Raw genomic sequence first — 71,352 nt, forward strand, 5'->3', positions numbered from 1 at the left:
AATATATACAAAAGTGCATATACGTCCCTAAAATTTTAAAATAAAAAATATTACATGTTATTTTTCATTAAATAAAAATTATATGAAAATATAAGTTTTTTTATATATATAAAAAAATTCATAAGAAAATAATTCTTCTTATATTCCATATTTTATTGTATTTTCTATTAAGCTACGTTCTATATTTTTCATAAAAATTTAAATGTATATATGAGATTTACAAAATAATTATGTTTAAAATTTACGAAACTGAATTAAAATTGTAATACAAAATATATTTAAAAGAAAATATTTAATAGAATAGATTTACAAAATACAGAACAATATTTTGAATATTTTGAATTTGGTTAAGTAATATACGGTTAAGATATTAGTTCCTAGTTACCCATCTATATTGGTTACTCAAGGAGAAGCCCCCTATATATATATATATATATATATATATATATATATATATATATATATATATATATATATATATATATATACACACACACTTTTAAATCTTCTAATCTTGACAATACTTGCTCAAACTTTTAAGTGAATTTTTTAAAAGTCTTAAAACCTGTTTGAGAGGTAATTATAAACCTGATATGTCCTACAAATGTATGTACGCATTTAAGTTTTTGATAATCTTAAAGATCATGTTTCATCGTATATATGTTTTGTAATATGATTAATAATTGTTGATTTTTTAGATATTTGTTTTTTAGGTAAAACTAATAACATTTAGTGTCTTAATCCAATCGCAATCAATTGCAAATATATACTAGAATATTATTCAGAAAAAACTAATAATAAAATAATATTAACAAACGTGGCCCTATTTTTTTTCTTTTTTGAGAATTGGGTTTGTAGTTATATATAAAAACACCCAACAATTCATTAATTTGCATGGAATTAAGATGAATAAACTAACTTCACTGAGGAACAATAAGAATACAAAGACCGAATAACATTAATTTTAGTCCTAGTTCTCTTACTTGGGCCATACGTAACCAAGTTGTGCGTAAAGAATTTCATCCACCGTCGAAACAAGTTTATACAAGTTTTTTTTCAACTGAGTCATGAATTTTATGGTGTATGATCAAGTTCTGTAGGTGCTGTGCTTGATTGTAAGATCCTTAGGAGTTTGAGAAAGTGCAAGAAAAAGCCAATCCACGAGGTCGCTTTCCTCAGGTATAATCATGAAGTTACCGGCCGATACCACCCAACTCATCATAGGTAGTTCTTCTTCAATAGCGGCATTTGCAAAACCATGATGCTTGCAATACCACAGTTTGAATTATTGTGAAACGGTAAAAATTGATGTATAACGGTAAAAAATTACATAGTTTGAACATTTATATTTTTATGTGTTATTATTTTGGTATTGAATATTCTAATTAAGATGTACATGATTTATTTATTAGTTTTAGTGCCGATTCTAATTGAGAGTTCTTAGAGGAGATATGGTGATATTTTGAGAAAAAGGAAAAAATCTGATCGTTTTAAAATAAAATAAAATATTTAATTACTTAAACAGAGACAAAAACTAAAAAATAAAATCGATTTCCAAAATTTTATTTTTTACAATCAAACACCAAGTATGAGTTTGGAATGAACGAAATTCATCGCTTATAGATGACTGTTAACCAAACGGCTTTTAAACCATATGTTTATTGTAACCATATGTTTATTGTTGTTTTGAAGTTGGTAGGACCAAATTGTTTAAAAAGAGAATACATGCTTTATTTCTCTGTTATTCTATCCTCCTAACATCAACTATCTATAATATGTAGCCAAAATGAGTATAATTTTGTAGTCCAAATTTGTAGTTACTTCCTTAATTTTGAAATACAGGTCGTTTGACTTTTTGCACGTATTTTAAAGTCTTTTGACCGCATATTTAAAATCATTGTTTTTGAAATTTTCTTTTTCTGAATAATAATATCTTTATTCAAAAAAGAAAAATTTCAAAAATAATGAATTTTAGCATGTGGTCAAACGACTTAAAAACGCGTGCAAAAAAATCAAACGACTTATATTTCAAAACAGAAGGAGTATATATTTTGATTTGGTACTCTCTCTCAAACTACAATTCTACAACATGTAGACGTCTAATATCCTACATTGTTAAATAGTTTTAAATACCAAAAACACTCATTACGATATTTTATCATATAATATTTTATAAAAAATTACAATGATGTTAAAGACAAAATTATAAATATCCAATTTTACACGATAAATATCTTTTTTTATATATAAGAAGATATACGAAATATGAAAAATATGATTCAAAATTAATTGACTAATAAATTATCACATATTAATAACATAAAAATATTTATAAACAGATAATAAATTGTAAAAGCTAAATTTTCCGTATAATCAGTTGGTTAATACAATTTAATTAAAATTCAACTAATTAATACTAAAATATTTATAAAATGATGTTAAAATTTAAACAATAAATTACGAATCAGCTGCTTTTGTTTAGTTGATACATATATAAATTTAGCAGGAATTTTCATTTTTAACAGTAATGCTTCCTCAACAAACATTGACATGTAATACTTACTGGTTATACATATACATATAGGACTTGAATTTTCACTTGCATTTCACACACCAAGATTTTATACAGCAAAAAAACTTCTGGTTTGCCTAAACTGAGATCTGTTAACGTCTCATAGACTTCTTGTATTTTACACCCCAGGATTTTTTTACAGTTACAAAAACTTCAGGTTTGCCTAGACTAAGATCTGTTAATGTCTCAGAGATTCCTTTCAGTTGGTTTCAACCGAGGAAAGCCAAGAAACTGAAAAACCTCGTATTCTGTTTTGAATTTCAAACTTGCAGTAGCTCTGACGCCCTGCACAATATTAAGGCAATGCCCTCCTCAGTCAAAACATATAATTCAAGCAAAGCTGGATAACAAGAGAAAAAACATCATAAAGCATTATATTACCCGACTGCCTCCGGAACTTTTTGTTGCAGGAAAGAGTCCTTTATCATCAAGCCGGAACCCCTTTGACTCGGCTATTAACCTAAGCCTGCACCCATACTTTCATATGAGAAAGTGAACTCCCAAGACATCATTTAAGTTTTCCCTCTCTCATTGTATGGTTAAAGTATCTAATAATTGACATCCCTTGGTGCATGTAGCCCCACACACACACACGAATAATATTCATTGTTGCTAATCCATGCCTTGAAGACAAACCAAATATTACATGCATTAATTTCATAATATCACACAGATATCCAGACTCTTTGTATATAAGAGGGAACATACAATACAACATGTTCGAATAGACAGTTAGGTGTTAAATAAGCAGTCAATGTACCTCCTGTTTAGTACATCATTCCCTGTCCACTGTATTAACCCAAATGCATATATGTCTTTGGGGTATACCTAAAAGTAAAAGAAAAATAACAGAGATCACTTTCTAGTAGCATTGAATTTATTAAAATATTCAAAGAACATTAAAACAAATGCTGAAAATTAGCTCCTAACTAATGGTATACAAACTGAAGTCGCAATTGCATATAAACTAACAAGAGGAAAAGATGATAAAAATGAATTCAGATGCAGTATACTTCAGGCCTTCAAACAATCTCTTTTCCTACCTAACCTCTAAACACTCATGTCTCCCAGAGTCCCAGGTGGATGATGATGAACAAAGGCATGTGACCATCAGTTTTCACCCCCCCACAAAAAAAAATGACTTACAAATGTAGATCATTTATGAAGAATTTTGAATATAGTACAAACCTCAAATAAAGAAGTATTATTCAAGAAATGGATGTGCTGTTTTCAGTATTCTTCCTTGATGAATGATGACAATGTTCTAAAAGAATTAGGGAGTATCTATAAGTATGAACTAAAACTATATAAGATTTAAAGTTAATTGCAAAACGCATCCCGTTAGTTTGGTCCAACTGCACTTTATTATCTAAACTTTAGATAATTGCAGAGTGCACCCCTTAACATATTTTAGCGCCACATGTTGAACCCTTTTGGCCCATTTTGACCTATCACTATGTTAAATTAAAAGGGTAAAACAGACTTAAGAACCCGTAACATTACATTTTAGTTAATTCTTAAGTCTATTTCACCCTCTTAAATTCCACATTGATCGGTTAAAATAGACAAAAATTGGCCAGAAGGGTTCAAGGTGCATCGCCAAAACATGTTAAAAGATGCACTCTGCAATTATCTAACCTTTAAGTAATAAAATGCAATTTACCCGAACTAAAAGGATGCATTTTGCAATTAACTCAAGAATTAAATACCTTTAAATCAATGCGATGGCGTAACTCTCCCCCAGGATACGTGCAAAGACCAAAGTAGGTGTCAACTCCTGAGTCAGTACCCTGTAAATTGAGAAAGAAAAACTTGTAAGAGGGTAACTGATAATTAGTTTAACTTCAATAGCACATTACAGTCTACAGAGCAAGCTATGAAACATATTATGGTATAAATTATAGAGGTCAGATACCAGGAAAGTCAATAATGATTAAATGTTTATATAAAAGACCCATGAGAATCACAGACAATATTGAATATATGTATTTTGCTATTCTGATGGATGATATGTTGTCCTATTATACTCAAAAGATAATTTAGCAAGTTATTGACTGTTGGTGAATGGTGTTTTCTTGATCACGAAAGCATTTTAGGATAAAATTCTTGTAAGTTGTCCTAGTTGCCCATAAATTGTTTATCTGCACAACTCTTCAAGCTAAGCATTATGTCCAATAACTAAAAATACATGAAGAGAACTGAAAAAGTACCTCCTCGCTGTGAATACCAACAAGTAAATCCTCTTTCAGAAAATTCAGATCTTTCAGATGCTTTATGTATTTTGATAGAAAACCTATATGACTGGAAGAAAAATGAAGCTCACTGGTCAATTTACTGCAAAAGAAGCTTCAGAGAGCATGAACTTCTGAACTTATGTGCAGAATCCAAGCAGATATGGGATTGACTTTCTGTTTTTCTGCAGAAAGGGAAGAGAACCATAGTAAGTGTAGATATTAGAATACCTTTTCCCATCAGGATGAGTAATTATTATGTCCATATCTCCGCAAGAAGCCTTTCCGCGTCTATATGATCCTGCACATAAAATCACCACCTGCACGGGATTCAATTATAAGAGGTGAAGGATGTTCCTCAGTATGCACATCAGTGTCTATAAGCAAGCTAGACACTTCCCTTTTACAAAAACTGTATGAAGATTATATATATTTTCAGGCTTTAAGTGGACCTTTGATGGAAAATAAAAATAAAATAAAAAAGTCAAATTACATAGTTGTGTGCCCCAGTGCAGGATCTCGTCGTGGGGCAATCAATCAACCTAAATATTTGTAATTTCCATTGCTGATGTTCTTCACATTGAATAACCTATCTTTGCAGCAACTATTAAGGTTGTCGTATGCAAGGCCTAAGACACACACACACACACAATTCTACTCATAAGCAAGGCCTCTTATAGGATATATACTGAAGAGGAATACATGCATTCCCTACAAAATCGAATCCCCTCGTAAAATATTATATCAGGCCAAATAGAACTCCTTAAAAAACATTCAGGGATATGAAATACAATTATTTTCATTTGGAAGCAATCACGCCATTATTCCTGTTTCTTCATATGATTGTGTCCAAAACATATAACAAATCAAATCTATTATTATATTTGGCTTTGGTACTAAAGGACTACAACAGCCAAGCTAGATTTTTCGAAGTCGTAAAACATTAGTGAAGTAGTAATAGTTCATACCCCGGGTAAAACATTCTCTCCAGCTTTCTGTAAGAGAAGCTCCATCTCTTGAACCTATAAAAACAAGCATTTATCATGCCAAGTTAGTTAACAAGCATTAAGAATGCCATGACACTATTTAGTCAAGTTAAAATGCATCAGACCTCGTGACGTGGGATTCTTGTTCTGATATCATCGAAATATTTTAACCCTACCCTCTGTGCATTTGTTAATGTAGACTCATTTTTCAGATCATCTAAAGTTCGACAACCCTTTTCATACAGTTTTAAAGCAGTGGCTGGACCAATACCCCATACTTCCCCAAACAAACTAATCGTACGCACCTGAAAGATAGAACACCAATTTCATCTAAATTAGTTGCAAACTGTAACAGTCCTGCAACATCTAAAGGCCATTCAACATAGTTGCAAACTTTATCCAGCAGTCGTCACAAATTTATAATCGAGGAAAATAATAGGAAGAGAGATTTTAAAATAAGAATGAGGGGAAAGCAAGTGCATGAAAATATGCACTTTCCAACAACCTAGTCTTAGTATCATCAACCAATGTTATATAAAAATCAATTATTGGCATATACGAGTGATGTCACATGACACATAGTCATACATAGACAAAAAAATCTAAACATTTCCGATGGTACTACATCATAGTAATATTGTAATTAGAGAAATTTTCATTCACCTTTTCATCAGTTTCGAAATGCTCCAACTTGGATAGCTTACCAGTAGTCACTATTTCCTGGATCTGGATACAAAGATGGCATAAATGTCACACTGTATTCGATAACATATTCCAATATTACATTGACATAGATTTTCTGATACAGTGTGTTTTCCTACTTACAATAAATATCTAACGTGTGAATACATTATCTGTTATTTGATCAACTTTTTCCTGGCATTAATGTGAGCACACATAAATTGAAAGTTCCAATACAGGCTCCTCGAGTCCTTGGAGATTAGAGACCGCGACATATATAAAGCAAATAGTTATCTTGCAACAGCATTAACCTCTTGTACGCTACCCAGTTCTGTTCACTTTCTCCAGCATTCTGTTTTTCTTCCCTGCTCTAAGTTCCTTCTCCTAATTTGATTGTGCATGAACATGTCATGCAGAACTAGTTCGTCTATTTTCTTCGGTCTTCCCCTTTTCCCCCTTTCCCAAATTGTCGACTCTCTCATTATTTCCAATTGACTATGCTCTCTTCTTTACACAGCCACAGATACTCTCTTGACATAAAACATCAAAAATTCTTCGATTTTGTGCTCCTGAACCATTCCAATTTTCAAGTGTATGTATTTGTGTTTTGGTATAAAATATAGAGTAGTAAAGTTATATGGAGTACACAAAATATTGGAGTATTGGAGTACAAAGTTGGATAAAATGTAATCTATTCATCTAAATTTCAATTTTTTTTGTTCAATAATATTCGTAAACATTTAATAACCTGCACATTATGTTCTACAACATAAACATTGTAATCGAAAGGTAGAATAATGACTTTTATAAATTACAGGACTCTATGTTCTGCAATATAACTAATAAGCAGAACAATAATGTTAATACTTGTTAAAGTTGAAAGATATTAACGATTGATAGACAATTATGTGCAAGACAACTTATAAATGATAGATTGGATATAAATTTGCATAATCAAATATATTATTTATGATTAAACTAAAAAATTAAGACTTGTACTCCATTACTCCAATATTTTGTGTACTCCATAGAACTTAACTCTATATATTTGGGTTACTCACTACAACTAATATGTAGTTGTCGGTATGCATGTATCGCTTTCTACTAGGAATATTGGGAAGGGGAGAAATTAGTGACTGTCAGCAGGCAGGCTCTTGCATGCTTGGACTGTGCCAAGTTATACACTTTGACAATCACATGGCAAGATGAGCAAATATAACCATCAATTTTTATTTTAATGCAGTGTCCAAATCTGAATCTATAAGGTATAATAACATCTAAGGCAAAAAAAATGATTTCACAAGTGATCAATGTTATATTGTAATTAGAAGTAACTCCTCCCAGACTTTAAAGATTGGAGAACCAATGAAGTTAAGTTAGGTCAAAAGAAAATTTGTTGAAAAACCTGTCACTCACATGGTCCTGCATTGATTTTCCTATGGCAGGCAAGTGCTTCACCTGCTCCATGCTTTCTATTTTGAACGGCAACTTTTCAATAACTGGAATAGCTTTATAGTAGCTGAAGGACCTCCGATCATCACCCATGGCTGTTGAAAACAGTTGCATGTCACCAGAAACTTAAGACGGAGTTCCAAATAAAAGTTTCTAAGTGGGAAGATACCTCTATATATGTTGATAAGTTTTCCAAATATCCCAGTAATATTCTTGTTCAGATCAGGAGGATTATATACCAGTGATGATTCTGATGAACCTGCCTGGATATATATTTAATATACAAATCAAGACTAATTATAAAGTATAAATGCATACATTACTGATCCCCAAAAGCATATATAGCCGATACCCAAAAGTGCGTGTGTGCGTGCATGTTTGCGTATGTGTGTATATTTATTGAAATATATATTACAATAGATGGGTAAAAACCCAAATCCATGAGAACCACACTCCTTTACCTTTTTAAATCAGAACATTGCAAAATAGATAATTTTGAACATGAAGCAGGAAAAAGAAGAAGAAAAACAAGGTAAGTAGTTATGGGGTAGACAAGATAGTCCAGAATCTGCAAAAACTAACCAAAAAAAGTTGATCAATCTTACATTCTTATCGTCAACATCAGACGAGTCTGGACTGTGAGTTTCTTCTGCACTGATATAGTGAGATAAGTCATCAGATTTGCTGCTGCTGTTGGATGCCTCAGATACCGTATTTTGTATTATCTTCTCCTTTTCTTCTGCAGAAGTGTTTTTCAAGTCCTCTGAAGAGGTACTTACCTTTTCGGTGCGGAGCTTCTCATTGTGGATAGAATCAGCTGCACTAGCTGATTTAGGGAAAGATTCACCAGCTACCGGGCCAGACTTTTCCCTCACAGTACATCTGGACAATTTTTCTTCTTTATCTATTGGTAAAATGTAAGAATCCTCAGATGCTTTTTCACCTAACACCAAGCTGTCCTCTAACCACTGATAACGGAGAATGAGCTGCAAGAGAGCATTGAATTATTTTTTGAGACAATGAGACCTAGCAAAACACCCATATAATAATGCGTACAACACTGAATAGAGCACTTCAAATGAATGGTAAAGCAAGTACCCTTGTGTACACAAAAATAAAACATATAAGAGTAAACAAGTCAAAAGACATTCACGAGAGCAACATCTTATGTATCATGATGTATTCTTTCAGTATTAATCAGATTATTAAATAACGTTTAAATTACATAACATCACTGTATAGAAGAAGACTTCATCACTCAAAATTTGCATGCCTCGCCTGCTCAATAATGATATGCAAATCTTCCAAAAAGAAATTCTTTTATTTTATAGTCCAGGGAAGTAGGCAACAATGATTTATGTGTGTACGTAAAACAATAAAAGTTATTTAGGCTCATAATTCATGAATACAACTAGAAGGAATACAGTATGAAGCATGCTTCGTTTTTCCTTTACTATATTTCGTTTCACAACCTATCGTGGCCCTAATTTTTGCTTCGAAGTTGTTCTTAGGCTAGTACTTCGAATAATAATGTACGCGTTATCAAAACTATCTTAGCTTTTGCATATATTCTGTTTAAGTTCCTTACTACGTGATTTTTCTAATAAGAACGAAGAGAAACAGAAAACATTCAATTGAACAAAAAACCGACTCCTTTGAAGCGGGAGACTTGTAGACGGCCAAGTTTTTGAAGGAGCGAATCGAGGTCATTAGCGAAAACATGAGTGATTTTTGTTGAGAATTTATCATCCACATTTGCTCCCATTTGATACAATTTTTTCTTCCATACCTACAACCACCTCATAAAAACATGAGTAAACAAGTCAATATCAAAGCATTGTCTCGTACGACAAGAAATTACATCTCGAAAACTAAAAAATGAGTTATAAGTATAAGAAGGGGAAATAGAAAGAGAACCTGTAGTCTGAGTTTAGAGACGCCATTTTCTATTAAGAAGACAAACATCCCGGCGAATATTCCGGCAGGATCGCGCGGCGGAGATTGATTTCTCTTGCGTTGCCGATGCATCTTTGGCGCCATTTTTCCTTAACTGCTCTAGTTCTGTATCAATTTGTTTTGTAGAGTCGGTCAGTTCCCTTTTTCAGTCTCGTAACTATTAGGGCTATGTTTGGGTGAAATCAATTTCTTTTTTTTTTTAATAATGATTTATGATATGAATAGTACTATAAATAAGCCTACTTTTCAACTAGGATTTAAAAAATACTATTTATCAACAGTTCTTTAATGATTTTCGAAGTTTGACTTTTAAAGAAATAACAGTAAAAATTAATTTTTATTTATTAAATTAAAGAATACGATAAAAGAAATTTGTTTCAGAAAAATAAACGAGTCATGTTATATATTTGAATGACTTTTAACCTTACAACTTACCCCATTAATTCTCACACCCTTTGGCTTTTCATTTTACACCCTTTGTCTTTTCATGCTACTTGTAACCTACAAACTCTAGCCCTATATAAACCATTGTAAGATATGTGATTTTGATATGAAATGAAAATCTTCTCTATTCTCTTAGTCATTTTGTTCTTGTAATGCTCTCTATATAATATATTCTATATTAGTTTGTAACACGTTATCAGCACGATAGTGTAAATAGGTATTGGAAATCCAAGAAGTGGAAGGATTCTACGAAAATCTTGTTATTTCGCTTTGCCCATCAAGTAAGTACACTTCTTGTAGTTTACTTTGTTTTGCTTGCAAATAGTATGATCTTTATGTGCTTATTATGTGTTTGAGTCTTATAAATTTCGTATTTGGTTCATTGTTCATCGGAATACATTGATCTTATATTCGTTGCAAAGGTCTTTTGATCCTCTACAATTTTTCTTCTTCGCATATTTCTATAATATGCTCGTAAGTATGTCAAAATCTGCATTTTGTGTAATCTGATTGTATGATTCAAGTTGATATGCTGTCACTTCTAAAATTCATAGTAAATTGAATATTTTTCCAAATATCATGAGCAATACCATTCTGGAAACCTCTTTTCGATATCTACTTTTTGTCTTTACACTCCATTTCGATCTTCTGTGATTTCGATGTCTTAAATATCAAAATACTATCATAATCAGAAGCTGATTTTGCATCTGCAGTCCACAAATATTCGTTTTCTGAATTCGTTACTTGTTCGTTTTTAACGAGCTTTACCATTCTGAAAAGATCTCGGAATATTCTACGTTTTTCGTGTTTTATACTTTTCCAGATGAAATCGTCTTCATAGAGTAAATTGACATTCTTTGAAACTGATCTGATTTGATTTTATCATAGAATTATGACTTATCATAGAGTAAATTGCTATTCTTTGATTTATGATATTGGATTAATATGTTTTGAGGTTATTCTTGATATTATTCTTAATTTGGGAGATTTAAGATATTTGAGCATGTGATTTTTGAGTATGTGTTTTTGGTATTTATCACAAATAGGATGTTTGGTTAATTAGTATAGACCTATTTGTGATATACATAATAAATTTATTAAAATCTTACCTTGATGTTTACTCTCTAGATAATTTGTTTTAGTATTTGAAATATCAAATCTTATAAAACTTGAGTTCAATGTACTTTATGTCACCCGAAAAAAAAAGAAAAAATATTACTTGACATAAATTTTGGATGTGGAAATCCATCTAAGTGCCATGAGCCTTGGTGACACAACAAATGAGGAAAATAAGGCCTCTGAGTAAGATAAAGCAAAGGCTATGATTTTTTTGAAAAGATCCACACTCTTTGGATGGATCTGAAAGAAAAATATGACAACACAAAAAAAAAAACGGAAGTGATACTTCCCGAGGCTCGCTATGATTGGCATCACTTGCACTTGCAAGACTATAAAAGTGAGAGCAAGTATAACTTTGCAATGTTTAAAATTAGATCTCCACTAAAGTTGTGTGGCGAGAATATCACTGATAAAGATATGTTGGAGAAAACAAACTCCACATTCCCCGTCAATAACATTCTCTTTCATCAACAATATCGTGAACGTGGATTCACAAAATATTCTGAGCTTATTTTAAGTATTGCTCCTTGATGAACAAAACCATGAACCCGATTGGTTCAACACCATTCCCTGAAGTGAATGTTGTGTCTATTCATGACTGTAAAAAAATAATAATAATAATAAGATCTTTTGACGTGGTCATGGACATGCCCGTGATTGTGGTTTTGGGCATGGTCGAGGTCATGATTACCACAGTTTCTCCATTTTTTAATAAAATTAAAAAAAAAATGCTCACCTCTAGAATTGGAGGAAAAATGAGGAGAAACCAAAGAAAAATGTGATGCCCTAAAGGATCACATCAGAATTAGTGATTTCTTTGAAAATGTGAATGTGGAGATGACCGAATTTGATGGTGGCGATAATTAAATCATATATTTAAAAGCCTTGCTTTGCTTATTGAATATAAAAATATTTCCATTCGAACTCTGAAATGATTGCTTGAATATATATTATGAAATCTCCTTCTGTTTAAATTATTTCAAATATTTTATTTTCTAAAATATTTATATATTTTTCTTTTGAAGAAATATGGCCGGTAGCCTTTCATTATGTGACATGAAAGATGAAGAATCTTTTTGTTTGGCGGATAGTGCAACAACACATACAATTTTGAAAAATAAAGCATATTTTTCGCATCTAACATTAGCCAAAGCTAATGTTAATACAATATCGGGTGCATCAGATATAATTGAAGGCTCCGGAAGAGCAAGTATAATGCTACCTAATGGTGCATGTTTATTGATTGAAAATGCAATGTTTTCCCCCCGATCAAAAAGAAATCTTTTGAGCTTTAAAGATATACGCCACAATGGCTATCATATTGAGACAACAAATGAACGTGATAATGAATATTTATGTATCACAACTATAGTCTCAGGGAGAAAACATGTGATAGAAAAACTCCCATCATATAATTCTGGATTATATTATACTTTCATAAATTCAGTTGAGTCACATATGACTATTAATAAAAGTTCTGTTGACCCGAGAAATTTTATTATATGGCATGATCGTTTAGGCCATCCGGGTTCAACAATGATGCGAAGAATTATTGAAAATTCAAATGGACATCCGCTCAAAAATAAAATTGTTCCATTGTCCAAAGATTTTTCATGTGTTGCTTGTATTCAAGGAAAATTGATAACAAAACCATCTCCTGTGAAAGTTGCCATTGAATGCCCAAAATTTTTGGAGCGAATTCAAGGAGATATATGTGGACCAATTACCCCATCTAGTGGGCCATTTCAGTACTTTATGGTACTCATTGATGCATCAACAGGATGGTCACACGTTAGTTTATTGTCCACTCGTAATGTTGCTTTTGCACGACTCCTTGCTCAGATAATTCGATTACGAGCACAATTTCCTGATTATAATATAAAGAAAATACGATTGGACAATGCAGGAGAATTTACATCCCAATCTTTTAAAGATTATTGTATGTCTATTGGGATTGAAGTGGAGCATTCTGTTGCCCACACACACACTCAAAATGGTCTTGCCGAGTCTTTCATTAAAAGGCTACAACTAATTGCGAGACCATTACTTATGAGAACAAATTTACCAACTACTGCCTGGGGACATGCAATATTACATGCGGCTTCTTTAGTTCGGTTAAGACCGACTTCTTATCATAAATATTCCCCACTGCAACTGGTAAATGGTCAAGAACCAAATATCTCTCACTTGAAAATTTTTGGGTGTGCTGTTTATGTTCCAATATCCCCTCCCCAACGAACAAAAATGGGACCCCAAAGAAGATTAGGGGTATATATTGGATTTGATTCTCCCTCAATTATTAAATATTTGGAGCCCAAGACTGGTGATTTATTCACGGCAAGATTTGCCGATTGTCAATTTGATGAGACAGTTTTTCCTGCATTAGGGGGAGATAAGACAAAATTTGAAAAAGAAAAGCAAAAAATTTTGTGGAATGCAGCATCCCTGTCTCATTATGATCCTCGTACAAATCAATGTGAACTTGAAGTTCAAAAGATTATCCACCTACAATAGTCGCAAATAGATTGCCTGATGCATTTACTGATGTCAAAAATGTGACAAAGTCACATATACCAGCTGTTAATGTTCCTTGTAAGATTAAACTTCCTGAAGAAGATAATAAAATCATGCTAGCAAATGAGTCTAAAGCACGCCAGAAGCGTGGTAGACCTATTGGATCCAAGGATAAAACTCCAAGAAAAACAAGGAGACTTGATAATAAAGCTGGAACATCAAATGACATCGTAGAATTGATGATCACTGAAGAGACGTCTTCCAAAGATGATCAAACACCTGAAATTGTTGACAATGAAGAGATCTCGATAAATTATGTCATTTCAGGAAAGAGGTGGAATAGAAAAGAAATTGTCATGGATGATATATTTGCATATGCAGCTGCACTTGACATTTCTGAGGAAATCGAGGATCATGAACCTAGATCGATCTATGAATGTAAAAGAAGAAATGATTGGCCAAAATGGAAAGAAGCTATTGAAGCTGAACTGAAATCACTTGAAAAACGCCAAGTTTTTGGACCTATTGTCCAAACACCTGCAGGTATAAAACCCGTCGGATATAGATGGGTATTTGTGCGTAAAAGAAATGAGAAAAATGAAATTGTGAGATACAAGGCACGCCTTGTTGCTCAAGGTTTCTCACAAAGACCGGGAATCGATTACGAAGAAACTTATTCCCCGGTAATGGATGCAACAACATTCAGATTTTTAATAAGTTTATCAATTCTAGAAGGGCTCCGAATGAATTTAATGGATGTTGTAACTGCCTACTTGTATGGATCACTCGATAGTGACATTTACATGAAAATCCCTGATGGGTTAAAAATTCCTGAAGCATATAGTTCAAGACCCCGAGAGATTTACTCAATTAAATTACAGAGATCATTATACGGATTGAAACAGTCGGGTCGTATGTGGTACAATCGTCTCAGTGAATATCTTTTGAAAGATGGATATACCAATAATGTAATATGTCCATGTGTTTTTATTAAAAGGATAAAATTGGGGTTTACTATCATTGCAGTATATGTTGATGATTTAAATATCATTGGAACCCCAGATGAACTTAATGAGACGATTGAATATTTGAAAAAAGAGTTTGAAATGAAGGACTTGGGTAAAACAAAACTCTGCCTTGGTTTTCAAGTTGAACATTTATCTACTGGAATCTTTGTCCACCAGTCTTCGTACATTGAAAAGATTCTTAAACGGTTTATTATGGATAAGGCATATCCTGTGAGTACACCCATGGTTGTACGATCATTAGAAAAGAATAAGGATCCATTTCGCCCAAGAGAAAAGGGGGAAGAACTTCTTGGTCCTGAAGTACCATATCTTAGTGCCATTGGTGCACTAATGTATCTTGCCAATTGTACACGTCCTGATATTGCATTTTCTGTCAACCTTTTGGCAAGACATAGTTCTGCTCCAACTCGAAGACATTGGACTGGTGTGAAACATATATTTAGATATCTTCGAGGAACAATGGATATGGGTTTATTTTATTCTAAAGACTCAAAAGTGGAATTAGTTGGCTATGCAGATGCAGGATATCGGTCTGATCCACACAAAGGAAGATCACAAACAGGTTATGTATTCACATATGGTGATACCGCAATATCTTGGCGGTCTACAAAGCTGACTCTTGCCGCAACTTCTTCGAATCATGCTGAGTTATTGGCGCTACATGAAGCTAGTCGAGAATGTGTTTGGCTAAGGTCTTTGGTCCATCATATTCGAGAATCATGCGGTCTGTTAGTCAATAAAGGAAGCCCTACTATTTTATTTGAAGATAATGAAGCATGCATCACCCAGACTCGAGAAGGTTACATTAAAGGTGATAGGACAAAGCACATCGATCCAAAGTTCTTCTTTACCCATGAACTTCAACAAAGGGGTGAAATTGATGTTTGTCAGATTCGATCATGTGAAAATCCAGCAGACTTGTTCACAAAAGCACTTCCTACATCTTCCTTCGAGAAGCTGGTACACAAGATTGGGATGCGTAAATTTCGAGATCTATGCTGATTTTCATAGTCATGTTAATATGAGGGGGAGATATAATGCACTCTTTATTACACGTGTAACACATGTACTCTTTTTCCTTCACTAGGGTTTTTCCCACAGGGTTTTTCCTATTAAGGTTTTAATGAGGCATGTTGTTTATACGAGTCATCCAAGGGGGAGTGTTATATATTTGAATGACTTTTAACCTTACAACTTACCCCATTAATTCTCACACCCTTTGGCTTTTCATTTTACACCCTTTGGCTTTTCATGCTACTTGTAACCTACAAACTCTAGCCCTATATAAACCATTGTAAGATATGTGATTTTGATATGAAATGAAAATCTTCTCTATTCTCTTAGTCATTTTGTTCTTGTAATGCTCTCTATATAATATATTCTATATTAGTTTGTAACAAGTCAAAAGATTTCCTTATTCTTTCTGTTATTTATTTACTCTTTTAGCTCAATTCTTTTTCTTTTTTTTTTGACAATTTAGCTCAATTCTATTACAGTATATATTTACTCGTCATATAATAAGAGTTTTAAATTTGGGCCATTAATATTTAGCAGCAAGCTCATAAACCCCAGAGGAAAGAAGCAGCAACAAATTGAAGATTTTGAGTTTTGACACAATGTTGTACTCAACATCATCTGCTCCAATACTAATGAAATCATCTATTTCATTACTAAATTTGGTCAAGTTAACATCTTTTTCTTCTTCTGCACCCAAATTTATACTACCCATTAAGCAAATTTCAACAATATCTTCTTTTTCCACTTCATCTTCTTCTTCACTTGTCTTGACCTTATCTGGCTCCACGCGCCGCCGTGTCAGGGTCTTTTCAACCGCCACCGCCGCCGCAGAAGACGGCACATTCTTTGCTGAAAAAAACGTGTCATGGGTATCACTAGGCATCTCAGACAGGTTGTCTCAAGCTCTGTGTAGTATTGGCCTTGATAGACCCTCTCTTGTTCAGGTCTCTTTTTTTAACTACTCGCTTACTTTCTTTATGTGTATGTGTTGTTTTCTGGTGTTTATCTCAAAAATTGTTAGAAAGATTGGAACTTTATAGCTGAGTTCTCCAATTTGTTTTTTTTCGATTTTTTATTGTAAGTTTTGGTGTTATATCTTACGGTTTATTAGTGAAAGGTTGGGACTTTTTTAGTAGAATGTGTAGTGAGATTAAATTGAATAACGTATGCTGTATGGATTTGGAATCTACATGTACTCGAATGGTAATTGGCCTTATCTTAGTGTTTATTTTTGTGTGGTCTTTGTGATGGTCAGCCATTCTTTTAGTTGTTGGTACTAAAGTTTGTGACTTTTTATGTATTGCTTAATGGTCATTATGCTTGTATAGTCGTGTGACATGGTCATGTACATCATCTTGTAGATACTTACAATGAAGTTTGATTTTGCAATTCAGGCTGCTTGCATACCGTTTATTAAGTCAAAAAATGATGTAGTGGTTGCTGCAGAGACGGGTAGTGGAAAAACTCATGGGTACCTAGTTCCGCTGATTGACAAGCTGTGTACTGCACTTGAAAATTCTAATGAAGATACTCCTGTGGAGGGACAATTAACACAGCTTCATTCGCATTCCCTTGTTCTTTGCCCTAATGTCATGTTATGTGAGCAAGTTGTGCGCATGGCCAACTGTATCTGCAAGGATAGTGGCGAGCCACTTCTCAGGGCGGCAGCTGTTTGTGGACGACAGGTACTAGATATTTGCTCGTAGTCTTATTATTCTTATTCATTATTATATCTTATTGTTTGGAATCTTTGCATTGATGTTTTCTTACATTTAGCTTGACTATATGAATTATGAAACATCCTTTTCATCTTTGTCATTTGTTTATAAAAAATAAAACTTTTGCAGGGCTGGCCAGCTGAAGAACCAGATATAGTAGTATCAACGCCAGCTGCTCTTCTTAATTATCTCTATGCTATTGACCCAGACAGACGAAGGCGTTCAAATTTTATGCGCGGTGTCAAATATGTGGTAAATTTCAATGTCTTCGGTGGAACTTGGTTTCTTACTAGTATAATTTCAAGTACTTGACTATTTACCTTTAATGGACTTTAGGTTTTCGATGAAGCAGACATGCTTCTGTGCGGCAGCTTCCAGAACCAAGTTATCCGACTTATTAATATGTTCCGATTCGATGAGAAGTTGTTATCTCGGGAGAAAAGTTCTGAAGCTGAGAGATTATTAGATTCAAATTCTGATTTTATCACACAGTTTGAAGAAGAAGAGTCTGAAAATCTTAATCCTGATTCAATCCTGAAAGAGGAGGAGGCTGAGATTGTTCAGGTGGTGCAAAACAAAGGAGAAGAAAATGAGGTAGGAGTCGTAAAAAGAAGGGATTGGAGGAGGGTGAGAAAAACTTATGAACGAAGTAAGCAGTACATCTTTGTTGCTGCCACTCTTCCTGAGAATGGAAAGAGAACTGCTGGAGGAGTTTTAAAGAAAATGTTTCCTGATGCTAGTTGGGTTAGTGGAAGCTATCTGCACTGTCACAGTCCAAGGTGCTTCTTTCTCCTTTTATTATTTTACTATCTGCCTTTCCCTGTTTTTCTCTTCTTTTCTTCCATTCGCTGAATCTTCAAAGTATGTTGCTGTTGCTTTTCGTTATAATCTATTTGCCGTTTGAGATTGACTTTCATGCTTTTGTTAGTATAACTTTACTTGTATTGTCATTATTAGTTTCTGATGACTGGCCTATGGAACACGGGCATCACATCATTGTACGTGTATACCCAAGTCAATAAAATTGACCTGTGGTGAAAATTAGATCAAATTTTATGCTGCTACTTGACGTATCAAATTTGGTAGTTGCTTAAATATAGTTGCCTTCAATTGTCTTTTGCCAAGGTCACTATATAGGTTCGTTGATGAGGTATATTCTAATAAGTATCTTCCTTTTTCCTGGGTATACCTATGTACTTAAGATTGGTACAGAATTGGGTTGAAGTTACCGTTGATACACAAGTGGATATACTCATTGAAGCTGTAAACCAAGGATCCAACACTGGTAATGAAGTAAGTCGGACCATGGTGTTTGCCAATACTGTTGAGGCTGTTGAAGCAGTTGCCAATATTTTGTCGGGAGCTGGTATTCATTGTTTTCGCTACCATAGAGACGGCTCTTTGGAGGAACGTGCACAGAACTTGGTTGATTTCCAACAGAAAGGTGGTGTTTTTGTGTGCACTGATGCGGCTGCACGTGGTCTGGATGTTCAAAATGTTTCTCATGTCATACAGGTAAGGATATAATTAAATTATCATCCAGCTTTACAGTGCTGTGAATTATCTCTTATGTGAATACTTGACTGCTAGAATTTATGTCTGCATTACTGTTATGAGCCTGAGTTTCAACCTTTAAATCCATCCCGAAATGTCAAATCTGCCTATGAAACACCTGAAATTGGTATTTGTATGAGTTGTGCACGAAACTTAATGTCCTGAGGAGTAATAAAACTTGAACAGGAAGGCTAGCTTAATTTTTGTATAGTTCTCCTAGTAGATTGAGTTCATATTATTACATATGTATACTTCTGCGATATATCATCAGAGCACCTTGCTGAGGTGATAGTTAATATGGTCTGAGGAAACACTTCTACTCATAATCAATCCATTTTCTTAATCTCTTGCATAATAGAGTGACCATTTCATGGTTATCTTCTTCCTTTGACAAGAAACTGAACCAGAGAATCTGGCACCACAAGATATATCCGCGATTATTGTTTTGGAAGTTACTAATTGAATTGCTTATAGGTTGAAGTGTTGAACACAGTCCAACAACATCTTGATCTTCTTAATCTATATGTTTGTCATTTGTATTTTATGTTTTTTGGGATATATTACGTTTGTCATATTTACCATTGTTGTTTTATATTGAATTGTTTTTTGCTTCATATTATTTAATAGTTTAGTTTTCTCACTTGGTAGGATTTATAATTAACTGTTTATTATCAGGGCAATCTGATAATATCTCACAATAATCCAATAGTCCAATGAATGCAATTGTGTGTCTTTCTTGTAGGCAGAATTTGCTTCATCAGCAGTGGATTTTATACACAGGGTTGGTCGCACAGCTAGAGCAGGTCAACCTGGTCTAGTTACTAGTTTATACACAGAATCAAATAAAGATCTCGTTGCTGCAGTTCGTCAAGCCGGGAAGCTGGGTCAGCCTGTGGTAAACTTTCTTTCAAAGTTTTTGTTTAAATAATCTGGAGACCAACTCTGTGTGCTGTCATGTTATAGAACAAGGTTGTGTGGCTGCAATTCCCATTATTTTCCTCGAAAATAAGAAAGAATAGAATATAAATTCTTAGTGATTTATGTTGTCTAGTGGCTTATTTGGCCTGCAATATGAAGTCTACTAATATTTATTTACCACCCGACTTATATTGAAGATTGTATTCAATATAGAGTATCTCTTGTATACTATATGCCCTTCATTTTTGAATCATTACTTGTTACCCTCGTATAGGATTTGCTAAATATATTTTTCTGGGTTGTAGGAGAAAGCATTTAGCAGGAAAAGGAGCTTCAGAAATAAGATCAAGAAGAGAGGTGAGGCTGTGAATTTTGTATATATCCTATATCCCAAAGATAAATCAGATGTAGTACTGGAATTCTTCATAAATTTTGTTCATACATTATAATCTCATCTCCAGCAGTTTCGATACGTATTTTATTAGATATTTGTAGGCCAAAAAATTTGGTTTATTATGATTAAACTGAGCGTTGGTCAATTTTTATTCCCAGCACTTTCCAGCAAAGATAGTGCGACATCATCTGGCCGTGAAAGAATTCAAGTATGATACCAGTAGCATTGATGAAGTTGGAATCAACCAGGCATACAAACACGGCTAATATCATTCTCACATGTGCCAAACCTTTTGTTCTGCAATCAAGCTTGAGCAGAATCCAGAAAGCATAGGGTTTCACATAAAGACAGCTCAAATAAGCACTAGAACATGCATGTACACCGAAGGCATTACATTAAATTGAACTGTTATGGACAAGAAGACGATTTTGTATGAAGCTAGGGCATACCTGTTGAGTAAAATCATCAACTTGGAGTTTGCACGGCTGTCATTTAGACATCTAATTATTTGTTGTACATAGCAACTTTTTGTATGATTTCATATTGTATGAAGTAATTTTACTCCTCTTCAAGTATTTTCAGCATAAGTTTACATGTGTTTTCATCATAAGTTTACATGTACTACAGGGACATTTAACAACAGTAAAGCAATTTAATTACTTGGTTAAAAAGCGCTGAAAGTGTTAAAAAATGTTATAGTCATGGCTGTCGGATATTCATTTAATGACTTAAAAACCTGTATGCTACTAAAACATCCCCGGCATGTGATTGCTGGACCAGGATCCTTTATGAATCGGCAGAAAACCTGTATGCTACTAAAACATCCCCGTGATTGCTGGACCAGGACCCTTTTATGAATTGGTTGAATTAACAAGGTATGTATAGGCAAATGTAGCATGCATAGCTGCTCCTACGGAAAGGACGTCTTCATCAACGGTATAATAAGGACTGTGTGCAGTGTGTATGGATCCAAATTTCTCATTCCTTATGCCAAGCAACAGAAAAAATCCGGGTACTTTTTCCTGATAAAATGCAAAATCTTCACTCCCCAAGTATTTACGCGATATCCGTGTGTTCTCTTCTCCGACAACCATACTTGAGACATGGAATGCATGCTCATATAATCTTTCATCGTTTATAGTTGGTGGAATTGTGGGATGTTCTTTGCCGTCGAAGTCGATTTCAACCGAGCATCTGTGCACTGCTACCTGAGCTGCAATAACCTAATGCACAGATTATGCAGATGATAATCATGCAGATTATGCACAGATAATATATAGGAATATTACCTCTTCAATTCTTCTTCTTAGCCCGTAAAAGCTTTGTTTGCTGTATGCTCTGTAGGTTCCAGATATTATAGCCGATTCAGGAATGAGATCAAAAGACGTGCTTCCCCCATCTACAATTGTCACAGATACCACCTGCACTTGAATTCTCACCAGGAGAGTGAAACATATTTTTAAATGTTATAGAGGAGGTAGTAATCGAACCCAAATATACTCGGGAACTGAACTTGAAATAGTTGTTAGTAGTGGAAGTTAAACTCAGCTTTCTGGTTAGCATGGTGCCTATAAATCAAACACTAACTGCCATTTCACTTTAACTCAGATTCTGACTATAAAACGAATTATGACATCAATTAATTCTAAACTTTAGATAGAATTATAAATTAATTAATCAGTTGAATAATAATTGCTATAAATATTCAATCCAACTCGCACTCCAACTCCAAAACTCGATTTCTTATGATAACTAATTCTAAACATATAATTTATTTAAATTAATAAAATATATATCTAAATATCAGTGTTCATAGTGAATAAACACTATTTACAATTACAACTAACTCTCCAACTATAAAATAATTTATTACATCAACTAATTTAAACATGTAAATATTTTTTAAATAATAAAATATCATTTGTTTAATATAATTTAATCAAATTTAAATTTATTATTATACGATTCCCCGCACCAAAAAATTATGAACGTTCAACGATACTAAGTCAGTCACTAATAAAATAATATCAAATGTTAAGTTATAATATTAAATTTTGAACACACAACTCACCCTTCAACTCGAACACAATTACTTGCCCCAAACTAATCCCAAACATATAAATAATTTTTCAATTAAAATATAATTATCTATATACAAAATCTAGATTAATTAAAATTAATTAGTAATGTTCATAATAAATTAAACACTATTCACAATAATTAATTAAAACTCCCTTCAAATCACACTTTAACTCTAAAACGATTTCTTACATAAACTAATTCTAAACATGCAAAAATATATTTTAATAATAAATTATATTTATAAATATCCAATTTTAAACATGCAAATATTTCTTTATATAATAAAATATATTTAAATACACGATATCTTATTTTAACCGTTACAACACTCACTTCAATTCAAATTTCGACAATAAAATGATTTTTTTAATCTACTTTTTAAATATACAAATATAGTACGTTTTAATTTTTCTATATCCATTTTAATTACTTTAATTGCTCTTAACAACAATAAACATTCACTCTTAACACCCACTGCATTTTCTTATCCAAAGTGATTCTAACCAAACAAATATATCCTTGTAAAGAAAATCACGTTATTAAAATGAAACACTTACATAAATTAATATAGGTAAATTGAGTAATAGATAGACCAAACAAAAAATCATATTATATAAAATAATATATAAATATATAGTATATATTGGGAAAAATATTTAAAATATATATTAATTAGCGGTGCTGTGCATTATAAAAAAGTTAGTAACAATGCCCAGGGGACCACTAAATTTGAGTGGATTATACTAAATCTAAAGGCATAAGGAAACCTTAGGGTCATCTGGATCTGTTTCCCTCGACACAATATACTGCAAGCTGATTATGGCAGTTGAAGCAGCTAATATGGGATCCACACATTGGTGTGGATTAGCAGCAGGCCCTCCTCTTCCCCTGATGGTAGCTTCGAAGCTCCCACAGCCAGCTAACAACTCTCCTGGCCGTGCTGCAACTACGCCAGTATTGTACTCGAGGACTGCATGCATCCCAAATATTGCCTCCACATTGTCGAGGACCCCTTCTCGGATCATGTGTTTTGCACCTTCACCTATTTCTTCAGCTGGCTGAAATATGAGAACTACGGTTCCCTACACATGCCAAAACTTATGAAATTAACCTTCAAGAAGTTTTACCAATACCACGCATAGTTCTTAGATCATCACATAGGTACCTGCAATTGTTTTCTGATTTGTTGGAGGACTTTTGCAGCACCCAGGAGCATGGAGACATGAACATCATGTCCACAAGCATGCATTTTGCCATCTACTTTGCTTTTGTGCTCCCACTCCACCATCTCCTGCTTGTTTTTTAAGCACTCAAATTCTACGAGAGATCTTAATCCCAACACACACACACACACACACACACACCTCCAGAAGTGCTTAAGCCAAGAAATATTTTTGAGGGTTCACTAACTAAAATACAATAACCACATATCCATTCTAATATGCATGATTATTTAATTCATTTATACATTAAAAGTTAAAACTAAATTTCATATAAACCATAAAAAACTAAATTTCAATATAGTAATTATGATTGTGGAGGCACTTGACAAAAATGCTCTTAAATTCTTTCTTCAAATTGAACAAGACAAGAATACAACAAAATATATTGGGGGGTCAGGATGTTCTGATCCCTTGTCCCTTGGACCTGGTCTCAGACTGAACATCAACCTCCTTTACATTGAGGGATACATTACATGGTACTATTACATTGTACTGGTAGGCTATGAAAACAAACCAAGCCAAATTTAACTTGGGTCAGAAAACCTCAAGCCTCTCCTATACCAGTCTCCAAAAATTACATAAAAACCATGAATGTAGTCCTACATATTTACTTTGTTATTAATATTGGGTAATGATTGTTGAAATCAGGCTGATAACGCCAAATCCCGTTCCGGTGCTTCCTCCGCCGTGTACTGGTGTCCTGCGGTGTAGCTGCTGGACGGGTGTCTGCAAAACAACACCGGAGGGGGGTTTGAGCCCCGCGGCGCCTCCGGCGTGAGAATGAGTACAGGCGTCGGAAAATATATAGACGAGAAATGAGTTATCTATATATGTGGTGGGTGAAGGTGTATGGCTGCTGTGTATGGTGGCTTAGAGTGTGTGAGAAATATGAGAGTGTGGAGAAGAAGATCCTTAAGCCTCTCATCCTTGGTCTATTTATAGGCCAAGGATTAGGGTTTAAGGATGTGTACCTTGGATCCTGCTGTCCATCTGTAGGGCTTGGATGCTTAACACCTGTCCAGGTGTCAGCTAAGGAATAGTATTTTGGAGTGTTATGAGGTTTGTCTTCATAGTGTCAGTAGCTGGCATTGGGTATTGTCCTTGTCATGTCAGACTGCAACTTGTTCAGGTGTCGGCTTGGACTCTTGTGTCCCGGTCCGGGGGAAGGATGGATAGGTTGCGTCTGGGTCCGGGATCATCTCCGGGGTCCGAGATCATCTCCAAGGTCATATCGTGCTCGGGTCCGGATTTAAGCCAATCCAGGGTCCAGATTAAGCCAATCCGGGTTATACCCTATCATTTGCCCCCCACTCCCTTATACAGATTTTCTGTGTGAGGGAGTTGAGTGTATTGTCCGGTGCGGGCTGATTGCGGAGAAGGTGGAGTTTTTCATTTGCCCCCCTGTCCGGGCTAACCTGGACAAGGTGGAATTTTTGCTTTTGCGCCTCTATCCCGGTTAATCCGGTATTAGGCGAAGAATCCTGCTTTTGCTCCTCTGCCCGGGTTGACCCGGACTAGGTGTGAAATCTTGCTCACCTATCCAGGTGGATCCAGACATGGTGTGAAATTTTGCTTTTGCCCCCCTGTCCGGATCGATCTGGACGAAGTGGTGGGATTCTGCTTTTTGCCCCCCGTCTGGGTTGATCAGGGTAGGATGTGAGATTTTGCTTTTTGTCCCTCGGCCTGGGTTGATCCGGACAAGAGGTGAGTCTGGTTAGATTGCTCGGCATGAGTCCGGACGGGATTGCTCCACATGTGTCCGGACGGGATTGCTTGACATGAGTCCGGGAGATTGCTTTTTTTTTTTTTTTTTTTTTTTTTGCCTTAGAAAAATTTTTCCAAGTAAGATAGCTCATGATTGAACCGGGGTTCTCAAAATTGGACCGGGGTAGCTTTTGCTTTTTTACCTTAGAAAATTTTTCTAAGTAAGAGATAGGTCATAACTGGACCGGGGTAGCTTTTGCTTTTTTGCCTTCAAAAAAAAATTTTCGAAAATTTTTTCTAAGTAAGAGATAGGTCAAACTGGACCGGGGTAGCTTTTTGTTTGTTTGCCTTAGAAAATTTTTTTCAAGTAAGATAGCTCATGATTGAACCGGGGTACCCGGGTTCTCAAAATTGAACCGGGGTAGCTTTTGCTTTTTGCCTTGGAAAATTTTTCCAAGTAAGAGATATGTCATAACTGGACCGGGGTAGCTTTTTGTTTGTTTGCCTTAGAAAATTTTTTCCAAGTAAGATAGCTCATGATTGAACCGGGGTACTCGGGTTCTCAAAATTGAACCGGGGTAGCTTTTGCTTTTTGCCTTGGAAAATTTTTCCAAGTAAGAGATATATCATGAGTGAACCCGGGTAGCTTTTTGTTTGTTTGCCTTGGAAAATAATTTTTCCAAGTAAGAGATATGTCATAACTGGACCGGGGTAGCTTTTTGTTTGTTTGCCTTAGAAAAATTTTTCCAAGTAAGATAGCTCATGATTGAACCGGGGTACTCGGGTTCTCAAAATTGAACCGGGGTAGCTTTTGCTTTTTGCCTTGGAAAATTTTTCCGAGTAAGAGATAGATCATGATTGAACCCGGGTAGCTTTTTGTTTGTTTGCCTAGGAAAATAATTTTTCTAAGTAAGAGATATGTCATAACTGGACCGGGGTAGCTTTTTGTTTGTTTGCCTTAGAAAAATTTTTCCAAGTAAGATAGCTCATGATTGAACCGGGGTACTCGGGTTCTCAAAATTGAACCGGGGTAGCTTTTGCTTTTTGCCTTGGAAAATTTTTCCAAGTAAGAGATAGATCATGATTGAACCCGGGTAGCTTTTTGTTTGTTTGCCTTGGAAAATAATTTTTCCAAGTAAGAGATAGCTCATGATTGCACCCGGGTAGCTTTTGCTTTTTTGCCTTCAAAAATTTTTCGAAAAATTTTTCTAAGTAAGAGATAACTGAAAAGTGAACCCGGGTAGCCTTTTGGTTGTTTGTCTTAGAAAATTTTTTCCAAGTATGATTGCTTGGTCCGGACTCATTATTGAATCAGGGTTAGTATGATTGCGTAGTCCGGACTCATCTAAGTCAGGACTAGTATGGTTGCTTAGAAAAACTTCTTGCTGATTGCTTCTTGAAGACATCTAATATAAGCCGAGAGTGCCTCATTATCATACTCCCGTACCCGGAGTCCCTTCTAACTTTCTTCTACAGCTCATGGATCATGTCCCATAGATTGGTCTGATACTCGTTATTCTCATGGTCTTAGATCAGCTCTTGGGTTGGCTCATTCCTAGATCGTTTGGAGCGGGACTTGCTCATGAGCCTTTCTTCTTATAACTGGATCCTTCTTTGAATTTTTTGCTCTAGCTTTTCTTCTTCTTCTCTCCGGATGTGTTCTTTTTTTTTTGGCCAGGATCTTTCGCCTTGTGGCATCACTTTCTCTCTGCTTCTTTTACCTTACTTTGTCACCAATCCGGTCAAAGACGGAACCCCGGGATTGGCGGGAATTTTCAAAGTCTTCGGAATCAGGAATCAACCTGGGTCCTTTGAGGTTTTCGGCTCGTTGTTCCTGGTATAACCGGATTGCTTCGGCCAAATCTATGTTGGTTAGATATGTAACATGGTCTGCGGTCACCGGGACATCGATGCACTTTAACTAGTTCATTTCAATTGTGACCCGGGCATCGTCTAGGTTGCTCCGGGTCTCTTCTGTATTGATCCCGGTCAAGAGTGGTTTAGAGATGAGATCCTGATGTGGATTGTCCTGGTCCACCGGGTTGAACTGCTCGGATCGGGTTGATTGGGTTTGGGTTTTTCCACCCCTTGTCATGATTATAGTGAACAACTCAAACAAGAACTACCCAGAGAGTATGCTTGCTTTTTGGTGAAAGTGTATGTGTGCAGTATAGACAATAGTGGAATGATAGAAATAGTGTAGGCAGATAGTCAACTTACTACTTCAAGAAATGCTAGAAATAGTTAAATGACAAAGGTGTAAGGGACTACAGGACAAGGTGTCTTGATGTACTACAGACAAAGTTAGGGTGCTTCTAGACAGGGTTTGCTAACATGCACACAACAAAGAGAATCATGGCTGAGAGGGTTTTGAGTGCATTTTGAAGCTTACAGGGTTGAATCGGGACTCCCTTTTCGGGAGTTTGCTGATGAAGATGAGTCCAGTGGCACCGTGACCACAGGACGGAGAATACAACCTCCCCCTCCTTCTAGCGCCAAATGATAACGCCAAATCCCGTTCCGGTGCTTCCTCCGCCGTGTACTGGTGTCCTGCGGTGTAGCTGCTGGACGGGTGTCTGCAAAACAACACCGGAGGGGGGTTTGAGCCCCGCGGCGCCTCCGGCGTGAGAATGAGTACAGGCGTCGGAAAATATATAGACGAGAAATGAGTTATCTATATATGTGGTGGGTGAAGGTGTATGGCTGCTGTGTATGGTGGCTTAGAGTGTGTGAGAAATATGAGAGTGTGGAGAAGAAGATCCTTAAGCCTCTCATCCTTGGTCTATTTATAGGCCAAGGATTAGGGTTTAAGGATGTGTACCTTGGATCCTGCTGTCCATCTGTAGGGCTTGGATGCTTAACACCTGTCCAGGTGTCAGCTAAGGAATAGTATTTTGGAGTGTTATGAGGTTTGTCTTCATAGTGTCAGTAGCTGGCATTGGGTATTGTCCTTGTCATGTCAGACTGCAACTTGTTCAGGTGTCGGCTTGGACTCTTGTGTCCCGGTCCGGGGGAAGGATGGATAGGTTGCGTCTGGGTCCGGGATCATCTCCGGGGTCCGAGATCATCTCCAAGGTCATATCGTGCTCGGGTCCGGATTTAAGCCAATCCAGGGTCCAGATTAAGCCAATCCGGGTTATACCCTATCACAGGCAATCACACTTTCTGTTCATCTATCTTGACGCCTGCTAATTCTTGGTGAATCAAATGAAGGATATGCAATTGGATTAAGAAAATAAAGCTACATCACATTTTATACACATGTGAGCTAGCTACCTTATGTCTGCTAGGCTTATTAAATTATGTATGTTCATTTGTCACTACAAGAAAATTCATTTTTAATAACAGAATTTTGCGTTAATACTTGCAACATATTATAATCAATAGACTGAAGGGAAAAAAAACCTGAATAGGCAACGCATCCATATCAGCTCTAAGCGCAACAAAAGGCTCGGAACCAGTTCCAATAGTGGCTACCACTCCGGTCCCTGTAACAGGCCACACATATTCTATACCAAGCTCATCAAGCTCCTTTCTTATCAATTGACTCGTTTCAAACTCCTGGAAAGCCAGTTCCGGGTTCCTGTGAATTTCCCTCCTTATCATCTTCATCCACTGGACAGTTTGCAAGTCATTTGCTATTTCTCTTATCTCACCAACCACTGAGGAGTTGTAAGAAATTTGAGCAGCTACCACAGCTCGGAAAATGGACATGACAAGTAGCACAAGGATGGCCATAATTTTGTTATGAAATGAGTTTGTGATGGTAGCTGTGTTTTATATGTGCAGGTGCTTTTCATGGGCCAAACTCAACTTTTTGATTCGACTACCTGATTTTAGTTTATGCAGGGCCACGTTTATATGTTCTGTAGTGTAACGTTTAAACAGAAATAAAACAAAAAATATTTAGCTTTTTGGAAAGATTCTTGTACGGTGGTAGTTAGTACAACTTAAACAACGGAGCCACACAGACTTGTTACATGTGTGTCTTTTGAAATATCTCGGCTCCTCATCGTCGGTAGATCATAATTTTAATTAAAATAAAATAAAATAATATATAATGCTGTATATTATACTCCCTCTCTCCCACCAGAATGTTTTTTTTCCTGACAAACCCACGTTCACTGCACGCAATCTGGGACTCTTATAAAGTATAGTTCAAAGTAACATTTTTCTAATTTACTTTTTTTTGAATAAAAATTTAAACGTCAAATTTTTTTTCAAGAATTTTTTAGAAAAAAATATATTATGGAACTATACTTTATAGTAGTAGGAGTCTTATAATGCGTGTCAAAAAATAGAGTAAAGAACCTGGTGGGACGGAGGAAGTAACTAATGATATAAATATTTAATGTTAACATATTGTTGCCATGAATGGAAGATTAAATTCTTAATTAAAATTTAAATATTGTAAAACATAAATTATATTTTATATATCATCTGTTAATTATGATGTGGTAGATTGGAATTTAATAAATAATAAGTATATTTAAGATACTATAATATATTATGTTAATGACATAAATATTTAATAGTAATATGTTGTTGGCATGAATCAAAATTAGCTTGTAATAAAATTTTAAATATTAAACTATAAAATTTTGTTTTATATATTATTGGCTGATTATGATGTATTCGTACTAAGAGAATACAGTAGAAGTCTGCAAAAACTTGTAGTGTACATAAACTTTTGTAACAATTAACAAGTGTATATATATCAATTACGATCGACTGCTATGAAGTTTTAATAATAGTTATACGTGTATATATCAATTTCAACAAATCGCTTGATTGTGTCTTTATAAAGACTAGATTACTCAGCGATATGATTCGTTTTATGTTTGTTCGACTCGATTGTTCTTGTGGAAACCGTATGACTTTTCATTATTGAATTAATTTCTCTTTTAAAAAAAAGTGTATATAAATGGACGGTGTGGTATTTGAAATTTAATAAATAAACGATAAACAAAACAAAAATAATTTTATTGTTTGTCTGATACAGTACTGGACGACACTGTGGGTCACATACTCACATAATCAATCAATCAGAATGACTAAAGAACGAGATTGTAATACGCTGTGGGTCTCTCGTTTGGCACGCACCGGCACCGCTACTGATAACTACACATTTGTTATTCCTTAAAAAATATTTATTTTTAAACTTCAAAAACAATTGTCACGTGGAGATTTAATAAGAAGGGCCGTCAGTCGTCACCTTCACGGGCCATGTCGCAATGACTGCCCTTTGCCTTTATCATTACCTATTTTCCAACCTTTTTTCCCCTTGTCATCGTCAATTATTAAATTATTTCTTGACAATTTTGCGATGCCTCAATTCTATATGCAAGTATCTTCTTCGTCACTTTATATACAAATTTTTTTAATACAACAGTAAAAATTATATCTAAATAACTGTTGACCGATGAAATATCTATTAATGTTTCAATTTAAATCAAAACTACATAAAAAAAATTGATTTTCAATTGAGTTGAGTCGGTCTAAGATCATTCTCATATTTGATTATCCTATCTAAACAAATTTAAAGAAAATTCGAATCTGTAAACACAAGCTAAAATCATTCCCATTTTTTGTTATCATATCTAAACAAGTCTAAAGAAGATTCGAATTCTGTAAACAATTTTAAAAAAGATTTGAATTTTGCTGACATGAAACTCCGAATATAATATATATCAATTTTTGAAAGATGTTACACATCTCAAATGACATGATGAAGCTTATGATGAACGTCACCAATAGGATCCTAAACAAGAGGAATGTCCCGCTACTAAGAATCTACCATCAATGTTCCAGCAATGAACCAATGATGCCCAGAAAGGTTATGTAAACTATGCGCTCATTAAAAGATATATTCAGGTATTACTGCATACAAAGATATATCCAGGTATTACTGCATACAATGATGCGATGACATGGAACATATTTGACAACATGTAATTCATCGACTCACATAGAGGATCAGGAATGTTGGCTGTCAACCACATGTTTGCTTCTTTGAGAACAAATCCAAGTAACCATAATGAAGTCTTAAACGAATTTGCTAGTGCAATGTTGTGGTTAAGTATATGCAAGGTGAAGACTGGAATAGATGGGGGAGCTACGGAGGAAATGCGATGCTTTCAACACCATGCAGACTAATCAAATTCAAATGTCACAACAGAATCAAGAGTTTTCCCAAGTACACACACACTACAGTTTGTAGGAAAGGAGATGCAAGAATCAGATGTTGATGATACATTCCACTCCACACAGACAAATTACAAATACTTGATAATGACAATAAAACAGGCATCAGCATTGTAGGTAAATATATTAATTACAGGTATCTGCAGTACATATGTGCTTGCTACCTCTAAACGTTTATGCTTGACATTAGATTTCACACCTTCATATTTTATATAATAGAACAAGTTACTATATGACATGAGCTAAGGCTACCAAATTCCAGCATGCAACAGTTGCATTAATCAAAGAAAAAAATTCATGGAAATGCAGAGCTCACAGGTTTTCGAGAAGGAATCTATGAATAGGCCACTAATTAAAAAGAAAGAATACGCCTTTCCCCCTAATCTGAGGATCAAGAAGTTCAAGCAAATAGATAGTTCGCAGGGTGTACAATGAACCAATTTCACTAATGCCAAAATAAGTAACTACTTTGATCTCCGTTACTATGTCTTCAGCTAAGTTACTGATAGATAAAGCACGTATGGTCTACCCGCACGATCTACAAATACAGTAAAATAGATTTATTAATATGGAATGTTCTTTGAAAATTATATAATATAACCACATGGTTTGTCAGATATAATAGAGAGCAGAAGCAATCACCGATGAATCAATGATCACATTAACAGCAGAATGACAGTGAAAATTATATAATATAATTCCACATGGTTTCTTAGATATAATAGAGAGCAGAAGCAATCACCAATGAATCAATGATCACATTAACAGCAGAATGACAGTGAAAATGTACACGGGTTTTTTCGTCCAGCTAAAGTGAAACTTGTAGTTGTAACACCAAGGCTTCATTAAAAGAATTTCATTTATAAATTGCGCAATTTACATGAGTTATGCTCCAAGCACATGTGGAGAAACAAAAATAAAATAAAATAGAAGTATAATGAAGACATTATGTATTTAAAAAAAGAGGGGAAGAAATTACAATACACTGAGCTGAGAAATTTGCATGTATCCTTCTGCAACTAAATCCTAGGTCCAACTTCCATTGTTGATAGAGCATCCCATCAAGAGATCCACTTCTGTTTGTCATTCAATTTGTACAATCATAAGAGTACTGCAACAATAAAAGGAGATGCACGGCAGCTAGGCAAGCAAGCTCCTTTCCTAAACTATCCTGGAGTAGAAAGAAGATATTTAGCATGTGCAAGATGGGATGAAAATATAAATATAAAAAAAAGTTGACTTGAATTCTTACCTAATTAACAAGGTTTTGTCTTGTCCACCTTCACAGAAATGTTGTGGTACCATTTCTTCTTCTTTAATCTTTCCCTCATGGAAGCCTTCTTATCTCTTACTTGGCCATCTTCTCTACTATCCTTACAAGCACCCTTGTTCTTGCTCCTACTACCACTGCGCTTTATTGCTGGAACAGCTGTGTAGGATGCCTGTATAGCAGTTCTTTGCTTGAGAAGCTCATCAATCTGCATAACCATTGAAAATCAAGAGTAAGCAGCAATGGCTTAAAAGTATTACTGCAATATGGACAAGTTAAGGAAATAAGTTAGATGTAGTTCTTAATTCACCCTACCGTCTGCATTTCTTGTGCATATCTACTAGTCATCTCGGTAAATTGTGCTAGAACCTGTTGACATACTACTTGAATGAGAGGAACCAAGAAATTGTTAAGCAAAGCATTTAGTAAGTTAATGATCGCACCTCTCTGTATTCAGATTCAAACTTAGAAATGTCTACCCTTTTTGACAAGATTTGAGCTTCCACAGTTTTAAGGTTATCTTTTTCTTCCTTCAAAGAGGCAGCACAAAGAACTTCAATAGTGTAGTTCACACTTTTGAAAAAATTGTCACCTACAAACATAATCAACAAAAGGTGGCGGTTAATACTAGTCTCCTGAAAAACTGAATTCATGGGAAAAGCAAACACAGGGCATTTCCAATTGGCAGTAAATCTTACCATAAACTGCAAATACATGATTTCCAGCTTTTAGTTCATTTATCTCACATGGCTGAAAGCCATCTAGTTTCTTGAAAAAGGCAAGGTCGGGATCTCTAGCAGCTGCCATCTGCTTTAAATTCAACAAGAAACATAAAAACAGGTCAATGAATGGGAATTTTGAGTTAAAAAGAATTAAACAAGGTTAAAGGTTTTCTCAAGAAGTGAAATTAAAGAACATACAGCACTCACCGAGTTCACTGTTTGGTCCAAGCGATATGTAGGGAACCCGAGAAAATACATTCCAGCAGATGTTACCTTTCCTGTTTTGACACAGTCTTCCTGAGCCAAGATAAAATATATACTACTGAATGAGTATATGCCAAGGGATATTACTTACGTCTTTTTACCATAAAATAAGTATGCAGGCTAGAAATCATGCCAGGCGAACCTAAAACCACATTAATGAACGTTCTATAGTGCTAACCAACACAAGATTTTACTTGCCTGCAAAGAAAGGCTTAATCCAGAACTTCCTTCCTGGTCAAAGTATAGAAGCTGCACGAACACAACGCCCCTTAGTAGACATGCTTATGACTTGTACCTCTATTACAATGGCTTAATAGTATATACAGGATATGCACAAACATAAAAGATCCAGAAAGGCTAAATCTCAACATTCAATTACTACAAACCTTAAAATTGCTTTTATCTGCTGACTGAACTCGGCAAACTAACCCAGCAGTTGCTTCGTATTCTGTTACTGAAACCGAGTAAAAGTGAGCACTCTGCTTATCAACCTGAAGAAGCAATTAAAACAAAAAATGATGAGATCAATAGACTAGATGTAGTTTGATTATATACGGAGGAAAAACTTAAACCTTACCTTTCCAGATACTGGTTGCCCCAGTAGGAGTGGACGGATGGGCACCATGCCATTTAGTGCCTCCTCTAAGACATTTGCTGATACGGTGGTTTTTATTGGTACACCAAGTTTACTGTGCATGGGCAGATGAAGAGTGAATAATATAACACAACAAATTTTGTCCATTGCTTGAAAACTATGATGATGAACGAACAAATAGAAGACAAAAGAGGCAAACAGAAAATGCACGGATACATTATGATATAAATAAATAAAATAGACACTGTGACACTTGATTACCTAAATATAGCCGCAAACATGGTATTAACAGTTCCCAAACTTGAAAGATCTAACTCAACTTCTTGGTTACCTGATTCAACAGCCTGTGGAAAAGGAAATTGTCTCTAAAATTGAACGAGTTGATTTTGTAGCAAAAAGTTCATAGTTACGACTTGAGAAGAGAAGACTTTGCTAAGCCAATAATAAGTGAAATTCCCCACAGCAGAAGTACTTAATTAAGATATCTTATACCTCAAAACCATCGGTGTCAAACAGGCGCCTTTTGTCTGGATCTGATAATATATCATATGAAAAGGTGATCTCCGTAAACATATTAGCTGCTTCTGGGTCATTCGCATTTTTATCGGGATGGTACCTTTAAATAATAGTAACTCAGTCAGAATCAATCACCACATAAAGAACACAGCGACATAAAAGAATGCCAACTAAAAGGGTAATCATATTCAAAACATTATATCAGAAACATGTAGGAACATAAAATGTCACCTCAACAAAGCATAATATCAGTCATTTATACTTTTCTATCGACTATGCTGTGTAACATTATCTTGCATCTTCCATGTGCACATTGAGGCCAGGCCAAACACTAGGCGAGTGTCGAAAATCAACTTCAAACACTAAATATAAGAAATCCTCATACTCCCACACACTTATAAAGATCCAAAGTTGACATCCCAAATAACCAAATCACATTATTTAGCACAAAATTCAACCTCAACTAACAATCAATTCAACTTCAATCACATACATACATCAAAAAAACAAAATCAAATTAAACAAAAAAACATATAAATTACAGAAAGAAACATACTTCAGAGCCAATTTACGATAAGCGGATTTAATTTCTTGATCCGTGGCGCTCCGAGAGAGTCCAAGAACCTCATACGGATCTTTCCGTACACTCTTTTCAGCTTCTTGTTTACTTTTCTTGTCCGATTTCGTCATTATCTTCAACTCCTCAACCTCAATTGAACTAATTCAAATCGGGTCAATTTAATACAAACCCTAAAATTGAAATTTGGGGGAAAACAGGAGATTATTACAAAGCTTCAACCCCCTAAGTTCTGTGAGTTGGAGTTAGTGAGAGAGATTGTTTATATATGACAAAAGAATATGTTAACACGCACATCAGTAGTTTAGTACTATGTGTGTGTTCTTTGTGTAATAAACTAATAAAGTGTTAATGCAAGAGAACCTTTACACCTGAGAATTCAAATTTGAATAAATTTCAATTCGGTCCCTGTAGTTTGTGATTTTTCTAAATTGTGACCTAGGGTTTGTGGATTTGACAAAATAGCCTTTGTGTGTGTATATAATACACAACTTGCACCCTACCGACGCGAGAATCTGAGTCGAGTTCCTACCAAATAAATCTAATAATTGTGCAATATAATAAGTAGAAAAATAATGCATCCATGTATTTTACAAGCACGTGAGGATTCGAGGGCATTGGCTGTTAACTTTGTATTATTTAATATTTAATTAAGAGTTATAAGTATATAAAAAATAGTTATAAAAAGATGGGAGGTCAATATAATGGATGAGGAAAGAGACTTGTACCAATAATAATGGAGTAAGTAAGCGTTGTGCTCAAGGTAAGAGAAAATGGGATTAAGCTAACGAAGAAGATTTGTTACCTAATTAAATTTTATTTAAAGTTATGTTACTTCCAGAAAAGAAAGATACAAGTGACATGAAAAAGAAAAGGATAGATTGTAATTTTTATTCTCATCTATGTGCATGATTGTCGGAGCTTAATCTGAAACCTGCATTATCCTTACTTAAGGACCACATGGACTGATGGACATGAAGAGACACAGGGCCCGTCTAACAAAAATAGAGTACTCGGAAAAATTGTCTTATACTTGATTTATGATTTTTAATGCATATTTTTAGATATTTGATTTTATAATTAAAATTAAGATCGAAACAAATTTAAAATATATAATTAGATTTCATTAATGAAAAGTAATTAAAACAATAATAATTGAAATAGAAAGAGTATTTTGTTATATAAAATGTCAAATTCATATTTTACAGTATTCCGTAACAATAGTTTTCTATGATAAAATATTTAAAAAGTTTTAATATATATTTTATTTTTGAAAATTGTTTATGTCTAACAGATATTCATAAAGAAAAGAGGTACCTCACGTATCTGGAAAAAAAAAAAGCTATACAAATCGGTATTTAGGGATGGCAGTTTTACTCGACCCGATGGATACCCGACTCGTTCCGACCCGATTGGATCTATCCGAACCCGATTTTTGTGGATCTGGATCCGGATTTGGATCTTATTTTTAGACCCGAAAAAGTTTGGATCTGGATCTTAGATGTTCCGAACCGAGACCCGGCCCGAAACCTGAAACCCGATTTAAACCCGATCCGAACCCGAAACCCGAAAAAAACCCGATACAAATATTATATATATATTATTTGTTAAATGTAAAGTATATATATGAAATATTATGAATTATTATGTATGCATATTAACATCTTACTTAATATTATATGCGCAATACATAATTTATATATTAATTTTCATCAATATTTTAATTTTCTCAATTATTGTGCATTAAAAAATCTAAATATAATAAAATATAAATGATAAGTTGAATGATTGTATATAATTAAGTTAGCATGTTTCACGTGTTTATTGTACTAAATGAAACATGTAAAGTCCTTTTTTATATTCCTATTTTTTTAAAAAAATAAGCCATCACATTTTTTATAGATATATAATTTTTAATTTTTTTTAAATATCCGAATTAGACCCGAACCCGAACCGAAACCCGAAAAAACCCGACGGATCGGATCTGGATCTTCATTTTTCAGACCCGGACCCGTACCCGACCCGAACCGAAATATAATGGATCGGGTCTGGATCTCATGAAACCCGACCCGAACCCGACCCGTTGCCATCCCTATCGGTATTCATAGAAAAATAGGTATCTCATACATCTGACAAAAAAAATAATACAAGCTACTTTTTGACAAACACAAATATAGGGGCCGTTTGGCCAAACTTAAAAAAAGTGCTTCCATACTTAAAGTAAAGAAGTAGAGTAGAAGTGAGAAGTAAAAAAGTTAATAAAGTGTTTGGAAAAGAAGCAGAAGCTGTGAGAGAGAAGCTAGCATTCTCAGCTTCTTAAAAGTGCTTCTACTTCTTTACACAAACGGGTCAAGAAAAGCAGAAGCCAGAAGCAGAAATTACTTCTGCTTCCCAAACAGCCCCATAATCTTAAAAGTGACATTTGACAACAATTTTCAATCAATATACTTATATAAAGGAGAAGCGAGGGGCGTGTAGGTGGCGCCTCTCACATCGCTCCGTTCTATTTTTCTAATTTTCTGAAATTTTTGGATGAAAAATATTAAAAATTAGAATTATCTTTTTTAGTTTCGGGTATATTAGAAGCAAGTTTCAGAATCTGATTTTTTTTGAAATTATTTATGAATAGAAGCAAGTTTCAGAATCTGATTTTGTTTGAAATTATTTATGAATAAAAAATATTAAAAATTAGAACTACCTTTTTTAGTTTCGGGTATATTAGAAAACTACCTTTTTTAGTTTCGGGTATATTAGAAGCAAGTTTCAGAATCTGATTTTGTTTCAAATTGTTTATGGAATATAGTAGCTTGAAAGTTTTAATCTGATTTTGTTTCATATTATTTAGGTGTCGCCTCTCACATCGCTTCGTTCTATTTTTCTAATTTTCTGGAATTTTTGGATGAAAAATATTAAAAATTAGAATTACCTTTTTTAGTTTCGGGTATATTAGAAGCAAGTTTCAGAATCTGATTTTGTTTCAAATTATTTATGAATAAAAAATATCAAAAATCAGAACTACCTTTTTTAGTTTCGGGTATATTAGAATCACCTTTTTTAGTTTCGGGTATATTAGAAGCAAGTTTCAGAATCTGATTATGTTTCAAATTATTTATGGAATATAGTAGCTTGAAAGTTTTAATCTGATTTTGTTTCATATTATTTAATTATGGGAAAAAGTAGCGCACAAGTATTTCTGCATCTATAAGTACCCTACAGATTGTAGGGTTTTGGATCATCTAAACACAATTTCCTCTCTCTCAATAGATCGCTGTGTTGGAGTCGACAAATCCAAACACGGGAAAAGAATATAATCTTGACATGGTATTGGTGGATGATATCAATAAATTAATTATTAGTGATGTATGTTTGTTGGTTATTCTTTTATAATATTTGTTTTGTTCATCAGACATGTTTATTTTTGTTAATTTTTATATGATTTACTTTGTATAGAGGAAAAAATTATTCATGCATTATCTGTTTGCTCCGTTCAAGCAGCTTTTAAGTGAAGGCTGTTTATACAGTATTAAAAAATAAAAGTTGTTACAAGCAATACCGCTATCTCATGGATTTAAGTTAGATGTTTTTGTGCACAATCAATTCAAAAATATTGGAGGAAGGTGACAATGTAATTACATGATTACTTTTCAAAAAAAAAAAACACAAACAAAATTAAGATTCGTCATGCTTTAAATTGTTAATTACGTGTTTAAATATATTTTCATTTTTTCACCATGAATTATAGTCCAATTTTGCAATTTTATATATTAGTATTGGTATTACATCAAGATTTTTATAATATAAAATTTATTTTATCCTACAAATATTAATTTTGAAACATTAATATACTTTTTATAGACAGTCACAAAATTATTTTATTCTACAAATATTAATATTGAATCATTAATATAATTTTTATAGGCCGGCGCAACGCGCTACCAAGGGCCAGGGACGCTGTATAAGATTATCTGTCTCATTCACACTTTTTCTTGTTTTCGTAAAAGTCATCCAACTCCTTGCCAAATGCTTCTGCGCATTTCAGAAACAAAGTTTTTCCCATGATAATTTCAGTTGGTAAAGAACAAATCAGTCATAAAAAACCGATTATTATGTTTAATATTGATTAATTAATTTTTATTTAATAATTAATAAATATCACTAAATTTTTTGAAATTCTAATTTAATATTTTAAAGTTTTTCATAATTCGTTTGAAATCCAATTTAATAAATCTGCAATTCATTCTAATAAATTCCCACGTGAATACCGATTATTTTTGTAAAAAACAAAGAAACTACTCCTTTATCTCACTATTGGTCCAAAGTTGACTTCAAAATTGTTGGAGATTCAGAACAATGAAGCTAATTAACCGATTTGAGAAACAACCATGTCTTGCTGTGAAATCCACAAGGATTTCAACAAACAAACACAGCTGACATTATTACATTCATTCAACTGTATCTATAACACACACATACAACTTACAAGTAATACAATACTCCGAGATTCAACTTTAGATACTTCATTCTGACTCTATTGGTTTCTTCTTTTTAACTCTTTATTTTCTATAACTGCAAGCAAAGTCAGATCAAGAACCAGAATATTAATCTTGGGTTTTCATTTTCTTCAAGTTTCTTGATCTGGGTAGATTTTTATTAGATCTTTCTGGGTGATTTTGATATTGGTTTTTGATGGGTTGGAGATACAGAGCTGGCTTGTTTCTGATTGCTGCTGTTGTTATTATTTGGGTTTCTTCTGCAGAGGTCACACAGGTATCATTTTCTTGTTTAGGGTTGATGTAAATTTTCAATCTTGGTTATATTTTATTAATTTATTTATTACCCTATTGTGTGTGTGTTGGATTTTGTTGTTGGGTGTTTGAATAATTGAGATAGGTGTTTGAATTTTTTTCTATTTTCTGTAGGGTGAACTTTCATTGGACACTTAGATTCGAAGATAAACATTTGCGATTATTAGAATTATGGGGGCATTAAAAAGGTTGTAGCTATATTAGGTATTTGATTCTAGCTTTGTTTGGTTAAGGAAGTAGCTTGGTAAAGAAAGATGGGTGGTGAACTGAAATAGTTGCAAATTTGTACATGTGGTGTTTTAGGAAATTATGTGTTAAGCTCGCTGAAGTATTGCATTTTATTCGATTGCTTCTTTTGACATATACCTATCTTAGTTTATGTGGCATTTAAGGAAACTGTGTAATCTAATGTCGGTTTGTTTTCACTAGTATATTGTAATACAAAATTCTGAAATATATTTGTAGCTCGATTAGATGAATAACTTTCTCAAGAAAAAAACGGTGTTTTCATCCAAATATCTGATATTGTATTATGATATGGCCTCAAAACATTCTCAAAAAAAAAAAGTGAAAAAATAACTTTTGAACCAAAAAGAATAAAAATTGCTCGTTTGGGATATTTTCTTCTTATTATTTCCTCAAGAAACAATACATGATCAACTTATTTCCTGCTGCTATTTATGCAAGTTCATTTATGGTTTCAGGGTTCTAACACGACTCCAGGGCCATTCCTCTTTAAAGATCCAGACTCCCAAAAAACCCTTTAAAAAATGTAAACTAGGCTAAGATGAAATACAAAGCTTACAGACAAATTGAAAACGAATAGTAAATAATGAGCATTATGTTATGTTTGGTTGAGAAGACTGGAATGATATGACTAACATGGGTGTATTGGATTGGGATTTTAAAGCATTTTCTTCATTCATGAAATATGAGGATATTCGATTGGGATTGTTTGAAATCCATTAAATCTTGAGGCATTCAATTAAGATTTTAAATTATGCTACAAAATCTGGTGGTTTCAATTGGGATTATTTAAAATCCATTAAAATTTGATGGTATTCAATTGTGATTGTTTAAAATCCAATAAATTCTGATGGTAATCAAATGCTGATGGATTTTTTTGAATTTCATATAATGATGGATTTTGTGACATTCTTCAGTGTATTTTAAGTTTTTTGAAATCCCCCCAAAATCCATAGGATTTTGAAGCATTGTGCTTAAATCTTATCAACTCCGCGATATTTTATCAAGAATCCGCACAAAATCAAAATCACATACAATCCATTAAAATCCAAAGACTAAAAACAATCCATTTTAATCTCAATCGAATACACCCCCTTAAAGATAAATGAAAATAGTAGAGTTGGGAGGAAAGTTCTGAAAAAATTGAATGCGTAAAATTGTTATGATGAGATTTGAGAAAAACATGAGTATTGGAAGGAATGGAGCATTCCTTCTCAAATTGGGGTTGGGGAAAAGAATGGAATAAAGGAAGAGAAGAAATTTATAAGCTTATTCTTAAAAAGCTCAGTCTCATCTTCACACAGTTCGGAGAATAATATTTTAAAGCCCTTTCTGAAATCTAGGACTCTTCCAATAATGTGTTTAGGCTGTCATCATACAGAACTGAGATTTGTGTAAAAGTCTATCTAAGGTCTACGGGTGTTCTTTTGTTAGTAAGGGGATCTGTTTCGAAAGATTTCTCATTGCAAGCACAAGTCTTCCAAATTGATTCACACAAATTATTAACAACTCCGTATCATATAGCAGATTCATCTCAGTTTTCAGTTCATCAATTACGATTAACAAAGACACGTAACACATTTGTTGTAAAATCGGACCTACTTCCTTTAATCTTAAAGAAACATTGAGAGATTCTAAAATAGAAGAAAATCATTTAATGCACTCCCACAACGGTGTCCAAAGTCAATGATTTCTCCAATTTCACCCAAAAAGGTTTGTTCCGGGTAATTTGAAGAAGATGATACCACAAATATATGAACAAAAGAATCTTGTTAGGTTCATAAATCGAGATCGGAGGAAGAATTAAAATTCTTGTGTAGGTCTTCCAAGAATAATTGACTTGTTTTCTTCTAGGGAACTCGAATACTGGAACAACAAACACTCTTCAGCATTCCGAGACTATGTCAAAAAAAACTAAAAAAGCCAAAACAACTACTATTGTACTAGTTTTCTAAGTGAATAAAAATTATATGATAACTAGTATTGTAATACCTTTATGAGTAAAGTAGAGAAAAAACAAAACACTATTAGTATTATAGATACTGTTGTGCAACGGTAAAAAAATATAATGAACGGTAAAAAAATGTTATTAAACGGTAAAGAAATACACAGTCTGAGTATTAAAAGAAATCATGGGTCATCATTTTGGTATTAAATATTTTAAGCAAGGTGAACCTGACTTTTATTATCTAATTATAAACAACATTGCTATGATGGCTATGGATTATGATGAGTTATAATCATATGGGCTTGTCGCTACTCCAGAAGGACTTATAATATGACAATTAATATTGAACAGAAGGCGGCAGAGCTCGGGGTTGCACCGTAACAGGTGTGAGAATAACAGTGCTTTCCTCGTTATCCCCGAGGAGAGCCGCAAAATCGATTGGTTATTCTTGGTGCTCTCTAGAGATGACAACGGGTCGGATAGGTTCGAATATTTAAGATATCCAAATCCAAATTATTTTTAAAATCCAAATTCAAATCCAATAGGGTTTCACATATCAAATCCAAATTCAAATCGATGGATTTTGGATCAGGTTCGGGTTTATCCAAAATCCAAATCCCAAAACGTAAGAGTATTGTAATTTTTTTTTTGATTTTTTCGCCCTTGAATTTCATTATATTTATAATGAAACTACACTAATAATAAAATATTACACATTAATAAAATCTCGAACCCTATTTAATAATTTCTAAACACAAATCTTCACGGTATAGAGTATGAAATTTTAAAGTAATTCATTAGTTAAACAAAAAAGACACCATCACCGAAGAATATACACATTCACACTTTATATATACTAGCCTTTAACCCGTGCGAAGCACGGGCGGGTATATACTTCGTAATTTATTATTTACAATTTAAATTTTAACATCATTTTATTAGTATTTTAGTATTAATGGATTGAATTTTAATTAAATTATTTTATTCAACTGACTGTATTTTCTCCCGATTACTTAAAAATGGACAAACCCTAATATATATATTAGGATTTTAGTATATTTAATCCGAATTTAGTACACGTAGATTTAAAAAAAAAATCAGAAATTCTAAACTTTTCCAAACATAGCCGATCGTAGAAAGAGTTATGTAATGGTTATATTGAAATAGAACACGTTAAAGTTAAAAAAAGTTATATTAAGATTCTTGTTAAGAAAAGATATTTAAAATTGTATATTTATAATTTTATTTATAACATCATTTAATTTTTTAATGAAATATTATATGATAATGTATTGTTATGAGTGTTTTTAGTATTTGAAACTGTTTATAATACTAATAGACTCCACATTTGTAGACTTGTAGTACCAAAAGGAGAGTACCAAACCAAAAAATATAACTAAAACCTTGGACTACAAAATTATACCCATGTTGGCTTATTATAGTATAGTATAGATATAGAGAGTAAATCACAAAGTGGTGGCTGTAGTTTCCCAAATTTTACAAAATATTGGCTCGAGTTCAAAAACTACATCATTGTGGCTGGACTTTACCTCCGTCTTTTAATAAGGTGGCTAAATTTGACCGTTAAGTCAAAGAAAAAATAAAAAAAAATAAAGGACAAAAGTGGGTTTTCAGAGGTTATAACTCTTTTCTCCGGTAACGAGTATCTTGGTATGTATTTAAACTTCAACGGATGATTAAGAAAAACAACCCAGTATATTTAACTTCCCATCGGAAAGAGAAGAAACAGTCTTCATCAGTCACTACGTGATGAATCCATCTCGTTGCTCCTCATTGCTCTCCATTTATTATTTGCTTTAAAACTAAACGAACTTGCGTAGTGATAAAAATTGGCTTAAAGCTGCAGAATCATAGAAAATCAAGTATATCAATCTACAACTCCGTTTCCCATCTCTATCAACCCTGCTTCCCGCTGCTGCAATCAATTCCGACGAATACAGTCACCACCAACAACCAAACCCACACCCATTAGCCACTAGCAACTCCGACGATTAATCCAATCGTCGCCAGCCTAACCTCTGCATTTGCCTTTCACCCTCGAACCCACCTACCTCCAATCTTTATCTCACAGCTACAACACTGCCACCCATCTTCGACGAATTTCAACCTCTGGCGTCATTCCTTTGTCACCCACCAGCATATACACACAAACACAAATATATCGGTATGAATATCAAAATTGCACAGACAAAATAAGTTTATGACTTTAGTAAGAAACATAAGAAAAATAAATGCCACAAAGTGCAAAAGAGCTGTAACCTCTGAAAACCCGATTTTACCCTTTTTTTTTAATTTTTTTTTGGTTTTAACGGCCAAATTTAGCGGATCTGACGGCAGCCACCTTATTAAAATGCGGAGGTAAAGTCTGGCCACCAATCTGTAGTTTTTAAACTCCAGCCAACATTTTGTAAAATTTGATTAAAACTACAGCCACCACTTTGTCTATATATATATATATATATATATATATATATATATATATAGGCTCATGATCAAATACAAACCAATCTTAAAATAAAAACTAAAAACCACTATTAAAACTCCTTAAATAACTAAAGGCACTCACCTACACTACTTCAACTCAGCATAGCAATCCTCCCCCAAAATCTGCCTAGATCTTTCCCCTCATTCCACGTCGCCACTACTTTACCCACATGTCTCTCACCAACCCCATTTTTTTTCTCTCTCTCTCTCTCTCTCTTCCAACTCCACATCCGCCATCAATATCCACAACCTCGCTGCTCCTAACTTCACCATCACCGTTATTACCTCTGCCCAACCTCTCCCCACCATCACCATCACCATCACCATCTTCATCCTTTCTTCGCCATAACCATCTTCATCCTTCCTCTGTCATCACCTTCTTTTCCCTTTTCCCGTCATGACTATCTCTCTCATCAATGTTCCCATTCCTCGATCTTTTTCGAACAATCTATCTCTCAAGAATGATTAGAGCGCATTCATGGATTTTAACGTTGTTAAAATTATGATATAGCTGTTAATATATTTATAAAAATCGATGATTCTTCCGTACAAATTAGTGATATCCGCTTAGAAAATAGTGATATATGTTGTGAAAATTAGTGATATTTGGTTTGGAAAATAGTGATTTGTGTTACAAAAATTAGTGATTCCTTCTTATAAGTTAGTGATTTGTATTTAGGGTTATTGATGATTGGAGATAAATCGGATATATTAATAATCAGATTGTAATGTGAGATGAATGGAAAGTGATGATGTACAGGATGTCATCGCACCTTGAAGATGAAGAAGATGATCTACAGCGCGTGTTTGTTTTGTATGTATCGAATGTGTATATTAGGCTGTAACATTAGAAAAGGTGCGGCTGTTCAAAAATCAGTGGGCTGCGCTGTAATTTGTTTGGGTTGGGCTGCAGTTTGTAGTTTGTAGAATAAGATGGTTTGTAGTGGAACAAGACTATATATATATATATATATATATATATATATATATATATATATATATATATATATATGAAAATTTAATATATTTTAAACTGAAATAAGTACATTACTATACTTTGTACATACATACATACATACATACATACATACATACATACATATATTTGGATATTTGGATATATTTTTTTGGGGTTCGGATCGGATTTGGATTTCGGGTTGAGTTTTCATACGGAACACCTAATATCCAAATCCAAACTCGTTCAAGTCTAAAAATCAAATTCAAATCCAAATCCGAATCCAAAATATCGGGTTCGATAAAATCCATTCAGGTCGAAACGGACGGGTATCTATTTGTATCAGATTTTTTTGTCATCTCTATCTCAGACGGTTGAAAATGTTACTACCAAGCAGCTGCAGCAATTTGTCAGACACTAGGAAACTCGTTACCCTGTTGAAAGAAATAAATTTAGGCTTGTTCTGATCGTTTATAAAGTTCTTTATCAGCAATTTGGTTATATATGGCCTAACTAGGACTAGAATAAAACGCCCCATTTACATTCGGTCTTCGAGTTCTTTATCAGCAACTTGACTATATATAGTAGAGATGGCAAAAAAAACCGATCCGAATGGATACCCGACCGTTTCGACCCGAATGGATTTTACCGAACCCGATATTTTGGATTTGGATTTGGATTTGGATTTGATTTTTAGACCCGAACGAGTTTGGATTTGGATTTGGATACTAGGTATTCCGTATCGAAACCCGACCCGAAATCCAAATCCGATCCAAACCCGATCCAAACCCGAAACCCGAAAAAAAATCCAAATATATATATATATATATAGGCTCATGATCAAATAGAAACCAATTTTAAAATAAAAACTAGAAACCAATACAAGTTAGTGATATTCTCAGTACAATTTAGTGATTATCTCTTTAGGATTTAGTGATCTGTGCTGTAGAATTTAGTGAAAACTCAATCTCCAGATATTAACCAGCTTAGAATCTCCAGATCTGTTCATGTTTTCGATTCAGATGGTGGTGATAGTGGTGGAGATGGTGGAGGTGAAGGTGGAGATGGAGGTAAGATGATTGTAGCGGAGGTTTGGGCGGCTTGAAGTAGGGGGTTGGAGCGTTGCCGGAATAGTGGCGGCTCCGCCTTTGAAGTTGAGTCGAGGTGGAGAAAGAAGTATGAACGAATCTGAAGGAGGTTGAAGTGGCGATTAAGATGGGCCTGGTGAAGATGGAGGTGTGGAGGTTGTGTTGTTAAAGAAATAATGGAGGTGGAGGTGGAGATGGAGATGGAGATGGAGGTGGTGGTTATGGAGGGGGTGGGCGGCATAGAGGTGGTAGTGGTTATGAAGGAAGCGACGACGGAGGTGGTGGTAGTGGAGGTGGGGTTGGTGAAGATGGAGGTGGGTTTGATGAAGATGGAGGTGGAGATGGGGTTGTTTAAAAATTTAGTGGTATTTGCTTTAGGATTTAGTGATATTTCAGTTTGGTTTTTAGTTTCTAGGATAAGGAGGTTTCTATTGGAGTAAAACTCTCTATATATATATATGTGTGTGTGTGTGTGTGTGTGTGTGTGTGTGTGTGTGTGTGTGTATGTGTATACTAATATACTTTTTTTCAATTTTAAATCTACTAAATTTTGTTTGTGAATGTATATATTCTTGGGTTATAGTGGCTTTTTTTGTTTAACTAATGAGTTTCTTTAATATTTCATACTCCATATAGTGAAGATTTGTGTTCAGAAATTATTAAATACGGTTCAAGATTTTATTAATGTGTAATACTTTATTATTAAAGTAGTTTAGTTTTAAATATAATGAAATTTAAGGGCGAAAAAATCAAAAATAATATTTTTACAATACTTTATAAATTTCAGAATTTAAGTTTTGGATAAACCCGAACAAACCCGAATCCGATCCGAAACCCGTGGATTTGGATTTGGATTTGATATTTGAAACCCGATTGGATTTGGATTTGGATTTTAAAAATAATTTGGATTTGGATTTGGATATCTCAAATATCCGAACCGATCCAACCCGTTGTCATCCTGAATATATAGCCCAACTAGAACTAGAATTAAGTGTCCCATTTACATTCGGTCTTCTTGTTTATCTTAATTTGAAGTGCTTTTATATATATCTTAATTTCAAGTGCTTTTATATATAACTAGTAGTCTGGTACCTCTTTGGTTGTCGTATTTTGGTGTTTTTTTTTTCCGAACAATATTCTATAATATATTTGCGATAGGATTAAGACATAACTAAGAGGGGTGTATTCGATTGGGATTTTAATGGATTGTTTTTAGTCTATGGATTTTAATGGATTGTGTCTAATTTTGATTTTGTGTGGATTCTTCATAAAATGTCGCATAGTTGATAGGATTTAAACACAATGCTTCAAAATCCCATTGATTTTGATGGGATTTCAAAAAACTTAAAATACACTGAAGAATGCCACAAAATCCATCATTTTAAGAAATGCAAAAAAATCCATCAGCATTTGAATACCATCAGATTTTAATGGATTTTAAACAATCTCAATCGAATACCATCAGATTTTAAAGTATAATTTAAAATCTCAATTGAATACCACCAGATTTTGTAGCATAATTTGAAATCCCAATTGAATACCTCAAGATTTTAATGGATTTCAAACAATCTCAATCGAATGCCCTCAGATTTCATGAATGCAAAAAAATGTTTTAAAATCCCAATCCAATACACCCATCTAAATGTTCAATATTTTGTTATCCATGCATCTAATATTTATAACTCGATTAGATGGATAACTTTCTCAAGCCAAAAAAAACTGTTTTCATTCAAATATCTGATATTGTATTACGATCAAACCTGAAAAGGTAACTTTTTTAAAAAAATTGCTAGGTTCAGTCGTTCAGACTCCCAAAAAAAACCTCTAAAAATGTAAACTATGATTGAGCTACAATGAAGTACAGAGCTTATAGACGATACGAGGCAAATTGAAAAGGAATGGTAAACAATGAAAATTACAAGTATAAATTTGCACAAGGATTAAAATGAGAATACTTGTATTCAGGCCAATGACGCAACTATTAACGAAAATAAAAGATATAAAAGGACAAATTTGCAGATGAGAAGAATAAGATTCCCAATCTATTTTCCCTGAGATGTAAAGAATTGTTACTTAAGGCAGAGACATACAAAAAACATCAGAGCAACAATATGATCTCAAACAGATTTCTGCACTCCACAGTTGGTAGCAGTAACATCTAACATCCATTAAATTTTGAAATGAAGTGCATCCTCTTTACCCAGCATCTGAGAAGGAAGAAAAAAACTCCCCACCCTCCTCCCCTCTGCATCTACTTGGCTTCGATGATCACATTTGCCGTCTGGTACGAGGCAATAGTGCAAGAAGAATCTTCTTCCTTGGTCCCTGCATATTACAGAATATTGAAGCAAAAGAATGTCAATATATAAGATTGGTGTTGTGTATTGTATAAACATAATGCAATCTCCTTCACACACTATATAATAGACTACAGAGAGTGCTTTCTCCTGTAGTACATATAGTGCACAAGAAGTTGCAATATTCAAGTTGGCAATTGAAGCAAAAATTTGGCTACTACTTGTATAAAAAGCAAGAAATTATAATGAGCTATGAAAAATGCTATTTGTTTCCTTTCACTGAGACCTTATTTCTGGTCACTTTATGTTAAAGCTTCTTATCATATTGCTTGAAGTTTCTAAAAGGGATTTCCCCAACAAGTCAGTTAGGGTGCTCATTGACTTGCAAACTATACGGCACAATTTCATCTTCTGGAAACCACAAGCTTTACCAGTAAAACCACAAGTCACTACAAATGTTAATTTTAGTTTTTACTACTAAAAAAGTCCAAGTCTAAGTTGGTGTTGGCTTAATATCATATGCCGGACCTAGCAGATAACTTATTTCCCATCACACTTCTTCCACGTTCCGCATACGTTATTTTGTGTCACACTTCCGAGTTTTACATGCCTATATGACACTGTTGGGAACATTGTCTACAGATGTACCGCCTAGAGAAGCCAATATAAATGACACTACCTCTTGATAAAGTAAACTCATTTCCTCACAGCTGACTAAGACATCCACCATATGTCTGTGTTTCCAGCAGGACATTATATCAACAAAGTATCTAGTGTGACACATGGAATACCTTATCGTCTTAGATAAGTTTAGAAACTCAAGATTCCTATTGCCTCTCACAATATCATAAAAGAATTTAAAAAAGTATCTGATCTAGATCATCACTTCTTGTACGGTATAGGACAAAAGTCACAAAACAATATGAGAATGTCAGACATCTACAGGTTTCTACGGGTGATGCTGTTTTATAATCTGCTGATGTCCTCTACAGATTAATATATTACCAGAAGAAAACCAAATGAAGAATAATACCCACGATTATATAGACAATGCACCAAAGCACATAAAAAGGCTAAAAGCAAGACTGAGACATAATTTCTCTCTCAAAAAGCACATAAAAAGGCTAAAAGCATGACTGGAACAGAATTTATATCTCAGTATAAATTATGCAAACTATCACTCCATCTGTTGCTATTCAACTGATGTTTAGGACGGATGATTGGATGTAAGAATAAAACCCAATACTTCTAAAATATTTTATTTTTATATCATATATAAATTTTTGATTATATATAACAGAGGTAGTATTAATTATTACTTCTATTTTCATTCTAATTTTTTATTTTACATAAAACATAAAATATACTATCAAATATTAAAAAAAAACTATATCTTAACGTGCACACCAAATAGTCAAATAACCTAAATTAAAGCAGGGGTTATCATATTATGTCTACACTGGAGATGTGAATTATTAAGGCGTTAATCACCTATAGCAGCGTTTGATATCTATGGAAACATGTGGAGTTGTAACACAGGCATGTGTAACACTAAAACAGAAGCATATTAAAGTTCAAACATTAGGGCCGCAAAATATCATACCATAGGTACCCCAAGATCTCTCAAGTCATTATCTCCCATTTGTCTCAATGCATGCATATCCACCTATAAAATAAAAATTATCAGCTTCAAACTCACACATGCTTCAAAAAAAGAACACACACATGTTACAACTTGACCTATATTGACAAAAATAAGTGGCAAAAGTAAGAGTGTGTGTGTGTGTGTGTGTGTGTGGGGGGGGGGGGGGGGGGGGGGGGTTATGTTTCAAAAGAAAACTCTCTTAGTTCACATCGTTTTATAATACAAACAACGGTGCTCCCACCTCCAAAGTCCCAAGTTCATAATGTGATTGAAATTTTTAAGCAGCAGAGACAAATATTAGAAAATATTGCAAAATAACATAGCATTGCCGGGTCATGTACTCATGTGTCCTTAACTCCAACAAGTGTTATGGACTACCATTGTTATTTGAGACAACCAACAGTAAAAAATCCTCATATATGCAGGTCATACCAGCAAAAGCTACAATGCAAAGTTGTATAGCAAGTGAAAGTGCACTAAAAAAACAAAAACCACATTAGATCCTTGATAAACTCCTATTCTTAGGAAAATAAAACATTCACACCAACATCTTTTTCTTAGGAAGCCAAAAAGAGGAGCTGTTATAAGTTCTGTAATGCCACATTTCAAAACCACTGCTTGCATGTGTCCTTGCTTGAGCTAAATCATGCACAACATTTTAGATGAATCAATACAAGCATCCAATTAAAAATTCAACTCGCATGTCTTACAAGAAGAGCCTCATCTGAATTTTGTTCCATGATAGAGGATTCTAAGAATCAAATCCATCTAGTACTGTTATAAACAAGGTACTCTGGCTAGAAGTTTGTAGTAATTTCTATTATATAACTGTTTTATTAAGCAAAAACAACTGACTTAGCATTCAAATCTGTCGCATATTAGGTAGATGAATGACTGGTGGTCTCAATTCTGATTTACTGTCAAATGCTAAGATTTTGTAAATGCAGTACTTTTAACTCAAAAAAAAAAAAAAAAAAAAAACTTTGTTGTGTCTAAAAGAGGCAATCACAATATAAAAATCTTGGGAGAAAAATTATCATCTAATGAGTTACTAGACTATTATAGGAGGTCACCAGACGCTACATACTTCCTCTGCCTTGAAGTTTATTGCATATTTTTCCAAGCCCAATGCACGCAAAAAGCCGTCAACAGTATGTGGTTCATTAACCTGCATAACAAAGGAACCAATAAGAAAAATATCATGGTAAGCAAATTTTTGAAGTGGACAAAGTTCATTTTAATTACAATCACGTCCAAGACAAAAAAGAGAAAGCAACAAAGAAGTAGCTTTGTACTGCGTATGAACTTCTGTGCATGATGACGCCAGCTGGAGATGGTACTGCTAATGTAGGTCCCACTCGCTTTTCAGGTCCGGCAGCTAGAGCCGAATTCGTCCTATACGATGTGGTGCCCATGGGTCTAGGAAGCTCAAAACTGTCTTTCCTCATATAAGCAGCCGATCTACCATCATCATATGACCTGATTAACTCCCTTCTCCGTAATTCGTCCAAACTCCTTGGCGGTGAGGTACCTCTAGAATTAACTAAAACACCATCTGGTGATCTTCGCCTTAAACGATCCATTGTCATGGGAGAATAGGAATTTCTGAAGGAATCAATATGAGGCGTAGCATCTATGACCCTTGAAGAAGGGACACGTCGCATTATGCTAGCACCAGTAGGTTCAGGCATGTGTGGCCGATCATCCCTTGTCTCAGGTATGCGCTGCCTAACCTCCCTTACCTCAAGCATCCGCTCCCTTCCCTCCCTTCGTTCAGGAATATGCTCTCTTACATCATTTCTGTTGGGTATACGCTCTCTAACTTCCCTTCTGTCTGGTATCCGAGCTCTGATCTCCCTCATCTCAGGTAGCCGCTCCCTAACCTCTCTCATCTCCGGCACCCTCTCCCTAACATCCCTCATCTCTGGCACCCGTTCCCTAACGTCCCTCATCTCTGGAACACGTTCTCTAACCTCCCTCAGCTCCGGCAACCGCTGTCTAACTTCCCTCAGCTCTGGCATCCGCTGTCTAACTTCCCTTGTATCAGGTAGCCTCTGTCTAATATCAGGGTCCTCTCGCATATGTGGTCTAGCTCCCCTTGGCTCAGAAATTAGTTGCCTGCCTTCACCACTATTAGGTCTCCCATTCTTTTCCTCAGGCATGAGCGGCTGCATGCCTACACTCGTTGAAGGACGTGCTTGCCTCGACAGAATTTCCCGTAGGTCAACTCCATTCAGTGGGCTGTCACCTTCAGTTCCCTTCTTTCCACTTTTCTGCATGATTTTGTAACGGAGATCATCTTTCCGAAGAGGCACACCTTCAGCTAGTCAAATTAATCATAATGAGATTAGGAAGAAACATATTTCATACAGTGATTTTAAGTGAACTAATTACCATCTACGCCATTAGCTGAATTCAGAACATTATCATTGCCTCGATGCCTGCCAAAAGGTATTGTAAAAATATAATAAATACCATATTTATCCAATTGATAAAAAAACATAGAAAATAATCCAAACATCTCGTATACTGCATATAGTCTGATTCAGCTTTTACATCTAAACATTGAATGGAGCAACTTCTTTTTTCCAGCCTAATTTATCCGAATGACTGTCGCCCTAAAGAGCACATATTCATTAGTATCCTTCATAGGCCATAGCTCTTGCTTACCAAGTTCAAATCACATGGGATCAAGAATTGTTCACCTAAAGCGCACACAGTTCACCTAGTATCCTCGCATTTTTGGTTGCCAAGTTCAGATCACATGAAACCCAATTTAATCAGGCTAACATACCACAGATTCAAAGAGATATAGTAATAATTTTCAACCCAAAATGAGTTCCTTAGTAAAATAATTTTAGCAGTATATTTTAAATCCTTGCCCCGGGTTTCCTTCACCCAGTGACTAGAATATAGCATTATCTTTAGTAACAGAAAATCCAGTGTTAAGTAATAAGTAGTGTGGACAATAAAACGTAAACCATTCGTTTCATATTATTTTTAATCTATAAAAAAATTTCTCTTTTAACTCAATTATGTAAAGTTTGAGAAGATGTGATACACAGAAAAATGACAGAAAATAAGGCGCATTCTTATTGCACAAGGTAAAAAATTAAGAACAAAATGTAGCCAAGTAGAATAAGCAGACAGGGGAAACTTCTATATTCAGAACTCAGTCATCCTTGATAGAATTCTAACTTCATGTAATGCCGTAAAAAAAATTTAAACTCTGTATCCTGATATCAATCATCAATTTATTTGACAAAGGAACCCAGAGACACTCTATTCTTAACACTCTAAAATACCAAACATACTTGCAATCTTGGAAAGAAACCCACTAATCCCAGACTTATTACACTACCCTGCCAAAAAACCTACATTTACATATTGAAACTTGCACATATCAAAAATGATATCTACACAAATCATCACGCGTTCTCCCTAAATATTTATCATTATACCAAATCACGATAAACATTATCAAAATCCTCCTCACAATTCTTTACACAAACAGGTATAGAGTTCAACCTCGATAACGAAACAACTCAAATGAAAAAAAACACCTCTTATTGCTTGGCTGAGTTCCAAGTCTATCATGAACAGATCTCTTAGCTCCAACCGCTGGCACTGGATCCGTATATGCACTATCCAACACTGCTCCAGCTCTCTTTACAACCTGTAACAAGCCAAATTCAACACAAATATACATATACAAAGCAAAATAGAACAAATAAAAGAGAGATTTGATTGTGTACCTGACCACTACGACCGAGAGTGATTGTAACTCGAGACATCGAAGAATCTGACATTATATGTGTGATTCAATGCTTGAAAACCCTAATTGATCATTTTTGGAGAACAGGAGTTGAGAGAGAAGAGATAGATAGAGATCAGTAGAGATTAGGGTTTACTAAAATGGGTGTTTTTGTGTGTGAGAGAGAAAGGGAATAACTAAACGATGGGAGATTGGGAATTGGGGAGAGAGAGAGATTGAAAATAATTTACACATTTAATTGGGAAAATAAAATATTGGAAAAACATAATAATCGGGGGCCAAAGATAGATTAAAGTCCGTTAGAGGAATTCTTATAAAGGTAACGTTTTAATTACATGAGATGAGATTCAAGCGATCGTTTCGTGCGAAGAATTTTTTTAAAGAATTTTGTTATCATGATGATTTTATTTAATAATTTATCATTGTCTTGGAGATCAGGAGATCCATAGTTAAGTCTTTGTTTAAAAGTAACTATTGATATAATATAAAAAGAATTATATAATACAATACCAACTTAATGGATTCGAATGTGACAAAATTAAACTATCGGAAATGTTGAACTGACACTCTAAAAATTATTAAATACTAATTATAATTAACTTAATTTTATATTTTTATTATTAATTTGTTGTCTGCTTGAGATATATCATCATATAATCTTTATATGTGATAAAAATGTATAAAATGAAAATGAAAATTACAACCTAATCTAAGAGTATCTCCGACGGTACAAAATCGTATTATATATTATAAATAAAAATATAAAGATGGGAAAATGGATTATTTTGTCACTCAACTTATTGTGTCTTTGGAAACTTATACTTAACTATAATTTTTTTTATTTTACTTGCTAATGTTATCAATGAGGATGAATTGTTCCATATTGATGATTTAATTAATTTTTAGATTTCTAATTACGATTTTTCGTGATTTTAATATTTTTATCGGATCATATTATGTTATTGTTGATAATTATAAAGATATAAATATACGCCAAATCATCAAAATATTACATGATATTACTTTGATTTAATGATGCTATAAAAAATTATCATAATATTAGTAATCAAATTCGAACCTAAATTGGTGGCAAAAATATAATCCAAACATAACATTAGTGAGCAAAAAGAAAAAAAAAATTAGTTGAGTGGTAAGTTTCTAAAGATACTATAAGTTGGGTGATAAAAAAAAATTATTTTCCCTTCAGAGATTATGTAAAAAATATCAACACCATTGGCCCATTCTTGGAGGGCTCTTTTTTGTCTATAATCTTAATCATGCATGTTGGCTATAATTGACTTGTAAAAAGATTCCAAATCATTTGTTACCATATTCAAGTAAAATATTCTATATATAACCTTCTAATTGATAATAAGAGATTATTTTAAAAATATATTCATTTAACATAGTCAACATCATTAAAACATAAGGGGAGGGTTCTGGTACAAACTTACAAACTTACAAACTTTTTTTGTTCAACACATATATAACTTGAGTTCAACATATTTTTAACATATTTTGTTGAACATCTATTAAAATAGTGGTGGAGAAGTACATAAACCAATTTTTAAATGTAAGAACTAAGGTAAACATGTTATATAACTAATATTTATGTTTCTAGTCCCTACCCAAACCCCAGAGGTATAGTTTAAACATCTTTTTAGATATATTCAACACAATGATAATTAGTGTTCAACACCCGATGTTGAACCCCAGTTATAAATGTGTTGAAAACGCGATTTATTTATGCGTTATTTTTAAAAATTGTGATGTTTTTTGAAGAATTTTCAACATGGATACTTTATATAACTAAGGATTAACACGATGGAAGATTAAAAAAAAGTTTGTAAGTTTGTAACTTAAAAAAGTTTTTATTTGATCCTATCCCTAAAACATAATGTGGTATACATAACGTGGGATTTATTTTTTAATATTTCAATTCAAAAGTTTAAAGAAATTTCCTTGCCAAAATGTATGAAACGGGAAAACGTAAAGTTAACTTTTCGATGAATCTATCCTTACAGGTTAAAACTTTCTTTTAAAAAATTCAAAACTAAAAAAAGTTTTTAATAATTTAATATTGTGTTTCATATTTTTTTAGTATCGTTTTTTGCTGTTTAAAACTTTTTTTCAATAATTTTGAACATGTAACGTCTTTCTAAATCATTAAGAACTTTTTTCCAAAATATTCGAAACTAATTTAAAAATATTGTTTTCATTTTGATATTTATAATTCAAAGATTAGATATATAGAACACTCTTATATCGAGGTCGTAGAGAAACATTTGAGTCTACTTTAAAATCTTATAAATAATTTTAAGATTAATCATAAAATTTGATTTTAATATAGAATATTAACCATACATAACATACACAAATAACTTAGCACATACAACTTAAACTAATATTTTGATTTTTAATTTATATCTCCTGCAAAACCAGTTTTGACGAATATGATTCTAATGTAGAATCATTTTGGATATTATGAATAATTTTCAACGTTGTTTTGAAGAAAAATGATAAATTTATTTTTATGATTTACTAATTACATATTTGACGAACAATGAGATTAGACTTTATATGTGAATATATATGTGTGTGTAACCACTTGACCCGTGATTCCTCTTAGTAATAGAGGTTGCTTGAGCTGCTCCTGATATCGGGATTGGATATGTTTTAAAATCTTATTATAAATAATGTTAAAATTGGTCATATGTATGCATAAATTTTGATGTTAATATAAAGTACCAGTCTTATGGACAAACAATTTCACACATACAATCTAATAGGGATGTATTGAATTGGGATTTTAAAACATTTTTTTCATTGATGAAATCCGAGGGTATTCGATTTGGATTGTTTGAAATCTATTAAAATCTTGATGTATTCAATTGAGATATTAAATTATACTACAAAATCAGTTGGTATTTAATTGGGATTTTAAATTATGTTTTAAAATCCGATGGTATTCAACTGGGATGGTTTAAAATCCATCAAAATCTGATGGTATTCAAGTGCTGATGGATTTTTTTGAATTTCATAAAATGATGGATTTTGTGGCATTCTTCAACTCTGCGACATTTTATCAGGAATCCGCACAAAATCAAAATCACATACAATCCATTAAAATCCATGGACTAAAAACAATCCATTAAAATCTCAATCGAATACACCCCGTATGTAAAATATTTGACTTTTGAATTCGGTTCCATTGTATAACCACTTTGGATAAATATGATTCAATTTTAGAATATCTAGTTTATTTTTTCTTATGAATAACTAGCCTTAAACCCGTGCAAAGCACGGTCGGCTATATAAGTTTACACTAATTATTAATTATTATATAATAGTAATATATATTAATGATAGTAATTTTTTTTAACTAATTATAAATTATATTTAAAATAATAATGGTGGAGTTTTTATCTTGTAGTATATTAAACTGTTTAGAGATGTAAGACTATGAGAACTACTCTACGTGTAGCAGATTTTTAGTTATAAGGTGAATCACCAAAACATGACCAAACCAAAATTTTGTACGACGACAAATTATACCATTATAATATAGTATAGATAACAATATCTAACATATTTAACAATAAATTTTTGTATATATTAATCACTGATGTTCAAGCTCGAGCCTATTTACAAATCTCAGATATAATAATTAGTTTAATTTTAATGTTTTTGCTAAATACTTGCTTATAAAACCATAAAACGAGGGACTGAGATGATGGGAGACGAGGATCAAAACAGACACAATCATTTCAAACTCAGAAATTTGTAAGAACATAATTCGAGACAAGTGAGGCATCCATAATATTGTAGTGTAAAAGAAGCACCGGATTATCCATCATTTCAAATCACGAAAACCAGTTATTAATTAACTTCTGTACCAGGAATCCAAAACAATTCTTCAGACCCTTAATTAAGACTTGTAATTAGTGGATCAGAGGGAACAAATTAACAAGATGCTACAATCCAGCTAGCTAGCTACGTACATATGAATTATGATCATGATGATTGATCGACCTTGTTAATCACCTAAAAAGCTTCAATAGGTGGGCTCCTTTAATTTCAATTTCTAACCACTTTGAATAACTTCTTTACAAAACTAACCACCCTTTTTTTCACTTCACAAAACTGACCACCCTAAATCCTTGACGAACATTACATGAAATCCCTTATATGTTCGCCCCTGCCAAGGGCGAACATTACTAAAATTTTTTATATGTTCGCCCCTCCCAAGGGCGAACATATAAGGGCTTTAAACTTCCCATTTGCCTCGTATCATTTGCACATATAATGAGTTTATTTCATTTTTAAAAAAATGTAGATATAAAAAATACTGAAAATTCGTTTATTTGATTTAAAAAAAAATGTACATATAATTGGTTGTTTTGTAAATATTGAAATGATATTATTTTATTGATTAAAAATGTCATGAGTTGAAGTGATAATTGAGTAAATTTATTTTAGTTTAATTGGCATATAAAATGAGTTGAAGTGATAATTGAGCAATTTTATTCATAGAGAATATTAAAACAACGATAATACGACTTAAACTGAAAAGGAGAAAACAATCACGACGAAAATACAGACCACTTAATTTTCCAACCAAATATTAGAAATTTTTAAAATTTCATTGACCGCATAGACACAATATTTATTTTTAAAATTTTATTTTTGCAAATAAAAATTTAAATATGAAATTTTCGTTGACAAAAGAAAAAATTAAAAAATAAATTTCGGAACTTGACGGTCAATGCACCTTAAATTACATGCCGAAAGTCTAACTGGCTCATCTAATTTGAGAAGGAGGGAGTAGTAGGCTTGCAAATTTTCGTATTAGCATTAAATATTAAAAATTCATCGTATTAAAGTACTCGTAAATACGAATCTAGCAAGATCACTCAAGACTATATTTAGTCTTATTGATTACATATAAATTAGTAATTTGTCTCATGTTATGAACCGTATCGACATCACAAACATGAAAAAAAAAAAAAAAAGGAACGGAGGCAATATATTTTAGATAATATAAATATAAACAAATATAAGGTTTTGAGAGCAAGACACAAAAAATATGTTTCCCTTGGTCTCAAGTCACAACTGCAAGACACCATAAAATGATAGAAATAGATGTGTGGGGTGGGTAAGCCTCGGCCAGCTAGCCAACAACTATGTTCGCCCTTACGGGGGGCGAACATAGTGGTGTTTTTGTGTGGTGTTCGCCCTTGCCAAGGGCTCAAATCAATTATTTCAGCAGCCATGTTCGCCCCTGGTGTATATGAATTAAGGTGGTTAGTTTTGTGAATTGAAAATTTGGGTGGTTAGTTTTGTAAAGATTATGTTTAAAGTGGTTAGTAAATTGAAGGAGCCTCAATAGGTGAGTATACACTTACTTATAAGCTCCTTCCAATTTCTAACCACCCACAACAGTTTCTTTACAAAACTAACCACCTTTTTTTTCGTTTTACAAATGTAACCACCCTAATTCTTTACAGCGTGGGCGAACACAAAAGAGAATGTTCGCCCTTGCCAGGGGCGAACACCATGACACTTATACGTTGTGTACGCCCTCGCCAGGGGCGAACACAATGACACTTATTTGATGTTATGTGTTAAACTGTAGTGTAATAATACTGGCCAGTACACTTGTCTTGAGTCTTATTGTTTTTGTGTCACATTCTTTGTGGGAAGTTTTCGTGTCACTTTACTACATTAGTACCGGACTGCATTCCATCACTAAATTTTCATTATAAATATTGTGGGTGTTTGGCGGGGCTTTTAAGCCCCGTTTCTGGACTTTTAAGTTATAAGCAATTATTCGTACTGTTTGTGTAAAAAGTTGAGAAGCACTTATAAAAAGCTACGATTCCTAACTTTTGTTTCATGACTTCCGTTTTTTTCCCAAACACTTTAATCACTTATAAGTCTTAACTAACTTCTAACTTCTACTTCACTTTTTTATTTTAAGCAAGAATCACTTATTTTAAACTCACTCAAACGGCCCCATTGTCAAACTATTCATTTTCTTTGACTGAACTATATATGTTTGGGTTCAAATTGTTTATAAAATATATTTCTTTTATTATTTTAACATTTTATATGCAACATAAAAATTTTATATATAAATTTTACATTTGGAAACAAAATTTTTAAAACAAAAGTATAATATCAAATTTTATAAAAAAGTTTAAGATACGTGGGAAAAGAAAATAAAAAGTGAATGGGACAGGAAATACAACGTACGACCACAGATTTTAAAAAGAAAATAAAAAGTGAATGGGACAGGAAATATTTTTGTAATTTTTTTTCTGAATAAAAATATAACATAAATATTTTTATTCAGAAAAAGAAAATTTTAGAATATCAATTTTAAATATATGGTCAAACTTTCTAAAGATACGTGTAAAAAGTCAAACGTCCTATACAATGGACCGGAGGGAGTACACGAATAAAATTCGTTAGTGTTTTAATACAAAAAATCTTGAATTAACTAGAAAATCTTGACTAAATATCACTAATTTTTTTGAATATTCTAAAATCACAATTAAATATCTTAATTTTTATTTTTTTAATATTTGTTTTTAGTTCTAATTAGTAACATTTTTTAATTAAATATTGATTTTAACGATCCAAAAAATATACTTCAGAAATATTGTATTACACATAGTAAAGAAGTTATCACCACTTTTTAGTTTTTAGTCGATAACAAAAGAAATTAAAAATTATATGTAAAAGATATCTATCGAACCTAGTCGGCTGATCTACCGATATCGATTAATAAAAAATCAGGAATTAATCGGAAGGATTAATAAGAGTGAAAATCGTATCGTGTGTATTTTAATATTAAAATATTATTTAATATTTAGTTATTATTGTACTTGTTATTTATTAAGAAATATATATTTACATCATAAATTCTATAATTGTTCATATTTAAAATGATATAATATTTTAATTTTAATAAATAAAAAACTTATAAAAATTAATAGGATTACAAAAATCAAATCAGTTAATAATATTACGGAAATTAATCAATTCGAAAAATTTTACGATAGTATGCATGAAACCTACCCATGAATTTCATTTTATAAACCGGTGTGCGCACATCATATCGATCCAGATCTTCTCTAAATTGATCCAGTCTGGCAAATATACTGACTAGCTAATATTATTACAGCACACTGTGTCCGCCCCCAGCAGGGGCGTACACAACAGTGCCATGGTGTTCGCCCCTGGCAAGGGCGAACATTCTCTTTTGTGTTCGCCTGAGCTGTAAAGAATTAGGGTGGTTACATTTGTAAAACGAAAAAAAGGATGGTTAGTTTTGTAAAGAAACTGTTGTGGGTGGTTAGAAATTGGAAGGAGCCCTTAATTATACCCAAGGGCACACACACAGTACTACTATATATATAGTCTGTAGCCTGATGGAATCCAGAAAATTATGATGTACCTAAATATGTGTATTATAATATATACAACTTCAGATCAACAGCTGATCATCAAGAAGCAACATTGTAGAGTTTATTTAGTAAACTCAGATTCGAGTTGAATCAACAAAATGAAATAAGGTTCGAACTCAAACTTTTATTTAGGTTTCAAGCAAACGCCAAGTAATACCGTAATTTAAATTATTAGAACTTCTCGAAAATAGCTTTAGGTCCCATCAGTTGGTGTATGCATTTGCTTGAGATAATGATGAGATCTAGCTAGTGCACATATATGATGCATACTCAATTCAAAGAACATACATAAGTTACAAATCAACGTACTTGTATAAATAACAAAGAGAAATAAGTAAATAGTATGTATGCATTTATTTCATTAATTAGTTGCTTGACCATGTCCTGGAGAAGATATGTTGAGTTACACACATATAGAAAGACAGAACATGTAGTACAACCAGCTGGATATGGGAGTCATCATTAGAGCAAACTCTTGCAACCATATAGATCCATCGAGAGAAAGAGGACATCAACTCATCATTATATATTCTCTCTTGTAGCAATTTCCATGCCATGAAACTCTTATCTTTGGATCCAAGGTATTTCAAGAGGAGATTTTATAGTACATATATAAGCCAATACCTCAATCCTCATGAGGGAGAGAGAGAGAGGTATATTAATAGCGAGAGTGAAAGGGGGAGAGAGATGGAGGGATCACGGGGAGAGAGAGATGGAGAGAGAGAGAGAGAGAGAGAGAGATGGAGCTAGGGAGAGAGAGGGAGGGAGGGGGGAGAGAGAGAGCTGGGAGAGACAGAGAGGGAGAGGGAGAGATCAGTATGTAGCAAACTGAATATAAGTAGGTATATAATATGTATAATCTCTATAACAATCATCACTTCGGACCATTAAGCTCACATTCCCTGGATAAAGAGAAGAAGAAAGTACTAGTACTGTAACTTGCTGTAAGTACCTTTTGGAGGAACTTTTGGAACTAGGGTTTCCATTCTTCCTTTACTACATCTTCAATATTGAAAGCATCTAGTTCATGTATGGATCTCCAACAGATCGAGTCTCTCTATTTTCCATCTTTTTCGTTTTCTGAGATTTGAAGGGGGTACCGGTGGTGATGGTGTTAGGTGTTTAAAGATGGTGATGATGATCATGTTGGGGAGATCGATGATATATAAAAGGTGAGAGAGTGAGGGAGGATTGTAATTCACCCGGTGCCCTCCGGATAGGTAACAATGTTACATGATTAATGCTGGCCAACCCGGCCGGTTAATTTGTTTGGTTTGAGGATCAATTCAATTTAATTTATTTTCTCCTTTCAAAAAAAAAATTAATTTATTTTCATTTCTAATTACTAATAATTATACAATGTTTTAAGTTTATCGGTCAATACTTGTTCTGAACTTGCATGATTTAAGTCGAAAGAATGCAGTGAAAAAAGTAAACATAAAAAAAATAAACATATATATATTCCCTTTCTCACGTATCATAGGACCTTTTTTAACTAACATGGTTTTCAGAAAACGAAAATTTGACTCAATTTTAATTACGAAAATTTGACTCAATAGGATTGTGGATGATAAATCTTGTAATTTATGAATGTGATTATAACAATTTTAAATAATTATTATAAATGAAAGGTTCATTAATTCGATACATACAAAAATAAAAATAATTCATAAATGGGACGGAGTATTAACTTGCAATTGGGACCATAAGCTCTAACATGTAATATACGCGTATTCAGATCTAAAATTATACTAAATTATTATAAATATTTTTGCTATTTTACTTACGATGTAGGATTTAAATATGAGTAAAATAATTTTTTGAAATGATTAGGTCCTAAGTAAAGACTCGTTTATATTTAAATTTAAAATATGCTTCAACCAGAATATTTATATAAATTCAGCTAATTTTCATGCATGTATGTCACATTATGATACAAATTAATGTTAATTAAACTGACCGCATTTTGTTCCGAGTGGAAAAATATTTCATATCTATATGAAGAACCAAGTTTTAGAAGTACTGCAAAAGATTTGTTCCGATAAGTAACTTTAGCAAAATGTTTTCCTGGCGTATGGTTATTGGCGTATGGTTATTGGTTATGATAAGTTTTTGTTGACATAAATTGGCTTGCTTTTGAGAGTTTGGTGGTGAAGAGAAAATGGGAATATGCATGGGAAAATCTGCAAAATGTGCTCATGCTTCTTCTAAAGTTCATGGGTATGTCTCTTCTTGATTTTTGATATTTCTTACATGAACAATATGATATGGTATGCCCTTCTATTACAATTATTTACAATATTCTTTCTTTTTCTCATGATTTTGAGTGGAATTGTGAAAGGTGTTGATTTTAATCTTGTTTATTTGTGTGTATTTGTTTGTTTGTTTAATCCATGTGTTTTGTTTGGTTTTTGGTGTTTTTGGCGATTTTTCGTGTTACATGTGATACGCTTCGTTGTTCGCTTCGCATACGACGAGGCAACTTGATCGATAGCATAGCGGTGGTGGCCGATGGTGACGGTGACGGCGGTTTCAAGACGGGATCCGGTTTCAGAAAGGAAAGTGCGCTAATTGTGCCTTAATTGAGGGCGGTAATTGTGCCTCGTTAATTATGCCTCTTTATTGAGGGCGTAAATTGTGCCTCAATTATTGAGGGCGTAAATTGTGCCTATTTATTGAGGGCGTTAAATGGACCTTATTTGAGGTCGTTAATTGTGTCTTAATTAAGGATATTAATATTTTATTATTATGCCTTAATTAAGAGCTTAATTGTCTCAATCATGAGTTATCATGATTGTGGGAATATTTTGATGTAATCTGTTAAATATATCGACTTATATTCTTTTTGTTTCTCTTGTTTTATTTTCAGGATTCTTGGAAGAAGACCGGTTTTCTTTTCGGACATTAAAGTTTTATTGTCTAAATTTCCCCGGTCATCTTGCATGTCCGACGGTTAGATAATAAGCTTTCTTGAATGAAAGAATTATCACAGTGAATTACCGATTCTCGTTGAGATTTATTCTCATTTTCAAAAAAAAAAAAAAAGTTTTAGAAGTACTGCAAGTCGGAACCTCGTTTTACTGCCTCAGTTCACCAGAAAGTCCAAACAAGAAGGGGAGCACATATCGATGTTTTGGAGTGAACAAAATAATGATGAAAACACGACATGTACGATGATGGTAGCTAGTGGGGTGGGTGGTCAATATGTTTTACTAGGGTGAGGGTTAGTACTTTTCAAGCATGTTTGACAAAGATTAGTAAAAAGAACTAGTAGTATTTAATTAGGTAGACTTAATCTGGGTTTATATGATCACATAACCACGTACGGCTGAGTTCATTATTAACTTTTTGTTGTTTTTATGCATGGTCATCAGGACTAAAGGCAATTTTATACAGTAAAAACCAAAATAATATTTTCATGGGTTGTTTCTAATTAATAATTGTATTATTCCTTTATTCCTTTACCATCACCTCCTTTGATTATAATCCTAAAAACGGGTTTCAATAATCAATGAATTATAAATTTAAATGTACAATATTTTTAGATTGATCTCTTTTTTATAATTTTTTTATAGATCCCGAAAACCCAATTTATATAAATCTAAGTGCGCGACTTTATTTCACTGCAAGAAAAGTGGTTAATTTCGACCGTCATTTAAAAAATTTCAAATACGAAAGGGATTACTTCTAAATATGTATTTGAATAAGTTAACAAAAATAATTTTATAATCGAATATACTTTTACATGTATTGATTTAGTTTAGATGATTACGTGGGAAACGGGCGGAGCTTTTAAGCTCCACTCTTTGAGTTATAAGTTAGAATCACTTATTCGTACTATTTATGTAAAAATTTGAGAATCACTCATAAAAAAATTAAGAATCCTAGATTTTGTTTCACGAGTTCTACTTTTTCTCCAAACACTTTAATCACTTATAAATTTTAACTAACTTCTGATTTCAACTTCACTTTTTTTATTTTAAACAAGAAACACATATTTTAATCTCACTCAAACGGCCTCTACGTAACTAGAGTGTAAATTCAGCCAATTTAGTTATCACATATGCTCATGTGTGATTCAAATTTTCAAATTTCAACCTCTTTTGAATATTTGGTATGTATGGTACATTTTAAAGTCAAGTTATCTAGAAAAAAATAAAAAAATAAATAATTGTAAAAAAGATAGTCTTGTATAATAAAGTACTTCTATTTTAAATAGGGGTTTTTTCATAAACACCTAAGTACAAAATTGTTTTTGCAAAAATACTATATTTTTTAAAAATATTTTGCAAAAATACCATACTTCTCAAAATATTTGCAAAAATACTGTTTGCAACTCGTTGCAACCACATGCAACCATATTTGCAACTCCTGCGGGGCCAATTAACAAAAGTTGCATCTTGTTGCATATAGTTGCAGACTGTATTTTTGCAAATATTATTTAAAAAGTTAGCATGTTTGCAATTTTTTTCAAAAGATAGTAAAATCGCAAAAGAAAGTAGAAAAAATGGTATTTTTGACGAATTCCTTTTTAAATATCTTTTGATCCGCCACTATGTAAATATGATTCAATTTATCTATTACTTGTAAAAAAGACATTTTGTGCTAATAATATATATCTAATTTCGATTAATCTTTAGCCTATTAATCAATAAATTAAATCTAACCATCTAAATCCACCTATGTATATACCTAGGTCGTGGATAACAGATACATCATACATAAATCAACGATAGTGGTAGCAGATGGTGAAATGATACAGATCTTGGACTTCACTCATGGGCCATATCATACCTTCCTGTAACGTGGACCCATATAACAGTAGTGGCATAATTTGCTTGTTTAAGCTGGACAAGGTTTTAAACGGCTTTTGATTTTTTTACACGTATTTTAAGATGTTAAAAAAATCACATCTAGACATAATTATTCTTTATAAAATTTATATCAAATAAAAGTTTAGAATCTAAACTTCTATTTGATATAAGAATTGAATTTTTTTATTGAGTATAGATATTGTTTTTTCACACCTCAATATACGTGTCAGAAAGTCAAACATCAGTTAAAATGGGACAGAGGGAGTAATTTAATTTTGACTTGTTGACGTATTTAAGTTATTTTAATTATATAATTAAAAATATTAGTATTAAAATTTTATTATCAACAAAAATATTGATTCAATATATTATCTGAATAAGTTTATTTAAATAAATATATATGATCTAAGTATTATCAAATGCATGATTATACATGAAAAATATAATACTTCATATTGTCTATATATATGTTCTTTGACTTGAATCCATTAATTAGGTGCATAGTGTGTGTGTGTGTGTGTGTGTGTGTGTGTGTGTGTGTGTGTGTGTGTGTGTGTGTGTGTGTGTGTGTGTGTGTGTGTGTGTGTGTGTGTGTGTGTGTGTGTGTGTGTGTGTGTGTGTGTGTGTGTGTGTGTGTGTGTGTGTGTGTGAGATTATTATTTTTATTTTTTTGAAGAGAAATAAGAATAAAAAATTTTAATTCAGAAAGTTGAAAAAATATTAAACTTCAAGGAAAATCATATGAGGTGTCCCAGCGCCAGCAGTATAGCTAGCATAGCATCGTGTACTCTGGTTAGATAAAACTTTTTTCGAGAATGAATATCAACAAATATGATTAGGTAATAATTTTGAATTTGAACCAATAAACCTGACCCATATATGGCTTCAATTCAGGTTGAACGATTACTTGTCATATCATGATCATATCAAACACAAAATGGAACTCATACAAAATGTAGTTTCCTTCAGAATCTAAACAAATGGAACCCGTATTTGCCAAACTTTAACATCACAATCCAAACTGCCACTGTAAATCAAATAAGGAGTCCCATTACTATCAGCACCACCAGAATAATCTGCACCTGCCGTGACACATTTAACTGGCCCTGTGTGTCCTTCTAACACAGCCAAACAAGAATAGCTTCTATCACTTTCCCTTCTCCAAATTCTCACTGTTTTATCAGCCGAGCCACTGCACATCAAATCCGAAACAACTGCTAAGCACAAAATCGCCTTCGCGTGCCCTCTAAGTGCCCCTGTCACAGCCATATGTTTAGTTTTAGTACCATCTCTTTTCTCCCACACAATTATAGACCGGTCACAAGCACCAGAATATAACACATCCCCGTCACTGCTAAGTGCCAAAGCATTTACTGCGGACTTGTGCTCCTCCAAAGCATCGATCATAAAATGTTTATTGTCTCCATTTTTGCCCCAGACCTTGATCTTTCTGTCACCTGAGCCAGTGTACACATAGCCATCGCTAGACGAGACTATGGCATTGATCGCGTCATCATGAGCATTCGAGACAGACTCCAAGCACTTATAATCCGATGTTCTCCATATTTTAAACGTTCGGTCCCATGAAGCAGAGTATAAAATTGAACCATCTTTCGATAAGGCTAGAGCCGATACGGTATCATGATGCAGCCAGGTGGACTTCTTGTGCTTGCCGGTTTCAACATAATTTTTTCCCGAAAACAGTCCTGTGACACGGTCATTGAGTGTTGGTAACGTTGATATGCATTTGTAGTTTTGACTTGTGTTGTGTTCGATTTTCCAGACACGAATTTTGTGGTCTTGATGAGAACTAAACAGTTTATCACCCGATATGACTATGCACTTAACTGCACTCTTGCACGACGAAACTAAGTTACTGCTAAAATTGTGGTGATCCGACAGGGTCTGGCTCCAAAGGCGTAATTCGCTATTGGAAGAGCCACTGTAGAGATGTTTTCCCGAAAGAGCTAGAGAGAAAACATATGAGGAGTGGCCCTTCAAAGTCGATATGCAGTGGTGAATGGTGAATATTTCTTGCGATAATTTGTTTAGGGATTGGACTGAAGGTAGACTTGGTTGAGATGAAATAGAGGAGCTCATTGATGAATCATTAGAGTCCTGTTCATGTGTTTGATAAGGCCAAGGGGAAGTATGAGTTCCCATTTGGAGAGTTGAGAAAATTGTTTACAGGCTTGAGAAAATACATAATTAAGCATGCACTTGTATTTGTTTATATAGGATGAGTATGAATTTTGAAGGGTCGCAATTTAGCTGGAAAAAATGAGCACCAGAATTCAAAGAAACTAAAGGTGCTTGAGGAATTGTAGACCGTTGAATTGCAGGAATGGAACAGGGGTGGAAAAAAGAGCAGGTCGAAGCTTGCAAGTTGCATCAATATGACTTTGGAAAGATTTGCAATGGTCAAGATTGGGTTTTGTTTATTTGATGGATGAGATTCATGAGTTTAATAAGTTTGAGATTATTATCACGTCCTAAGTTTAATAATTTGATGACACACTCGGAAAAATTTAAATTTAATAGAACAGTGTTGCTGGTAGAAGTTACATATGCACATTCTTGTAATCACAGTAGGTATACTAGACATCAATGGGCCTCGTTACGTATGATAAATCATCATCAGGGCTAATCTGGTAAGTTTTTAATTTACAATTATACCCTCAAGATTAGTCTCATCGAATATATTAATCCAGTGGGGATAATTTGGTATCTGCTTTGATTTTTATAGCTCCGAAAGAGAGATATTTGCGTTGGAAAATGCAATTGTTGACATTTGTTTACGATGGGATGGGATGGGATTGGATGCTGACAATAAGTAAAAGATAATTCTTGCGATGGTCCCCTTTTATATTCTAAGCAAGAAGTGAAACAAAAAGAAAATGCTCAACTTATTTTGGAATTGAGATTTTTGTGTTCTCACAACAGGACAATTCAGTAATTCACAATGCGTGCCACTAGGTGTCTCAGTAGTGATGCTTCTGATCTTTATTCAGATTGGGTTTTTTATACATATTGCGAGATTAGAAGAGTATATTTTAGTCGGTATCACCGATCTTAAGATCAAAACAACAATTCTTTAAATATAATAGAGGTTGTAGAACTGATTAATACTATCTGGCTAGACGGAATTGGGGAGGCTATCTTGTTAATTACTAGTTGCTTCTGGTTAATTTGTAACGATCCTTATCCTTGACAATCAGTTGTCAGGACAGGCAATCTAACACACACTTCCAGGACCGTCGGATCTATATTTCAGGGATTTCCTCTAAACCCTGTTTATTAATTGGCAACTTGGTTTTAGTATACATGTCACATGCAACGGATTGATTTAGTTGCATAGTGTGGTTAGTAAGTATTGTTTTAGCATACACGGGTAGTGCCATACAGCATACCCACATTTGGTTCCAGCGTAAGTTGCAGACAATAGAGATTGCATAGAAAGAAGATTAGGTATACTTCTGTGTTTGGTTTTAACGGAGACAAGGATGAGATGAGAAATTATTAACACAAGTCCTAAGTACAAATATCGGACGTGTGAGAGAAAAGTATTAAAAAGATTACTATTAATTAGATGCAAATATTGAGCATGCTTAATTTAGAAATACAGTATTTTAAATTTAAGAAGTGTTTCTCTGAATCCTATAAGTTATCATGACCAAATGTAAAAAAGAATTAATATCTTCTTTATGTGAAATATGGTTTTTAAGTCATATTGCATCGTCAAAGTTTCGTGAGTAGTTACAATTTGGACCAACAAACACTAAAAGGGATGACAAGCAATACCATGCAAATTAATTAGGCTGTTGCTATATTTCTTCTGAAAAATTAAACGATTTTTCAGAAGAATATCTGCTGCTTGCAATGGAGGATCTATGGGGATTTCCTCCTAAGCAAAGCAACCATCCCGCGCCACCGCCACCACCCCCAAAAATGCTCGGTGGTAAATCACCAGGACGAATGTCGAAAAAATTTGAGAAAACCAAAGAAAAAGCATCCCTGAGCATGAAGAAAGTTAAGCATGGGGCAAGCGATGGTGTTCACTG

General features: G+C 33.6%; 6 protein-coding genes and 1 long non-coding RNA gene across 15 annotated transcripts; 2 read left to right on the forward strand and 5 right to left on the reverse strand.

Annotated features, from left to right (window-relative positions):
* Nucleotides 1-2,531: 2,531 nt before the first annotated feature.
* LOC108206537 (DNA polymerase lambda) lies at nt 2,532-10,045 on the reverse strand. Of its 2 annotated transcripts, XM_064087849.1 has the most exons (14): nt 9,840-10,045; nt 9,574-9,711; nt 8,528-8,908; nt 8,092-8,185; nt 7,887-8,017; nt 6,453-6,515; nt 5,915-6,094; nt 5,772-5,825; nt 5,035-5,123; nt 4,783-4,873; nt 4,282-4,362; nt 3,333-3,400; nt 2,954-3,038; nt 2,532-2,857 (listed from the first exon to the last, which is right to left on the reverse strand). In XM_064087849.1, exons 1-14 carry the CDS (start codon nt 9,960-9,962, stop codon nt 2,759-2,761), a joined length of 1,677 nt encoding a protein of 558 aa, XP_063943919.1. In that variant the 5' UTR covers nt 9,963-10,045; the 3' UTR covers nt 2,532-2,758. The 2 variants fall into 2 exon arrangements, with proteins under 2 accessions (XP_063943919.1, XP_063943920.1); XM_064087850.1 differs by lacking the exon at nt 5,915-6,094.
* A 6,461-nt stretch (nt 10,046-16,506) lies between these two features.
* Nucleotides 16,507-21,151, forward strand: LOC108209580 (DEAD-box ATP-dependent RNA helicase 22). The gene is made up of 8 exons (XM_017380564.2): nt 16,507-16,944; nt 17,395-17,685; nt 17,848-17,970; nt 18,055-18,497; nt 18,921-19,233; nt 20,015-20,167; nt 20,496-20,547; nt 20,743-21,151. The coding sequence occupies exons 1-8, from the start codon at nt 16,600-16,602 to the stop codon at nt 20,796-20,798; spliced, it is 1,776 nt and encodes a 591-aa protein (XP_017236053.1). The 5' UTR covers nt 16,507-16,599; the 3' UTR covers nt 20,799-21,151.
* Nucleotides 21,152-21,247: 96 nt separating this feature from the next.
* On the reverse strand, nt 21,248-29,402 carry LOC108209582 (IAA-amino acid hydrolase ILR1-like 2). 2 transcript variants are annotated; one of them, XM_017380565.2, is made up of 5 exons: nt 28,999-29,402; nt 23,832-23,957; nt 23,434-23,748; nt 21,874-22,005; nt 21,248-21,807 (listed from the first exon to the last, which is right to left on the reverse strand). In XM_017380565.2, exons 1-5 carry the CDS (start codon nt 29,329-29,331, stop codon nt 21,436-21,438), a joined length of 1,278 nt encoding a protein of 425 aa, XP_017236054.1. In that variant the 5' UTR covers nt 29,332-29,402; the 3' UTR covers nt 21,248-21,435. The 2 variants fall into 2 exon arrangements, with proteins under 2 accessions (XP_017236054.1, XP_063943921.1); XM_064087851.1 differs by having other exon boundaries at nt 21,658-21,797.
* A 3,236-nt stretch (nt 29,403-32,638) lies between these two features.
* On the reverse strand, nt 32,639-36,078 carry LOC108206267 (chaperone protein dnaJ 16). Of its 4 annotated transcripts, none has more exons than XM_017376513.2 (12): nt 35,721-36,078; nt 35,141-35,264; nt 34,910-34,992; nt 34,631-34,742; nt 34,440-34,544; nt 34,252-34,302; nt 33,997-34,086; nt 33,766-33,874; nt 33,511-33,659; nt 33,383-33,436; nt 33,050-33,275; nt 32,639-32,968 (listed from the first exon to the last, which is right to left on the reverse strand). In XM_017376513.2, the coding sequence occupies exons 1-11, from the start codon at nt 35,852-35,854 to the stop codon at nt 33,054-33,056; spliced, it is 1,233 nt and encodes a 410-aa protein (XP_017232002.1). In that variant the 5' UTR covers nt 35,855-36,078; the 3' UTR covers nt 32,639-32,968; nt 33,050-33,053. The 4 variants fall into 4 exon arrangements, with proteins under 4 accessions (XP_017232002.1, XP_017232001.1, XP_063943923.1 ...); XM_017376512.2 differs by having other exon boundaries at nt 33,766-33,877; nt 35,721-36,055; XM_064087853.1 differs by having other exon boundaries at nt 32,829-32,968; nt 33,997-34,082; nt 34,248-34,302; nt 35,721-36,001.
* A 3,858-nt stretch (nt 36,079-39,936) lies between these two features.
* LOC108208007 (uncharacterized) lies at nt 39,937-40,907 on the forward strand. Its single transcript, XR_001804255.2, has 2 exons — nt 39,937-40,508; nt 40,661-40,907. It is a non-coding gene; the product is annotated as an uncharacterized LOC108208007 (long non-coding RNA).
* Nucleotides 40,908-49,176: 8,269 nt separating this feature from the next.
* LOC108209545 (uncharacterized) lies at nt 49,177-55,286 on the reverse strand. 4 transcript variants are annotated; one of them, XM_017380504.2, is made up of 7 exons: nt 54,986-55,286; nt 54,794-54,906; nt 53,625-53,671; nt 52,526-53,553; nt 52,318-52,398; nt 51,189-51,251; nt 49,177-49,613 (listed from the first exon to the last, which is right to left on the reverse strand). In XM_017380504.2, exons 1-7 carry the CDS (start codon nt 55,037-55,039, stop codon nt 49,557-49,559), a joined length of 1,443 nt encoding a protein of 480 aa, XP_017235993.1. In that variant the 5' UTR covers nt 55,040-55,286; the 3' UTR covers nt 49,177-49,556. The 4 variants fall into 4 exon arrangements, with proteins under 4 accessions (XP_017235993.1, XP_017235994.1, XP_063943924.1 ...); XM_017380505.2 differs by having other exon boundaries at nt 52,526-53,547; nt 54,986-55,262; XM_064087854.1 differs by having other exon boundaries at nt 52,304-52,398; nt 54,986-55,262.
* A 12,885-nt stretch (nt 55,287-68,171) lies between these two features.
* LOC108208026 (protein JINGUBANG) lies at nt 68,172-69,737 on the reverse strand. The gene has a single exon (XM_017378498.2). The coding sequence runs from the start codon at nt 69,452-69,454 to the stop codon at nt 68,264-68,266; it is 1,191 nt and encodes a 396-aa protein (XP_017233987.1). The 5' UTR covers nt 69,455-69,737; the 3' UTR covers nt 68,172-68,263.
* Between the last annotated feature and the right edge of the window lie 1,615 nt (nt 69,738-71,352).

The sequence above is a fragment of the Daucus carota genome, chromosome 2 (assembly GCF_001625215.2).
Source record: "Daucus carota subsp. sativus chromosome 2, DH1 v3.0, whole genome shotgun sequence".
Lineage (NCBI taxonomy): Eukaryota > Viridiplantae > Streptophyta > Magnoliopsida > Apiales > Apiaceae > Daucus > Daucus carota.

Bases quoted from the DNA above. Each gene is read 5' to 3' on its own strand.
- LOC108206537 (XM_064087849.1), bottom strand. From the start codon at position 9,962: ATGGCGCCAAAGATGCATCGGCAACGCAAGAGAAATCAATCTCCGCCG. The intron at 8,186-8,527 runs GTAAGATTGATC...ATATATATCCAG, and splicing joins CTGATGTTGACGATAAGAAT to GCAGGTTCATCAGAATCATC. The intron at 6,095-6,452 runs GTGAATGAAAAT...TCTATCTTTCAG, and splicing joins ATTTCGAAACTGATGAAAAG to GTGCGTACGATTAGTTTGTT.
- LOC108209582 (XM_017380565.2), bottom strand. From the start codon at position 29,331: ATGGCCATCCTTGTGCTACTTGTCATGTCCATTTTCCGAGCTGTGGTA. The intron at 23,958-28,998 runs GTTTTTTTTCCC...AAAAACAAGCAG, and splicing joins TGGATGCGTTGCCTATTCAG to GAGATGGTGGAGTGGGAGCA. The intron at 21,808-21,873 runs GTAATATTCCTA...TCTGTGCATTAG, and splicing joins TAAGAAGAAGAATTGAAGAG to GTTATTGCAGCTCAGGTAGC.
- LOC108208026 (XM_017378498.2), bottom strand. From the start codon at position 69,454: ATGGGAACTCATACTTCCCCTTGGCCTTATCAAACACATGAACAGGAC.
- LOC108206267 (XM_017376512.2), bottom strand. From the start codon at position 35,854: ATGACGAAATCGGACAAGAAAAGTAAACAAGAAGCTGAAAAGAGTGTA. The intron at 33,878-33,996 runs GTGAGTGCTGTA...TTGAATTTAAAG, and splicing joins TGGACCAAACAGTGAACTCG to CAGATGGCAGCTGCTAGAGA. The intron at 33,437-33,510 runs GTGCGATCATTA...GTATGTCAACAG, and splicing joins TTGAATCTGAATACAGAGAG to GTTCTAGCACAATTTACCGA.
- LOC108209545 (XM_017380504.2), bottom strand. From the start codon at position 55,039: ATGTCAGATTCTTCGATGTCTCGAGTTACAATCACTCTCGGTCGTAGT. The intron at 53,672-54,793 runs GTGTTTTTTTTC...ACCTTTTGGCAG, and splicing joins ACTCAGCCAAGCAATAAGAG to GCATCGAGGCAATGATAATG. The intron at 51,252-52,317 runs GTATGTAGCGTC...TTTATTTTATAG, and splicing joins TAAACTTCAAGGCAGAGGAA to GTGGATATGCATGCATTGAG.
- LOC108209580 (XM_017380564.2), top strand. From the start codon at position 16,600: ATGTTGTACTCAACATCATCTGCTCCAATACTAATGAAATCATCTATT. The intron at 17,686-17,847 runs GTACTAGATATT...AAACTTTTGCAG, and splicing joins CAGCTGTTTGTGGACGACAG to GGCTGGCCAGCTGAAGAACC. The intron at 17,971-18,054 runs GTAAATTTCAAT...AATGGACTTTAG, and splicing joins TGCGCGGTGTCAAATATGTG to GTTTTCGATGAAGCAGACAT.